Source organism: Sminthopsis crassicaudata, chromosome 3 (genome assembly GCF_048593235.1).
Source record: "Sminthopsis crassicaudata isolate SCR6 chromosome 3, ASM4859323v1, whole genome shotgun sequence".
Classification (NCBI taxonomy): Eukaryota; Metazoa; Chordata; class Mammalia; order Dasyuromorphia; family Dasyuridae; genus Sminthopsis; species Sminthopsis crassicaudata.
The window spans coordinates 622536156-622587879 of NC_133619.1; the positions used below are offsets into that span (position 1 = coordinate 622536156).

Genomic DNA, 51724 nt, shown 5'->3' on the forward strand with positions numbered 1-51724 from the left:
TGAACTGAATTATTAATAAGATTTTCCATTTCTGCAGTCCTTTCTACCAAACCCTCACAACAATCCTGTAGGGCAGGCAACAGAAGCATTATTAACCCTCTTTTCACCTGACTTGTCCAGAGTCACACACGCCAAGGAAGGGTCAAGACCTGTTTTCTCCAGGGCTGGGGTCTCCACATAGATTGTCAGGTGGACATTTGCCATTTGTAATATGCCCTCCTGGCAGTTACTATTACCAGTCTGTCCTAGGCCCAACAGAGTACCTTTGACCACTGACCTTTGCAGTGTCAACTCTACCCGGCTCACCTCCTCTTGAGGCCTTCAAAGGTCTCTGGCCATGATTTCTTGAATCTATAGTTTAATAACCAGTAGCGCACTCAAGGACAGCCACATGTAATCTTAAAAGCCTTTATTATACCTACTCACATAATGCCCTGACTTGATGCCCTGACTTGCTAATTTCTTACCTCTCAAGGCTCCATCAGCTTGGCTCAGCTACCCTAGACTAGGGAGCCAGGTTTAAAAGCTTAAAGGCTCTTAGGGAACATTTAGTTGATTCTCCCTCATCTAAGAAGAGAATTGAAGTAATTTGATCAAGGTCACCACCGTTAGAAAGACCAGCCCTCCCGACTCTAGAACTCAGCATTCTTGCTTCCCCTGCTGCGGGTGGCCTCCAGAATAGCACTACATTACATATGGTTCAACCTGCCCAATCAACACACATTGATTGAGCACCTACTGTGTACCAGGCACTCCCTAACTAGACACTGCAGATATTTATTGATACAGAATAAATAAATACAGAATATTTATACAGAATAAATGAAGAACAAATCAGAGAGAAAGAGAATATTTATACAGAATAAATGAAGAACAAATCAGAGAGAAAGAGAATATTTATACAGAATAAATGAAGAACAAATCAGAGAGAAAGAGAATATTTATACAGAATAAATGAAGAACAAATCAGAGAGAAAGAGAATATTTATACAGAATAAATGAAGAACAAATCAGAGAGAATCAGAATATTTATAGAGAATAAATGAAGAACAAATCAGAGAGAATCAGAATATTTTTACAGAATAAACGAAGAGTAAGTCGGAGAGACTCAGAGGGCTAAATGCGCCAGCAGTTGGCAAGGAAATCCGAGTTTGTGGCCCCCTCCTAGACTGTCAGTGCCCTGGAGGGACCTGGGCTTTCTCTCCTAGGCTGGGCACGAGGCTCGGCTCCCTTTTAAGGCTCCCGGAACGGAATTGGTGAATTTCACCCGGGTCCAGTTCCTCTTCTCAGCTCCCCTCTGGGGACTAGTTTAAAGGGGTGGGGTGGCGAGGAGACTAAAAAATTGGGAGCGCCAAAGAAATTTAAAAATTTTGAATTTTAATTTTAAAGAGACTTAGAGTTAGTCCTCCGGTCCCCTCCCCCACCCTCCGAGGGGCTCCGAGAGGTTGAGTCACTGCCTAAGGTCCCACTGGCAGTTAGCCATCGAGTCACATTTGAACCCAGATCCTCGCCACTGCGCCGGGAGGGAGCAGGGGCCCTAACCTTGAGGCTCTTCTCCTCCTGCCCTTGAGCTTCTGTAAAGCCGTTTGGGCCGCAGCTACCCCTTCCCCTCCCCCCTCTCTCCCTGCCCCCGTCCCTCCCCCCTCGCTCTCCAGCTCCGTCCTCCCCCTTCCCCCACCCCAGAGGTGGCGTTCCCCTTTAAAAGTCCCAGCACATGCTAAGATGCGGCGCTCCTGCAGGCTGGGCTGCGGCACTGGGGAACTCTGCTGAGCTGGGCAGTTCGCGCAGCCCGAGCTGCCCGAGCGTGTCATTGTGTGCGGGCGGCCACTGCACCAGCCGCTCAACTTTGCCGCTCGCCCCCTCCGCCTCCCGAGCGACCCCGGCCCCGGAGGAAGCCCCGCGCGCCCCAAGCTCCGCGCGCCCGCTCGGGTAAGCTGCCGGGTCCCCGACCGCGGCGGGGTGGTGGGCAGCGGCCGGCATGGCCAACCCCCCTCTTCTTCCCCCCCCCCCCCGGCCCGCTCCCTCGGGAGCTCTCACCTGGGGGAGGAGGGAGCGAGGCATCCTGCCGCAGCCGGGCCCGGGCCTCTCTCCGAAACCCCTCCTCCTCCCCTCGCTCCGAACTTCCCTGGGCTAGGCTTCGTTCAGAACCGGGGCGGTGAAGCCGGGCTGGCCGGAGGTGGGCAACTCTCCGGGACGGCGGGTTCAAATCCGAGGCGGGTGAACTCGGGCCACTCGTTAACCTCTCCAGACCTCCTCCTCCCCCCATAAAACCTCGGGGCTGAGGACTTAACCTCTGCGACCCTTTTCTGTTCAGTGCCTTGTGTTCTTACTTTTTCTTTCCTTTGACTGGAGTCGGAGAAAGAAACAAGCATTTATTAAGCACCTATGGTATGCCCGAAACTGTGCTGGGGATAATCCCCCAAACTGGCCTTGGAGTCAATTTTCTTCCTTTCCGGGGCGTCCATTAAACGTGTGCACCGCAGGTCTGGGCTACCCTCCCCCGGTCACTACTACTATTACTAGATGCGAATAATGTTGCACATTAAGGTTTGCGAAGCTCTTTACGGGACCTCATTCTTTAGCCATTTCCCTTCCAGACTGCTGGGAAAATGAATAGGGAAAGAGTAGTTTTTAAAGGGAAAACTTGAGGCTCCTTTTCTCTCCCCCCTTTTCCTAGTGAAAAAAAAAAAAAAAAAAGCGGTGGAGCACTTTTGGAAAACTTAAGGGTTTTTTCTTCTGAGAATCTTGTTTCCCCTCTTGCGGCCGCCGCTGCGCAGACCTCGGGGTGGGATGGGGGCTCGGGGAAGCCGGCGGGCTGCAGCCGCGGAGTCTGGGGCCGCGGCCCGAGGTATCGATCGGCCGCAGTGGGAAGGGGCCGGGGAGCGGCGGGAGCGTGCGGGAGGGAGGTGGGGAGCAGGGCGCGCGGGCTGCCCGGGGAGTCCAGGTGCGAGGAGCGGAGGAGCCGGGCGCCCCGCGGGCCGCCAAACCGCCGGGCCCGAGGGGGGGAAGCTGGAGAGGCTGCAGCGGCTGGGCCCGGGCCAGCGGCCGTGAGTGGGCTCCGCCGGGCCCGGCCAGATCAATGGCTTGTGCCTTGAGCCCGGCTTCTCGGGGCTGGTGGTTTCGTGATGTAATTGCTGCAGTATTCCTCGCGCTCGCCAGCTTCGCTTTTTCCAATCACTCCCGGGTTGCGGGTTGCCTGGCTGCGCCAATGACCCGGGCTGGAGGAATCCCTGCCTCCTTCCACTTTCAGCAGCAGCCCCGGTCCCCTCCCTCCCCCCCCCGCCCCCCCCCCCCCCCGCCCCGCTGCTGCTTTCCTCAGTGGGTTCAAGGAAGCTGCAGCAGCCGCCACTCCTTGCATCTGGGGCCCGGGCAAACCGCGGCCTGAATTTCCCTGGCCTCCAGACAGCAGGCGGGAGCCCCCCCCCCCTCCCCGCCTCAGCACCCGGGCCTGGGAAATGGGAAAGGAAATCTGATTTCGGAGGCCTGCCTGGGCTTGCCTGGGCTTGTCGAGGCCTCTCCCAGGCACTGGGCAGACCTGGGTGGATCTTCAGGGGAGGGAACCAAAAGGCTTTGTTGCCTAGGCCCCGGGGCCCGGGAGTCTGCTGGGCCGGGGGTGGGCGGGGGAGAGAGGAAGCCGGAGGCCACCAGTCAGTTACAAAGTATCCAGTGCGGGGAAACCAGATAGAGACTTATGTGTGTGTCCGTCTTCCTTTGGGTCAACCTGCAGGTTTAATCGGGCTACGAACGGAAGCCCTTTGCAAAGGGACTCAGAATTAGGAGCCTTGCTGGCTGTGTGAGCCTGGATAAGTCACTCACCTTCGTCTGTAGAATGGGAGGAGATCTTTAGCAGTTCCCAGGAGTGGGGGTTTTGTGGGAATGAGGCACATTTCTGAGAGCAGGGAGGGGAAGCCAGCCTTGGATCAGGTGCTGATACAGTAGGAAAAGTGTGGGATTTGGAGTAAGAAATTCAGACTCCAGGTCTAGGGGGCAGCCAGGTGGACAGGACGGGGCCTGCAGACAGGGAAGACCAGAGTTCAAATCCGACCACAGACACCTAGTATTGCTGTGACCCCAGGTAAGTCATTTAACCCCAAATGCCTCCTAGAAACCCCAAGTCCAGACTCTACTCCTGTAACCTTGGCCAAGCGCTCTGGCTCTCTGGGTTTCCTTTTCCTCATCTGTAAAATGAAGGGACTGGATGAGAAGAGAATTCTCCTTTTCCTTCCTGCTCACTTCAAATTCTGCCTCTTACTTCTCTGAGCATCATGGGCAGATTATTTAGCCTCTTGGTAATATGGAGTGATAACTACCTTTTCCTGCAGCAAAGGCCTTTTTGTATATTCATTTATTTGATCCTCAGAAGTCAGGGTATTATTGTTCCCCATTTTACAGATGAGGAACATGAGAGTAACTTTGTGATTATAGGTAAGTCACTTGACCTTCCGTTTCTACTGAAACTACATTTCTAAGATTGCAGGGGGAAAAGCCCTGGCTTGGGGACAGTAGAAGAAGAGTTGGTCGTAGTAGCCCTGCCTGTGTGACCTTGGAGATGAGGTCATTTCATCTCTCTGAGCCTCAGTTTCCCCATCTGTAATATGAGGAGATGGGGTGTATGACCCCGCAGTGCCTTCTCCTTCTAAATCTGTGATCTCAAGTTGTAGATCAACATGGAGGGAGTTTCTTTTCTGGGAGTTCCACACCAATATGATGGTGGACTCTAAATACCTGCTGAGGGTAGTATAGCCTGAGAGCTATATGAATCATTCCTAGCCCGGATGTTCTTTTATCGAACAATCTCTCAGGATATGGGGTCCCTGGGTTTTATTTTTAGTTTTGCCCAGTTTTTTCTTTTTCTAAATTTCATCCTATGGCACAACGTTCTGTCCACTTGGTGTTTTGTGGCAAATAAAAGGAGAGGGGGTTGTAGGGGAACAGTAGGTAGCTGAGAAATGTACCTCCTGCCTTCAGGATGAATACTGAACAGGGAGGTTTGGAAACTCCAGCGTTTTCATCCAGGCCTTGGCAGGAGGATCTGAAGGGAGGGAGGCTGTGACTTTGAGTGGAACTGGGCTGGCCCTGGGTGCCCTGGCAGAGGACACTCTGGACCCTTGCTGGGAAGCCAGGAGGCAATCGATGGGAGAATTGTGCCCTGTCTGATCTTTTTACTAGATTAGAATGGCAGCCACAGTGGGTGACTCTCTGCTGCCGCCCTAAGAAGTGGCCTGCAGTGTGCCAAAGAAGGAATGGGGAAGGAGTAATCTGCTTTTCTCAAATAGAATAGAAAACATATTCTAAAAATTCTTAAAGAAGAAGCAGGGGATTGCTAGATTGTCTAAGGAGGGGAGAAAGGGGATCCTGGTTAGAAATGAAAGAAATGTAAGCTCTCGTGTTTGCTGCACCAAGTAGGATCTGGCCTGTGAGTGGCCGGAGCAAAATAGGGAGAATTCATTTTTAATTGTATTTTTAAAAGAGTGACACTGACATGGCATACAGCATTAATGATAGCCCAATTATCTGTCTTTAAAAAATGTTATTTAAGTTAGAAACTGAACTGTTAAAACAAAAGCAGATATACAAGTATGCAGTATAAGACTAATGGATTTCTTATCGATCAATAAAACATTTATTAGGCACCTATTAGGAGCACTAAACTCAATCAAAACATTAATAAACATTCATTAAGCACCTACTATTTGCCAGGCTTTGAACTGGATCGAAAAAGTCAGTAAACATTTATTAAAACCTGTTAGGCACCAAGCACTAAGCTCAGTCAAAAAAAAAAATTAAAAACATTTATTAAGCACCTGCTGTATGTCAGGCACTGTGCTAAGTGCTAGGGATACAGAGAAAGGACACTGAGTCCTTTCAAAGGGCTTTCTGCCTAAAGGGGCCAGGGACAATATACAAATAAGATATAGACAGGATAATCATTAGAGAGTAGATATTAGAATTAGGAAGACTCAGGGAAGAAATTAGCTGTAAGCATTGGGGAGACAGAGAAAGGTGAAATAAGGTAGGAGCTAAATTGTCTCGTCGTTTCAGCTTTATCACTCATATGCTTTGTGATCCTGAGCAAGCCTTACTTGTCTCTGAGTCCATTTCCAATAAAATCAAGGATCTCTGAACATCTGTCCCTCAGGTCCCGTCCATCTAGTTTTTAAATCTGTGACCCTGATCATGATAGGTCAAAATTAAAGCAGTTTGAAAGACATTTTATAAGCTTCACAACAACTTGAGATGTAGGTGCTATTATTATCCCTACTTTACAGATGAGGAAACTGAGGCAGCTGGTGGTTAAGTGTCTTGCCCAAGGTTCAGTAGTACGGATTTCGAGGTCACATTTGGACTCAGGTCATGCTGATTCCAGGTCATGAGCTCTGTGTCTCAATGACCCAAACTCCACAGGAAGTACAAAATTTGTTCTATGTGTACTAAGTGATGTCACTTGGCATTTCTTGGTATAGGCTTTTCCATATTTCCTTACAAATGTGTGCTCTGTATATTTGTTGTCCTTGTGTGTATGTTTTTGAGGCTTGGGAATATTTGTTTACATTAAAATGTTAGTTGTTTCAGGGTAGAGACTGTGTGCCCTATAATGATCAGAATTTGGAAAATGTGATAACATCTGTGTAGGGTGCTTACGTGGCACAGGGATAGAGTACTGAACCTGGTGTTATCTGCTTGAATTCTAATCCAGCCTCAGACTCTAGCTGTGTGACCCTGGGCAAGTCACTTCACTCTGCCTCAGCTTCTTCATCTGTAAAATGAGCTAAAGGAGGAGATGGCAAACCACTCGGTGCCTCTGCCAAGAAGACCTCAAATGGGGTCATGAAGAATGGGGCATGAACGGAACTGAGTAATAACCACCGAGTATCAGATTTGTGTCTTTTTGTTTGCAGATCATTGGACTATGAGCTCTTTGATTACAGGGACTATGTGGTTTGCTTTTCTTTGTAGCCGGAGATATTTAGCACAGTGCCTGACACACTGTAACCGATGTTTGCTGAGTGTTTCTTTTAGTAACTCCCTCTGCCAGTGAAGAGTCTCTTAGTTACTATTTAGTCCAAGGCTATATGTGATGTATGTAATATTGTATCTATAACATGGTGGATATAGCTGATATCATTATGTATATATATATATATATATATATATATATATATATATATATATATATATATATATATATATATATATATATATATATATATGCACACACATAGTACCATATGCTGTCTTATAATATGCATACAAATGCACATATTATATCATATAGTATGTATGTAGCATTGTGTACTATGGTATGGTGCATTAAGCTTTGCAAATTCCTTTATACATTTTATCTTTGATCAGTTCTTGGAGGTAGGAAGTGTTATCATTTTTATAGTTGAGGAAACTGAGTCTGACTTTTGTTCAAGGTAATGTGGCTAGTAAGTCTTTGAGGCAAAATTTGGAGCTCAGGTCTTCCTGATACTTAGCACAGAGTCTGTCCTGTAGTAGGCCTGTTGAAATGCTTGTTAAATTTCATCAAATCTCTAATTCTAAGACCTGGAGCTCAATTCACTGTATCTAGATCTATGACACTGAGTCACAGCTAGGTGGCGCAATATATGATAGTCAGGAAGACCCTAGACTTTTCTCTGTTTCTTCAGTTCTAAAATTATAGGACTCACTGACCTCAAGGTCCCTTTCAGTTTGGCATCTATGATCTCGAAGAACTAGGCTGCATGTGGCAAATGCAAAGGGGTCATCCCCCCTCACAGAGACGAGCTTTCTGCCACACTTTTTGATCCCCTTCTGTGAGCAGAATATTGTACTTAGGTGCCATACTATATAACAGTGGTCCTCAAACTTTTTAATTAGGGGGCCAGTTCACTGTTCCTCAGACTGTTGGAGGGCTAGACACTCTGTCTCCGTCAATTCAGCCCAGTGCCGGAAGTGTGGGTTGCTAATGCGAGTTTAGGTCAAACATCACTTCCTGTCTGATTTTGCCATAGCCATAGTTTGAGGACCCCTGCTATATAAGAGCCAAGCCAGCATTCTTGCTGGTCCTCCATCCATCTCCCACCTCCTTGTCTTTTCACAGGCTGTTTTCCTTGCTTGGAATACCCTCCCTTCTCATCTCTGCCTCTTAGAACATCTAACTTCCCCCAAAGCTTAGCTCAGATAATACCCTCTCCATGATCTCTGATTCCCCCAACTGTTGTGTCCCTGGAAATCACTTAGTAATTTCAGATGAGATGACATGTACAGATTGTACAAATGTTGGAAGTGTGCTATAAATGTGAGCTATTATTATTATTTTATTTTATTTGAATTTACCCATATGCATGCTGCTTTCCTGATAGAATTCAAGCTATTATAGGAAAGGCAGAGGTTTTCTTTTTTGTCTCTGCATTTTCAAAGTCTGGTACGGTTCTCGACACAATTGGGGTGGGAAGGTAGACTTGTGATTCCATAGGTACGGGAAAACTCCAATGCAGATCATTTCCATTTCTTCCACTAGAGACACTTCTACCTCTGCCGGGGCCATTGAAAGGTCAAGTCTGTAGGCTACTAGAGGAGGCCCAGACATCACACAGATGCACAGGAGTAGCAATAAGAATTGGATCTGGAACTTCACATGCTGAGCTAGGTCTTTTCCCAGTTGAGTCATTTGACCCAGGTCATACAATGTATCAGAACCAGCCCTTGAACTGGGGTCTTTCTAGACACCAAAGTTGGATCTCTATCCCCAGTGACATACTGCCTCCAGCTTGGCACTCAGTGGGGGTTTAATCAAAGCTTGTTAACCGATTGATTCTTGGGCTCAAATAAATACATAAAATACAGCAGGAGCTCTGAGGCATTAGAGAATCAAAGCTAAACTCATTTTTAATAACTGATCTCATTTCTTTGCTGGTTCCTTTCCATCTCGTGGTCCAATCTTCCATCGTCATATGTTTTCTTAAAATACTTTTTTTTTTTGCATATTTTTGTTTTTACTATTAGATGTATTTGGTTTTCTTTAATATTTTCTAATTGCTCCCTAAGGAAGTGGATTATATATGCAAACAATATTTAGCATCAGGGGCCTGGGGTTTTTAATTTAGTGTCTGCCTTTTTCTAATCTCTGTCAACTCTCCAGGCTTTTGTTCTCTCATCTGCCAAATGAAAGGAGGTTGAAAAGCATGTTGGACGTGGAGTTAAAAATTGGGGTTTGCCACTTATTTCTTAGGTGACCTTTGATTCACCTTCTTTAGCCTCAGTTTCCTCATCTGCAAAGATGGCGTAGGACTAGGAACGTCTCCAAGTATCTACCATCCTATGGCTCCTGGTCTGTCATCTGGCTGCTACTTTCTGAGAAAAGCAGAGTGCAAGGACCAAAGCCTTGGGAACATGATACCCACATTTCAGGGGCCAGATGGAGCCCTTGGAAGAAAGAGGAGATTTTTTTTCTTACTTTTAGATCAGAGGGAAGGCCAGAGAGACTATTTTGAGGTAGGGAGGAGGGTAGATAAGGGAGATATCCCAGAATGGACTAAGCCGTCTTGATTTTCTTCTCTGTTGGCTCTTAGCAGATGACTTCACCCCAAATTTGAGGCATACAGGCCCGGGGCCAAGAGAATAATAATAAGGATGCCTGGAATTTCTAACACTGCAGACAGAAGGCCTGATTTAGTCTCATAACATTCCTATGAAGTAAGAGAAAAGAAAGGGGATTCTTCTCTTCACTTTTCATTCAGGGAAAGTAAGGCTCAAGACCAGGCATGTGACATCTCCTTTTAGAAGGTGATTAGGCAAGGCCAGGAATAGACTTTTTGTCTCCTTATCCCGGATCCAGCTAAGGGTCTTTTTGCTTTGTTTCCCTTCAGTGATCAGTGGAATCTGTTATACTTTGTATTTAGGATAGATAAGCCATTACGAGGGTAGGGCACTGGGACTTTGTCCCAGGTTGCCAACAATTAGGAGTGCACTTCTTTCTCAGGAGAAAGCTTCTGCTATATCAGAGTTCACATCCTCCTGGCCCCCTCCTCCCTTGCCCCTCCTCCCTCTTCTTCCAGGGATCCCTCATCATGGTCCGGGTTCCTGTGATTCCCCACAAGCTTATGAACTCCAGGACTCTTTGGAGAATGAGGTGCCTTCCCCTCAACAACTATTTTGCCCCAGGCGAAAGAATTCCTTATTAGAGTTGATCTCAGAACAGATGTCTTAGATGAGCTACTGGTCTTAAAAACGATGTTTTGGTCTACTCTTAAACTTCTCATTTGATCAAACAATACAAGCTAGTAATTGTAGAGTAATATGTAGTAATTTTCATATATTGTCTTGTGTGTGTGTGTGTGTGTGTGTGTGTGTGTGTGTTTACACAGTTTTCCCCCATTAGATGGTAAGTTCATTGAAGGCAGGGACTTTTATTTCTATTTATATCCCCAGCATTTCGCACAGTACCTAATACATATTGGCAACTGGTGACTCAATGGATAGTTAGGAAGATTCCAATCTGGTGGGTAAAATGTCCTAGCTGTGTTGCCTGAGACAAGTCATTTTTACCCTGTTTGCCTCAGTTTCCTCATCTGTAAAATGAACTGGAAAAGGAGATAGCAAACCAATCCAGTATGGCCAAAATGAACAACTGTTATATAGTAAGTGCTTAAGAAATATTGATTGATTAACAACCCTGGAAGGAATGTTATTGCTGCTGAGTCATTTTAGGAATAACTGACTTTTTGTGATCCCATTTGTGGTTTTCTTGGCAAACATACTGAAGTGGTTCGTTATCTCCTTCTCCAGCTCATTTGACAGGTAAGGAAACTGAGGCAAAACAGGCTGAAGTGATTTGCCCAGGATCACACAGCTAGTAAGTGTAATAGGACTTTTTGTTATTTTAGTTGTCATTGTTCATTCTTTGTTCTTGAAGAGGGCCAACAACCCACAAAAATCAGGGTCTTGACTTGAGCATGAATTGGAGTGAGACAGAGTTGTGCAAAGTTGTCAGCCTCATCCTCTCCTTCAGAGAAGTCCAGCAACAAGACAAAAAGGCAGAGTGATTGGGGATGGCCCAGGATGCAGTGTCTTTGGCTTTTTTGGATTAAGATATTTCCCAGATTTCAGTTTTATCTTTGCCCATTCAATGCCCAAGGACCAGTTAAGAATGAGAAAAACGATAACCAGGTTCTATCCACACCCATGTAGATGGAAGCAAGTGGACAAAGTCCAGGATTTCTCAGAGATCTTTTGTTGTTTTTTTAGTAAGGCAATTAGGGTTAAGTGATTTGTCCAGGATCACATAGCTAGTAAGGGTTAAGTGTGGAGATTTGAACTCAAGTCCTCCCAACTCGAGTGCTCTATCCACTGCATCCATCCTTGAGACCTATTTTAAATCCTGCCTCTCAAAGTTCCCAGAATTGTGGTTCCCAGGCAAATTACTTAAGATCCCATAATTCCTTCTCTTGCTTAATTATCTCCCATTTAACCTTGCATTTGCTCTGTGTATATTTCTTTGCATATTGTCTCCCCTGTTAGATTGTAAACTCCTCCTCACTGAGGAAGAGCAGAGGTTGTCTTTTGCTTCTGTTTGTATCTCCAGCCTTGGCAAAATGCCAGACCTAATAGGTGCTTAATGATTATTAATTGAATTCATCTCTTTGAACCTCAGTTTCCTCTTCTGAGAAATGCAAATAATACAGACCCCCGATTGTTTGAGGAATAAATGAAAAATTTACAAATCTTGCCTCCTAGATTATTGTGATTTCAATCCTAGCAAACTGAATAAGTATTTGTTAAACTCCCACCAAGTACCCGGCTGAGGATGGAGAAGCACAATGAAAAAGAGCTTCAGTCCTCAAGGGGTTTACATTCAACCAGGGATGTTTAAGGATGAGAAAGGACAAGTGTCTGTAGAAACATCCTCAGGCTTAGAGAAATCTTAGCCAAAGTCTGCTAAAGAAGTCTCATTTAGAAAAATATAAAAGAAGTCTCATTTTGGAGGCATTTTCTTTGGCAATATGGCTTTTATGGAAGTGTTTTAGGGGCAGCCAGATGGTGCCCCTGATGTCAGGAGGACCTGAGTTCAAATATGGCCTCAGACACTTAGCACTTCCTAGCTATGTGACCTTGGGCAAGTCACTTAATCCCAGTTGCTCTCCCCAGGGGAAAATAAATGTTTTGCATGACTTTACATGTGCTTTCTCAGTAGGGAAGGGAGAGAATCAGGAACTCAAAGTTTTAAAAACAAATGTAAAAATTTGCTTTACAAAATAAAAAATAATTATATGTGTGTGAATTTATATATAAATGTATATACATGTGTATAAATAAATATATATATATATATAAATAAAGAGGCTTCAAAAATAGGAGAATTTGGAAGAATCTGGACTCCCATAGTAGTTTCCACCTTTCTGCCCTGTGTTCTTCACCTCTTCCTGGCACATTTAGCTTTCAGAATGGGGGAAAGGAATAAGCATTTTTTATGTGCCAGGCACTGTGCTAGCTAAGCACTGGTCAGTCACATCTGGAACTATGGGGAAATTGGACATCGTTGTAACAGAAAGAAGCTCTTAAGTCTAAATACCCACTAAGGTGATGATATCAGACAATTAATTCAGTATTCTACCTCAGTAGTGTCTCTCTCTCTCTTTCTCCCCCCCCCTCTCTCTCTCTTTCTCTCTCTCTTTCACACACACACACACACACACACAAATCTCTGCCAAGAAGAGGGAAATGGCTTCCCAGATCTATTGTCTGGGAAACTTATTTGGTTTTCCATTATTTTCCATAACTTTCTTATCCTGATCTTTTTTATTTACTCCATGGAAAGCCTTGTGCCTCTTGTTTTGGGGATTCTGCTGACTTTACTCTGCATCAAATTCAAGTCTCAGGGAGGGGATTCTGGACAGCTATGGCATCCAGCCCTTCCTACCCTGGTACTTGGCTTTCCTGTCGGCTTGGGGATAAGGGAGGCTAAACAAAGGGAATGGGGCTGAAGCCAAGGAAATCCACTGACTCTTGGAGTTTGCAGATATTTCAATTGACATATAATTTCTTCAAGATTGTGGGGCCAGTGGGGTGCCCTGATTCTCTTTCCACCACAAGGACCTCCTCCTCTTCTTTCTTCCTCCTTCATTCCCATCTTCTGGGTCTTTAACTATTAATTTTCCCTGCTAGGTCTCCAGAGAGAACATCGCCTTCCAGCCCCTGGCAAAGGAAAGGAGGATGCCTTCCAGTTGGAGAGGAGAGATGGGAATGGGCCCAAATCTAACGGGCACCAGAGAGAAGAGGCCAGCTGCTGATCCAGAGGGGCTCGACTTTGTGTGGTCATTCAAAGGAAAGACATCTGACTCTGTCTGACCGACTACTCCGCATGGACTCGGTTTCCACCTTCTGCTAATCGCTAGTCTCTTACAGAAGGTGAGTGTATAAGTGACTAAGCCAACAGGATAGAAAATTGGCTGAATTCCCTTATTAACTCAGACCTTCTCTTCTAGCTGGGAAATGAGACTTTCAGGTCTGGTTTTCAAAAGGACTTAAAAAGGACTCAAATTCTTGAGCTTGAAGACTTTGAATTCATTTACAGAGAAGGGCTGGGCTAAAGAGGGTAAGAAATCTATATGCATACACACACACACACACACACACACACACACACACACACACACACACACATATATATTTAGAAAAGAAATTATTCAAGTAACGTTTAAAATGCTTAAGTCTATCATTCATTCAATTAACATCCTGAAATCATAGAATCAGAGCTGCAAAGGACTTTTAAACCACTTAGTTGATTCCCCACTTGTTCCACAGAGCAGAAAAAAAAAGAGAGGTCATGGGATCATAGATCAGTACTTCAGCAGGCCCAGAGAGATCATGGGATCATAGATCAGTACCTCAAAGAGACTTCTGGGACTATCCAGTCCAATAACTTTATAGATAAGGAAACTAGGCCCAGGGAAATCATAGGATCATGAAATTATTGTTTTAGAGCTGGGAGAGACCTTAGATACTAGAAAAGGAAACTGAGACTCAGAGGAGAAGTGGCTATGGGAGAAGGTATCAGAATTAGAATTTTAGTCCAGGGGGCAGCTAGATGACACAGTGGATAGAGCACCAGCCCTGAATTCAGGAGGACCCGAGTTCAAATCTAGTCTCAGACACTTAACACTTCCTAGCTGTGTGACCCTGGGCAAGTCACTTAACCCCAGCCTCAGAAAAAAAAAAAAAAAAAAAAAAAAAAAAGAATTTGAGTCCAGATCCTCTGACTTCTGATCTATCATTGCTCTTTCCATGAAAATATAGTAAAAGATACTACTAACAACAACAACCAGCATTTATAGAGTACTTTCAGGTTTATAAAATGTTTTACAAACATCTTATTTGATCTTTCCAAAGGAATGCATCTACAAAGTAGGTGACTGTTATTAATTCCCATTTTACAGATGAGGAAACTGAGGCAGAGAGGTTAAGTGACTTGCCCAGGTTCACACAGCTAGTAAATTTCTGAGGGAAAATTTGAACTCAGGTCAGAGGGGATATTGGAATTTCAAGCACAAAACCCTATCTACTTTCCCACCTAACTGCTTCTAATAATGTGAGAAAGAGATGAAAAAATGAAACATGATCACAATGGCTGGCATTTCCATAGCATGTGGAGGTTACCAAGTGCTTAATACAGTTTTCTTGTGAGCCTATGAGAGAGGGAGGGAAGTACTCTAGCTCCTGTCATCTCCATTTTAAAGATGGGAAAACAGTCTCATTGGGGTTAAGTATCTTGCCCAGGGTCACACAGAGCCCAAATTTTAGAAGTAGAGAATTTAATGTTTGCTAGGATCATAGTTTTAGACTCAGAAGCCAATTAGTCCTTCCCCGAATTTCATAGATGAGGAAACTGAGGCACAAGATCATGATGGTGGCAGGTGGCAGAAACTTGAACTCAGGTCCTCTCATTCATGATCCGGTGTTCTTTCTTCAGTCATACTACTTCCTGACTCCTTTTAAATATGAGCTTTTAAAGCTCATATGATATGTTCATTAGAAATAAACTGAACTGTTCAACCCTAAGCGCATCTCCTGGGCAATGGTTTACTAGCAAATTATTATTAGATAGCTAGCTGGCTCTATCTGAGTTCTAATCCAACTCCAGTCACCTATTAGCTTCGTCACTCTGGACAAGTCACTTAATCTCTTTCTGCATCAATTTTTAGCCAATACAGACAAAGGCTCTTTCCTCCTGCACTGGGGAATAAGCTGGTGTGGCTTCAGCCAGTTCTAGGTCTTTGCTCTTGAAGGCTTGACTTTGGGTTTAATTGACAATTCAGGCAACAGCTTAATGACTGACTTGGAAAGGCTTTGATGTGGGCCTGTCTGTGGCCTTACACAATTTTATTGGGATTATGAGCGCCATCTTTGGCAGGATTACTAGGAAAAGGAGCATTGATTTTTATTGTCCCTGTTTACCTGAATGGCCAACGTGGTCTTCCACATGATATCCCAGTGTTCTAGCTCTTCCTTTCTCCAATCCATCCCTTCCCCCAAAAGTGCCCAAATAATCTTACTGACACTCAGCTCAGACCATGTTGCCCAACTTGTAACAAATTTGTGTGATCATGTAAGACAACATCCAGACATTGGCCTTCTCCCAACATCCCTGAGAGATGGGGCTGTTGTTATCCCCATTTTCCAGTTAGGGAAACTGAGGCAGACAGAAGTACAGTGATTTTCTCAGAGTCACTCAGTGAGTGTCTGAGATGAGGTTATCCACTGGGTGACCTAGATGAGATTGTTGAGGAAGAGAGAATGGAGAAAAGTGAAAGACCCAAAAGAACAATCGTGGAGTTAATTCTTCCCCTGGCCTCTTCCCCACTAATGAGGAGGAAGAGGAGCCACAAAGATGATAGAGAAGGAACAATTGAAGAAGTGCCCCAGAATCCAGAAAAGTGTATTATTGGAGAAGCTGAGGAAGGAGTTTAGGTAATCAAAAAAAAGGGGGCCTAGAGATTGACCTGGAAAAAGATGGGTTGTGGAGGATATATATGTTTTTTTAAATTTTGGGTTTTTTGTCTATTTTTTAAATTGAAGTTTTTACTTTCCAAACATATACAAGGATAATTTTTTTAACACTGACCCTTGCAAAACCTTGTGTTCTAATTTTTCCTCCTCTTCCCCCATTCCCTCAACTAGATGACAAGTAATCCAATATATGTTAAACTTGGTAAAAATATATATTAAAACCAACATATGCATACATTATCTTGCTGCACAAGAAAAACCAGATCAAAAAGGAAAAAAATGAGAAAGAAAATAAAATACAAACAAACAACAACAAAAATGGTGAAAATGCTATGTTGTGATCCAAATTCAGTTCCCCTAATCCTCTCTCTCGGTGCAGATGGCTCCCTTCATCACAAGACCATTGGAACTGGTCTGAATCATCATCTTGTTGATGAGAGCCACATCCATCAGAATCGATCATCGTATAATTTTGCTATTATCATGTACAATGATCTCCTGGTTTTGCTCATTTCATTAGCATCAGTTCATGTCAGTCTCTCCAGGCATCTCTGAAATTATCCTGCTGATCATTTCTTTTTTCCCCCCTGCTTATCATTTCTTATAGAACAGTAATATTACATGATATTCATATACCATAACTTATTTAGCCATTCCCCAATGGATAGGCATCTCCTATAAGATCTTTTTGGGATATAAGCCTATTAGAAATACTGCTGGGTCAAAGGGAATGGACAGTTTGATAACCCTTTGAGCATAGTTCCAAATTTCTCTTCAGAATGGTTGGATCAGTTTGCAATTCCACCAACAATGCATTAGCGTCCCAGTTTTCCCACATCCCCTCCAACATTCATCATTATCTTTTCTAATCTGAGAGGTGTGTAGTGGTACCTCAGAGTTGTCTTAATTTGCATTTATCTGATCAATAGTGATTTAGAGCACCTTTTCATAGGACTAGAAATGGTTTCCATTTCTTTATCTGAAAATTGTTCATATCCTTTGACCATTTATCAACTGGGGAATGGCTCAAATTTTATAAATTTGAGTCAATTCTCTCTATATTTTAGAAATGAGGCCTTTATCAGAATGCTTGAATGTAAAAATGTTTTCCCAATTTATGGCTTCCCTTCTAATCTTGTCTGCATTAGTTTTGTTTGTATAAAACTTAATATAATCAAAATTATCTATTTCATGTTCAATAATAAGCTCCAGTTTTTTGGTCACAAATTAGGTGTGGAGGATCTTAACAAGCAGGTCTTTGAGAACTTAGTGAATGCAATTTCAACAGAGTGATGAGGGCAAAGACCAGATTGATGGAGCTAAGAAGAGTGTAGATGACTGGAAAGGGAAGGTACCATGGTCTCAGAGTTTGGTAGTGAAAAAAAAAAGAAAAAAGAGTTTAGAAGCAACCAAAAGAGGTTAGTGAGAGGAGGGTGGAGCAATGATTTAAGAGATGGGAAGAACTGGCGTCAGATCTCAGTTCTGACACTTAAAAGTGGTTGATGATCACAGACAAGCGACCTAACTTTTCTCAACCTTAATTTCCTCATCTATGGAATGAGGATAATACTAACTATAAGGCTTACCTCCGGAACTATTGTGATGTTCAAAGACAGCGTTGTATGGAAAACAATTTAAACGTTTTAAAGCATGATATTAGTCAAGTAACAAGCATTTATTAAGTGGCTATTATGTGCCAGGCACAGTGCTGAGGATACAATTAAGGAAATAGTCCCTTCAGGAGTCTGTATTCTAATGAGGATGGTGTGTGGGTGTGTGTGTGTGAGAGAGAGACAGACAGACAGATACAGACACACAGAGAGACAAAGAGGGAAAGAGAGAGAAAGAGGGAGAGACAGATACAGACACACAGAGAGACAAAGAGAAAAACAGAGAGAGAGGGAGAGAAAAGAGAAGGTAAGAGACAGAAACAGAGATTAAGAGAGAGACAAAGTCACCAAGAGAGATTCAGAGACAAAGAGATAAACACATAAATACAGAGCATGGTGGCACAGGGACAAGCAGACGTGCACTTGTGCACATGCAAGGTAATTTGGGAGACAGTCACAGCTGGGGAATCTGAAAGGGTCTCATGGAAGAGATGAGCTTTAATGGAAACTGGGGGTTTTCCAAAAGGTGAGATGGCAGGTGGAGTGTTTGGCAGAACCAGAGAGCCTCAACTGTATAATGAGGCTGGAAGGAAGGCTGGGAAGGCTCTGAAGAATTCAACACCAAATGGGGACATATGTCTTGATGAGAGAAGTAATAGGGAGCCATGGAGCTTAGTGAGCAGAGGATGACATCTGCAAGAATGTCACTTGATAATCATATGGAGGATGGATTGAAGTGTGAAATGTGTCCTGAACAACAGTATAGAATTTAAGAAGAGAAGAGAACGGGGATTTCTATAGTGTCTTTGTTGTGGTATTTCATCTTTTTAGTTATGTCCATCTCTTTGTGACCCCACTTGGAGTTTTCTTGGCAGAGGTGCTGGAATGGTTTGCCATTTGCTTCTCCAGTTCATTTTACAGATGAGGAAACTGAGGCAAACAGGATGAAGTTAACTAATTACGGTCACACAGCTAGGGAGTGTTGAAGGCTATTTTTGAACTCAGAAAGATGTCCTCTGCACTATGGCGCCACCTAGCTGTACTCTATAGTGCCTACTATGTTTCACAGGCTTTACAAATATCTCATTTTAGGGGCAGCTAAGTGGTGCAGTGGCTAGAGCCCCAGCCCTGAATTCAAGGACCCGAGTTCAAATGTCACCTCAGACACTTAACACTTCTTAGCTGTGTGACCCTGGGCAAGTCACTTAACCCCAATTGCCTCAGCAAAAAAAAAAAATTTTATATATATGTATATATATTTAGCCTTCACAATAACCCTGAGAGGAAGATACTGTTATTGCCTTCATTTTACAGTTGAGGAAGCTGAGACAGAGCAGAGGCTAAGCCTAACATCACAACTAGAGAGCTTTGAATTCAGATCTTCCTGCTTCCAGACAGAGTGCTCTATCCACTGAGCCTCCCAACTGGCCTGGAAGCGAATTGGGTTTGGGAGGAAAAATAATGAGCCGTCTTTCAGAAGTGCTGAGTTTGAGACACCTCTGGGACTCCCTGTTAGTTTACATCCAATAAGGTACGTATGTGTTAGTGTTGGATCTCCATTTTCAGGGAAAAGTCATCCGGTGACTCTCAAATGCTTTTCTTGGGTCGTGAGTCCGTGATTTATCCTGGTCCCCTAAGCCTCCGGGCTGGGCCGTCCCTGTTTCCTAAAGCAGGGATGGGCTGCCTTGGCAGATTCGGTGAGAATAGCAGTGTAGCCAGGCCTGGCTGCTTCTACCTCCCGGCTCCCTGGGCGCCTATTTTAGTCTTCACGTGGGTTCTGTTGGGATCCATTGGTGGAGGCGCCAAGGCCTGAAGGCAGTCTGCAATCCTGAACATGGCTGGGCTTTCTCTCTGTCCTCGTGAGCAGGCGGTTAGCAATGGCCACACTGACGGCTTGTACCGGGGCTGGATCGTCCAGTTTGGGGGCTTTCGGGGCTGGGCCTCAAGGCTGATATCCTTGTGCTATTGTCTACTAGGGGACCTCAGCCACAAAGGCAGGGTGACTCAGCCCCTGGAGTGGGTGAGAGTCATGCAGGGCTGTGGATAATGAAGCTGTGGAGCTTCTCTCTGCTTCCTGGCCTGTGCACATTCTCTCTGTCTCTGTCTCTGTCTCTGTCTCTGTCTTCTCTCTCCCTCCTTCCCCTTATCTTCCTCCTCCTTCCTCTCCCTCTCTTGTTCTTCCCTCCTTCTTTTCCACCTTTCTTCTCCCTTCCTCTTTCCCACCCTTCCTCCCTGTTTTCCATCCTCTAGCTCTCCTTCCTTCCTTTCCCTCCCAACCTCCCTCTCTTCTTCTCTTCCTCCTTCCTCTCCCTCCTTCCCTCCCTCTTTCCCTCCCCTTCTTTCTTTTCCTTCTTTCCTTCCCTCCCCTTCCTCTCTCTCTCCCTTTCTTTTCCTGTTTTCTTTTTCCTACTTTCTTCTCCCCTCCATTTTCCTTCCCTCCTTCTCATTCTCTCTCCCTCTTTCCCTCCCATTCTCCCTCTTTCCTACCTTCCCTTTCCCCTTCCTTCCCTCTCCCTGTCCTTGTTAAGTACTTCTAGACCTCTCCCCACTGTATCCAGGGCAGGGTACAGTGCCGTGTCGTGCACAGAGAAAATGCAGTCCCTGAATCTGGCCACGACCCCAGATTTGGCCTGTGGCTCAGAGGCCAAGAATCTCCTTTAACCCTCCCCCAGGGGGATCCAGCCACTGATGGAATAGCTAAGGCATGGGGCTGCCATAACCCCAGGAAGCCACTCCATCTTTGGGCAACACTCATAGTCAGAAAGTCTGAGTCTATCTCAAGCCAAAATTTTGCCTCTTTGCAATTTCTCCCCCGTGCTCCTGCTTCTCTGTTATGGGGCCAAGCAGAACAAAGCTAATCTCTCTTTTGAGTAACAGATGCTCAAATACTTGAGGATGGAGATGATAGTTCCTATTTATGGAACACCTGAAGATTGGTGAAGCATTTTATATGTGTCTCATTTGATCTTCACAACAGCTCTGGAGGAAACTGAGGCAGGCAGGTTAAGTGACTTGTCCAGGGTAACACTAGTTAGAAATGTCCGAGACAGGATGCAAAGCCAGGCCTTCCTGACTCCGGATCCAGCTCTGTAACCACCCCATCATGTCCTCCTTGAAGACCCAGCCTCTCCCTTTCCTTTGTCTGTTTCCAGTCTTGCTTTCCTCACTGTCCTGGGAGCCTAGTCTTTGGAAGGAGGCTCTAAGGAGAGAGGGTATGTGACACATCCATTGTCTGTGGACCCATGCAATCAGTGAGCCAACAAGTGTTCAATTAAGTGCCTACTGTGTGCCAAGTGCTGTGGATACAGAGGCAAAAAATAGTCCCTCCCCTTGAGGATCTTACAGTCTAATGGAGATGATATTCGAAGTGTTGTGTTCCAAAACACAGACAGAGGAAATGGGAGGGAATTAACAGAGTGAAGGCAGTGGCGTTACAGAGACTGGGAAACGCTTCTTCCCGACTGTGGGATTTTAGTTGGGATTTGCAGATGAGGAAGGGGAACATTACAACAAGAAGGTGGTCAGGGAAATATCCAGCGTAGGGAAACAGAAGGGGGGGGTTGTGCAGAGATGCAGGGAGGCCTGGTAGAGGACAGGGTGTGCAGACCCAACTTGTCTTGGATTATTTTTGGTGACTAAGGGCTCTCTTGGGTCATGCACCTGGTGTTGTGGTGAAAAGAACATTGAGATTTAGGAATAGCAATTCCTGCCCTGCTCAGCCACCCTCTCTATCTATAGGATCTTGGGTGAATCCTTCTCGTTTCTTCCTCTCTAAAAGGAAAGCGTTATATCACATGGGTGCTCTGCTTCTGCCCACAATAGAGCCTCAAGGCCCAAACCCAGAATTCAGAGGAAGGGAGGGGGGAAGCTCCGTGATGTCTTGATTGTTCTGAGCACCCCAGTCTCTGCGGAACCCAGGGCCCTGGTAATCTGATCTGCGGCGTCTGCCCGGAGGGGAGCAGAGAGAGAATAGCTCATCTCCCCTGACAGGACAGCTGCTGATTGAGTCTGGCTTGAAATGGGTAGTGCCTGGGGAGACTGGTTGGGTGGTCACTTGCTGGAATGGAGGGGTTTGAAGTGAGAGGGAGAAGAGCTCTCCCAGCAGCTTATGGGAGCTGAGTTAGTAAAACTGAAGGAACAATTGGGTCACATACACATACACAAACTCGCTCTCTCTTTCTCTCTCTCTCTCTCTCTCTCTCTCTCTCTCTCTCTCTCTCTCTCTCACACACACACACACACACACACACACACTCATGCTTAGGTCTCTGTCTCTTTTATCTGACCTTGGAATGTTCATTAAATTGTGTCCTATCTGGTTCCAGATTGTCTCTGCTTTAAAACTCCCTTTTGTCCTGGCCTGCTGGCAACAGTGTCTCCTTGCATAGAAAAGTTCAGCATGTGCTCTCTCTTGGGCTTGGTCTTCTCTGCCTGCCGGCCTCTGCGTCTCTCCTTCATCTGTCTGTCTCCGTTTCTCTATCTCTGACTTGATCTCTCTATATATATGTGTCTGGGTCTCAAAGCTGCTGGATTTCTGTCCCATTCTCTCTGCCTTTCTACCTCTCCTCCCTCTAACTGTTTCTCTCCCTCTGGGTCTTTCCTCTCTGTTTCTGTCTCCATCTCGGTCTCTCTCTTTCCCCATTTCCTCCTCCCCTCCTCTGTCTGCTGGTCTCTCAATTTTTTCATTGGGTTTGTCTCTCACCACTTCTCTGCCCTGTCTGCTGCTATTTCACTCTATTAGTTTCTCTCGTCATCTCTCTCCTCCTCTCTCCCCCTCCCCTTCTCTTTCTGTCTTCTTTTTGTCTGCCTGCCTCTCTCTCTCTCCCCCTTTCTTTCTCTGTCTCTTTCTGTCTATCTCCACCTTTGCATCTCTGTTGTCTGTCTGTCTCTCGCTGTGTGTCCCTGTTCTGTCTCTTTACCCCCCACCCCCATGTTCATGTAGCACAAATCTAGCTTTTCAGGAGAGCAGAAAGTCCGTACCCAGGGGATCTATCTATTTGCGTCTCAGTCGCTGGATCTCTCTGTGTCAGTGCTGGAGCGATCCGGATGTCCATCTGGGGCTCAGCAGCTCCTGCCTGTCCGCCATCTCTCATATCCCTTCTCCCCATAGGAAGTGGTCCCCTCTGGCAGGCCATGAGCCCAATTGTCTGACACTTGGATACCTACCTTGTGTCTGTCAGTGAGAAGTTCTCTCTGAATAAACATCTCCCCACAATTTTTCAAGGAGAGACAGGAGACAGATTTTTCCCCCTTTTTATGCTGAGTTTCTCAGATGGCATCACTTTGATCGTGGAAAGAACCTAGATACAATTCTAAGGTCTGTATTCAAATCCCGGCAGTGCTGTTGGCTATCTAGATGATTCTGGGCAGTCAATCGGCAAGCCCGTGTTCAGCACCCATTATGTGCCACAGCTAGTCTCTGGGGAATCAGGCACACAGAATGAAATCTCTACTCACCTGGAGCATATATTCTAAAGGGGAAGACAAGAAATTTATGGCTGGCTGGCTGGCACAAATATCAAGTGAATAAATAGAAAAAAGACACAGCAGCTTGGGAAGGGTGGCGTGAGCATCAGGCAAGACTTCATGCAGAGGTCACTTCTCCACTTTGAGCCTCAGTTTCCCTCTCTGTTAAATGAATGATCTTTAAGGTCCCTTGCAGTTCAAAATCTGTATGTAATGCTTCAATCCTTTTCCCACTTTGGTTCTGAACTAATTGACCTCTCCCTTGTCCCAAATGTTAAGAGTGGGGATTCTTTTTGGGCATGGTTAACTTGACTAGCAGCTGGGACCTTGCCGATGCTCACCTTCTGGGCTTTTCACGGGATTTATGCCATTGTTCACTCTCTACCTCTGGCTGTTTCCAGTGGTTTGTCATATTAACTAGGGATTTCTTTCTTTCTAAATTTAAAAAATTTATTCCTAACTCTTCTTTTTATATCATCTTCATTCCTGAATATATTCCTCCCCCATTGCCCTGCCCAATGAGCAGAAGTGGGGGGGGGGGGAAGAGGCAGTGTAGCCAAACTAACCAATACCTTGAGTCTGACAGCAAATACAACGTTCCACACCCCTAATCCCCCACCTCTAATACTGGTATGGGAATAGGGTGGTGGTTTTTCTTATTTATGAAGAGAATATTTTAAAGAGAAACTGGAGAAAGAAATAACTAGATTCTTATTTTAGCCTATTTTAGAACTGCTTAAAAGTAGAAAACTTTTTTTTCGTTCTTTAAAAATTAAACACTTTTATTACATCTATATAACTGCTTCCTAAAATGTCAAAGTGTTCCAAGTTGGCAGGCCGTCAGTAACAGAGTTAAAAAGTCTCCGAGCTGCCCTTGGCTCCAAGAGGTCACCCATCTGCTGGGTCGGGGCAGGATTTGTGACCCTAGCCCCCCCACTCTTCTGTCCATTGACCACATTGATGATCATGGATGCCAGCCCTCTGAAAGTGAGCCATTCCCCCCCAAGGTTGAGTCGTTTGGGCCTCTGAATAGAAGGTAGTGTGGAGAAACATTTAGGTCAAGGTAACGCTTGGAAAGTTTCCTTCGGTGACTAATGGGGAGGAGAGTACTCAATGGTTTTCTAATTAAGGGCATTGACTGAAAGAATGGGCTCTTAACTGGAACATTGGGCACACTAAGGTCCCAGTCATGTCCCTCCCTTGCGTATCAGGGGCATCCAGGCAAGGGGTGTCTGTCCCAGGAGCCGAAGCTGAGCTTCTCAGGAGCTGCCGAGGGCAATGGAGCATTCCGAAGCGGTTTGGAGAGGGCTGAGATCTCTGAAAGAAGGGTATGTTGTTGCATTAAGAGCAAACCCTACTCTGGCAACCATAGACAGATATGCCCACTAATGCCCGGTGGGAAGAACTCTGAGATTGAACCTTTCCACCCAAAGTGGGCTCCATTCGGAGCTCTGGCTGAGCAGGCTGTGCCTTTCCTGCTTCCCTTCCCCGTGTGCACAATGAGTTCTGATCTCAGAGGAGGAGATGCTTTGCTGAATGTGCAAAAGCTTAAAGCCGCAGTCTTCTGGGTAGCTCACCGCCATTTATCCTGTGTGTGATTTAATTGTCTCAATTTTGTAGGGTCCGCCAGGAAATTCATTTTTATAAATTTATAATTAATAAGTTTTATTGATTTTTTTTTTAAACATACCCATACTGTTAATGAGATCTCCTCTCTAACAAAGAAAACCAGTTCAATGATATCAATCAACCCAGTGAATATATCTAATAGTGTATGCAGCATTCCTCATCTGTAGGCCCCCACCTTTATATAAAGAAGGAAATTATCCATACATACCCTCAGTGAGTCCTCCTCTCTAACAAAAAAAAAAAAAAAAAAAGTTTAGCAATACCAATCAACCCAGTTAATATATCAAATAGTGTATGCAGCATTCCTCATCTGTAGGCCCCCACTTCTATAGAAAGAAGGAAATTACCTATGCATACCTTCAGTGAATCTCCTCTCTAAGAAGGAAAACCAGTTTAGCAATACCAATCGAGACAGTAAATATATCTAACAGTGTATGCAGCATTAAGTTTTATTCTTCCTCTATTTTGGGGGTTTTCCTCCTGCCTCTGCGATTTAATGCATTCTCAGCTCCTGTTCATATTGACTAAATTGATTCTAAGGATTGAATGTAAGTAACAGTTATTTCTGCTTTCCCTCTCAGATTCATTCATTTTTGTTTTTTTATTTAGGGTTTTTTTTTTTTTTTTTTTTTTTGTTTGTTTGTTTGTTTTGGACTAGATGAATGAGGAGATTCTTTGCCTCATTTCCTATCTAGCCTTAACCACTGAATGGGTGTTGCCTCAGTCAAACTGAGACCTATTGAAGACTTTAGCTTAAAAAAGCAAGGTCTCCCATTTCTTTGGGACCATCTCTAGTTGTCTTGATCTATAATTGGCTACTGGACCCTGATGGCTCTGGGGGGGGAACTGAGGCAGGTGACCTTGCCCAGCCCTCCCTCGTCCAGCTCCAGCTCACTCACATGTCACGGTCCTGTTGGAGAACGAAGGACAAATGACAACAGTGATAAACTCCCTTAGGCTAACACACATACCCTGAAAGTCCACATTTTCTATATCAGCCAACTGAAGGCTGGGAGTTTTAGCTTTTCGGTACCCAACTTGGGATTCTCTCTGCATAAAGCACAGTATTTGGAGCAGAGAGTAACACCCCCAGAGACTGCAGGTCCCTGCAAAGCTGAGGCTGGAGAATGAAAAGGAAAAGGAGAAATCTAAAGACTCTGCCTGCTCAGGCCTAGAATGGCAGGGCAACAGCTGGCTAATGCTGTAAGATTTAGCGCCGGCCGCCCCATCAGCTGTACCAGCCGGCACCCAGGGCCATAATTCAGGCCGAGTCCTCTGCTGAGAACAAACAGTGCCCTGCTTAGTCAGTGATCCTTGATGATGGGAGGTGGAGGAGGTAGGGATATGCCCGAGACAGGGGCAGGGTCCTGCTCGGCGACCCTTCGGTCTGTGGTCTGTAGGTGAGGGGCTGGAAACAGGATACAGGGGAAGCCAGGAGCAGCTAGGCTGGCTGACCTTGTGCTTCCATTGGGCCTCTTCTCTGGCCTGGCTACCTGTGCTGGGCTTTGGCTCTGGGCTGCCTCTTTCCTGGATTCGTCTGTCAGTGACAGCCAGTCTGTCTGCTTCAGGAATGAAGCTCCCTTCCCTAAATAGCCACCCACAGGGAGACACCAGCTGACAGCTCTGGAATTTGACCCTGTTCGCTCTGTGGCTCACTGGTGCTACGGCCTCCTCTCTCTTTAGCCTGGCTCTGAGGCTCCCAGGAGCAGGTCTGGAGGGGCTCACAGGGGGCCTGGAACCCATCAAGCAGATACGATCGAAAAGCGCTTATTTATTCCTGCCTCTCAACCCTGCTGAGTTCTGGAGGTACAAAGACAAGAGCGACGAAGTCTGGACTTCAAGGAGCTTATTCCTCTGGGAGAGACAACATCAAACATACAGAATAGAGCCAAAGGCGACACAGAGCAGTTTAGGGGAGGGCAAAAGTGCACTTGAAAGACTTCTGGTAGGAGGAGGCTCCTCAAAGGGAGTGGGAATTCCAAGAGACAGAGGTGAGGAAGAAGGGTGTTCTGGGTACCAGGGATAACCTAAACAAATTTGCTGATGAGGATCAAAGACAGAGTGGGGAAGGACTTACTTCCCCATTTTACAGATGAAGAAACTGTGGCCTAGAGATATGAAATGCCTTGGAGCATCAGAGAGCTAAAGTTAAGCAAATCCAATGAACACATTTTCTTTCTCTCTCTCTCTTTCCCTCTCTCTCTTTCTCTCTCTCTCTCTCTCCTCTCTCTGTCTGTCTGTCTGTCTCTCTCTCTCCTCTCTCTTTCTCTCTCTCTCTTTCTCTTTCTCTGTCTCTGTCTCTGTCTCTCCTTTCTCTCTCTCCTCTCTCTCTCTCTCTCTCTCTCTCTCTCTCTCTCTCTCTCTCTCTGTCTGACTCTCTCTTTCTCTTTCTCTGCCTCTCTGTCTCTCTTTCCGTCTCTTTCCGTCTCTCTCTCTCTCTCTCTCCTCTCTCTCTCTCTCTGTGTCTGTCTGACTCTCTCTCTCTCTTTCTCTTTCTCTGTCTCTGTGTCTCTCTCTCTCTCCTCTCTCTTTCTCTGTCTCTCTGTCTCTCTCCCTCCCTCTTTCTCTCACACTGTGTTTCTGTCTTTGACTGTATCTCTGTCTTTATGTCTCTGTTTCTTCTTTTTGTCTGTTTCTCTGCCTCTATGTCTCTTCTGATATTGCATAAACCATTCTGTGCATATAGCTCCCCACTTCTCTTCAGAAAAGAGGGATGTGCACTTCTTCATCTACTTCATGGATTCCAGTGAAATTTAATTTTAATATCCAAAGAGATCACAGAATTCTAGATGTAAAGCCGGAAAGGGCTTTAGGTTATGTAATCCGATCCCCTCAGGACAACTGATACCCAGAGAGGGGGAGCTGAGGCAGGATTCAAAGCTGGACATCCTGGCCTCTGCATCCATCTGTATCTGCTTGGGCCTATGGTTCCCATGCTCTTGATCTCTCCCAAATATCACTAAACTCTTGGCTTGCTGGTGGTGGAGTAGGGAGGAAAGTTGTTAGAAAGAAATCGTGGGTTCAAGTCTGACTTTGTCACTTACTGACTGTATGACTTTAGCCAAATCATTTCCTTTTTCTGGGCCTCAGTTTCCCCTTCTGTAAAATTAAGGTGTTGGACTAGCTGATCACCCCAGTCCTTTGCAGCTCTTAACACGATATCCTCCCCCACCCCTGGCTTTTCCTCTCTCCTCCTTTGTCTTCATCAGCTTTCTGTTTTTTTGAAACCAAGTGACTCATAGGAAAGATGTCTCTGCCTCATTGGTCAGGGCCAGCAGGTGTGGGGGCTGCCTGGAGGGTGGGTCCACCTGAACACTGAGCAGGCAGGTGTCTTTTGTTGTCTGGCTCCCGGCTGGGAGGGAGGCCGGCGGGCCAGTGCTGACACTGGACTTGGCGCTTGGCACTTGGCAGCTCCGCCAGTCTCAGAGGCAGGTGAATGAGTCCAACAGGTCAGAGAGGTGGGAGCGGACTGTCTCTGCTCCCGGCTGAGGACCTCAGCTGAAGTGCAGGTAAAAGCCTCTCTCTGTCTCTCTCTTTGGTTACCACTATCTCTGTCTGTCTGTCTGTTCTTTCTGTCTCTGTCTCTTTCTCTTTATGTCTTTGTTTCTTTTGCTGTATCTCTGTCTCTCTTTGGCTGTGTCTCTGTCTGTCTCTCTTTTTCTCTGTTGCTGCATTTCTTTCTTTGACGGTCTATCTCTGTCTCTATGTCTCTGTCTCTTCTTTTTATCTCTCTGTTTCTCTCTCTGTTTTTTGTTTGTCTATTTGTCTCTTTCCCTTGCTATGTCTGTCTCTCTTTCTCTGTCTCTGTTTCTCTTTTAACCTCCCTCTTTCTTTCTCTCTTACCCCCCCTCCTTCCCTCCCTCCCCACTCCTGAGAGAGCCTTTCTTCAAGATTGGGGGGGGGGTGGGGGTGGGAAATAATTTTCTGGAAAGAAAGGAAGAAAAAAAGGAGGTGGGAGAAGGAAGGAAAAAGCAAACTTTGCAGGGAATTTGACTGCTGGGGTGGGAAAAGTATGATGAGAAAGGCGCTTCTGTGCTTTCAAGGCCTTAAGAAGAGTGAAGGTTTAATCCTGGACCTGGTTCCTTAGTGGTGGCCAGTTGGGCCAAATCCTGTCACCAGGAGATCTTTTTTTTAACCCCCTGAAGATAAAAACTCTCAGGAAACTAATTCAAGGGCTGTCTGGCTGGGTCTGGCTGGGTTCTGTTCCCTTTGAAAGAAGAGGCTGTGGGGGTGGAGGAGCAGAAAAGGGAGTGAGGGGAAGAGAAGGGGGTATTGTTTAGCATCTGGGCAGTGGGGGATCTTGAGAGTGTGGTGGCTGCTCTCCTGAGGGAAACGTATTCTGGTAATGCCGGCAGCCTTTCCAGTTTTCTACTTTTCCAGCAAACTGTTCTCGGTGCTTCTCTCTCTGCCCCGCTCCCTGTGGAAGGGCATCTCCTGTGGAATGGGTGAGATTTGGGGGGAACCTGTTCTGCCTTCTTTACCACCCTCACACAGAGTTTGTCTTCTTTCTAGCTCTGTTTTTCTATTTCTGTCTTTATGTATCTCTCCATCAGAATTCTTTGATTTTTCTCTGTCCCCGGATCTCTCTGTCTTTTTTTCCATCCTCCCTGTCTTTCTCTGTTTCTGTCTCTGTCTCTGTCTTTGTATCACTTCTTTCTCTGTTTGCCTGTCTTTCTCTTCTTTCTCTCCCTCCCTTCATCTTTCCTTTATTCCCCTCGTCTTTTTCTCCCCCTGTCTGTCTCTTTCTCCCTTCTGTCTCACTCTCTGTATGTCTGTTTCTCTCTGTCTCTCCTTTCTCCTCTCTGTATGTGTCTCTCTCTGCCTCTGTCTTTGTCTCTGTCTCTCTCTCACACACATACACATACCCACACACAAGGAAAGTCCCATAGATTTCAACAAGATAAGAAAAAACTGTCTGCTCTAGATTTGACGTAACCAGTGGGTCTTGAATATAGAAAAAAGAGTAAAACAGTCATTTGCCTTTGCTCTCTTATCTCCAACATTATTCCCTTACATCTGTCTGTGTTCCTGGAACTTTCACTGTGCCATGACTCAGTAAACTTGAAGACCGCATTTGGGGGGGTTGGTGTAGGGTACTATAATTCCTTGATTTTGCGAGATTTCCTCGGGCCAATCCCAAGAGTATTGTAATCTCTAAATAGCCTAAATTAGGAGGGACAGGAATAAGTGGCTTGGCCAGGATCTGTCAAAAGGTGGGATTTGAACCCTGGGCCTCCCCTGTCTGAGTGAGGCCTGTTCTCTCTCCACTTGGTTGACCTGCCTTTCCATTTAGGAGAACAGAGTACTTGGGGGTTCTAGTATTTCTGCCTTGGAGAAACCCTCAGAAACCTTCTAGTACCATCCACACTTAAGCAGGAGCCCCCTCATCTGCATCCTGAGCAGTTGCCTTTCAGATTTCCAGTGATGGGGAGCCCAGGGCCTCCCACTTCACTCTGGGATACTCATAACTGTTGAAAAGTTTTCTTTTGCATCGAGTCAACATTTTCTCTACATCTTCCACCCTCTGGGATCTGGGAGGACAAACTGCCCTCAGGCAACAGGATGTCCTGGGATTCCAGATTTGGAGGAAACTTCAACCTAGGGGTCCTTGATGATCACAGACTGTGAATTTGTATGGGAAAAATCTTGTCCCATTGATTTCATTGATCTCAAACTGAAAGTTAGCATCTCTTTCAATTAAGAATTAAAAAAGAACCTACACATTACCATGAGAAGGCGTATGTAGCTTATCCGGACTGCCATTGGGGTCTGTGACCCCTCCCCCCCCCAAAAAAAGGTTAAGAACCTTTGGTCTTCTAGTAATAACAGTTCTCACTTACACAGCACTTTAAGGTCTACAAAGTACTTTAGAGATATAATCTCATTAAGTCCTCACAAGGAAGGTATTATTATGATCCCCATTTTACAGATGAGGAAATAGGATAAGTGACTTGTCCACTCCCAGAGCTGCTCCTTGGGACCTGCTGTTTTAGTGCTAAAATGGCGCCCATTCATAAGCTTATTGCAAGTTCTGAGTGTTGGGGATGAGTTCTATATTGTTGACCTGCCTTGTGATTTTACTGACATAGGGAAATTCCCAGTGAGGAAGCTGCCCCTACCAATGCAAGTCAGCATCTACTTTGTCATTCATGGTGCACTAAATTAAATGACTTGTTCAGGGTCATACAGTCAGCAAACAGAGATCTTCCTTCCTCTGAGGCCGGCCGTGAATAGCTAGCCATCGATGTATTTTTTTATGATCAGCATAATTACTTGAAAGTTATTTCTCTTTACAGTGAGCTCCCATCTCTAGTGCACAGATGACTTAGATAATTGGATTTTTTAAGCTCCTTGAAACTTGATTAACCGGATGAATCAGGGAGTTGGTTAAGCTAGGTTTCTCTGAGAAGTTGGACAGGAAGAGTTTCAGAATAAACAGCCTTTTGCCTTTGATTTACCTTTCTCAAGGCAGGGAGAGATTGTTTAGTCACTTTTCAATCACGTCAGACTCTTTGTGGTCCCATTTTGGGGTTTTCTTGATAAAAATCCTGGAGTGGTTAGCCATTTCCTTCTCTAGCTCAATTTACAGATGAGGAAACTGAGGCAAACAGAGTGAAGTGACTTGTCCAGGTCACACAGGAAGAGGCTAGGGCCAGATTTGAACTTAGGAAGTTGTGATTTCCTGGCTCCACGCTTGGCACTATCCCCAGGGAGAGAGGTATTTGGGTCAAAAGGATCCTCTAGCCGGGACCCCAGGTCAGTGTGCCATCTACACTCATCCTGCAAGGAATCAGGATCCTCTAGCCGGGACCCCAGGTCAGTGTGCCATCTACACTCATCCTGCAAGGAATCTGGAACAGGAGAATGTAAGCTCTAAGAAGAGAAAGACTGGCTTTAGTTTTTGTATTTGCATCCCCAGCAGCTGGCATGTTGTTTTGGAGTAGACTATGATTGTTTCTCCCTTCTGCCTTTTTTTTTTTACTTTTAAAAAATTAATGTATATTGAGATTTTTCATTTTTATATCAACTACATTTCCCATTTCTATTTTCCCTTCTCCTCCTAGGGAGCCATTCCTTATAATGAATAATTTAAAGAAAAAAGACAATTTCACAAAACTTACCAACATATCACACAATTTTGACGTTACAGACGGCTTCCCTCTCAGAGTAGCCCCACCTCTGCGTAGAATCAGAACAAAGTGTCGTCTCCTATACCCGTTTTGGGCCTAAGCCTTTCAATTTGTGTGTTTTCCTGCATATAGGGTGAAAATGTCCTGTAGCAGCTGCTGGTGGTTCCTGCTTTACAACAGAGAGTCTTGGAATCCACAGAGTTGGTTGCCTGGAATGCTAAAAGTTTAGCTGACTCGACCAGGATCACACATCCCGTTCAAGAGGTAACATTTGAATTCAGCTCTTCCCAACTTGAAGCTAGCTCTCTAGCAACTGGCATGCTGCCTCATGCCACGGACCTGATAGATGCTTGATAAATGGATTTTTTGCATTGATTTAGACACTGAAGAGTAATTAGTGGTTGGCTGAACTTTTTACCCATGAACTAGTAGATTAGAAGCTGCTTGTGGAACTTGACCCAGAACACATAGTCACTTGATAAATGCATTGATTAATTACATAATTGATAATGCAATTAATTAAATTGAACTGAATCGATAGGCCCTAATCCATTAGGGATTTTGGGATGAGGGCAAGGCTGTGGAAATATCCTGGAGCTTTGGGCCTCTTCTGTTGCAGTCAGCAGGAAGGTGTAGCTGAGGAACGAGCAAGTAGGTAGGACTGCTTCTCCCTGGCCATCCCAGTCTCCTCCCACTTGGGCTGGTTCAGATTGTGACCTTTCTTTGAGGACTCTGCCTCTATCCTTCCTCTGTGCTAACATCTGGGGGTGGAAAGAATCCAAAGGGCCCTTGTTTGGAAAAACCTGTCTGCTGGAGATCGAGATAAGCTACTAAAGGGAGTAAACAGCACCCTTTGCTTTACCAGCTCAACACCCCCTGTGAGAACTGAAAGGGTACGGGAAATTCTGAGGTCAAAGGGATTCTCCTGCCAGGAACTCCAGGCCTATGGGCCATTAGTCCTCTCCCTGTTAGGGGAGGTGTAGATCAAGATTAGCTGCTGAAGTGTTTTAGCCTAGAGCAGGTTCCTGAGTACTTTGCAAAAAACATACTATTAGTAACATTCATAAAAGCTCTGAGCCTCCACATATTCTTCCTATCAGACCAGATCAAGAGCTTCCCAGACAGGCAAATCCTGTATAGTCAAGTACTATTGGCTCTCCCCATTTTCCAGACTTTCTGAAGCAAAAACACTGGGAATACCACTAAAATGCTTCTTTATCTAGAGAAAAAAAACATCATTAAAAAAATATTGAATGCAAACCACAATAAAATAAATGTGAGAGCAAATAAGTACTTAATAATGTTCTCTACACAAGATTAAATCACAGGACTATAGTTTTTTTTTTTAAACTTATTACTATAAGTTTTATTGATCACTTTAGTTTTTATATCAATTATTTCTATTTATATACTTTTTATTTCTACCCCCAACTTGTAGAGTATAAGTGGTATAATCAATAGAGCTCCGAGCCTGGAAATCAGAAGTCATGACTTCACAGCTGGCCTTGTGTGTGTGTGTGTGTATGGGTGATTGGAGAAATTACTTAGTTTTCTTCCTGCCTTAGTTTTCTCAACTGTAAAATGGATTGGTTTCGAGGATCAAACGAGATAATATTTGTAAAGCACTTAGCACATAGTATTTGGCTAAAAAGTCCTTCCTTCCCTTTCCAGGAATTAAATTTTATTTTATAATAACAAAGAAAACTCCAACAGTTAAGTAAAAATAACAGAGACAGAATATGTCTGTGATGATGTAGTGTTTGGAAGCCAAGAGGAAAGAAACATGCTTTTTTATCTATTCTCAGGGACCATTATTTCACAGGACCATGTATTAAATTTTGATGGTCCCTTAGATATCATCTAGTCCAATTCTCCTATTAGAGATGTGGAAACTGATGTCCAGATCCCCCAGATTATGTTAAGTAGCAGTCAAATGCAGGTCCAGTTACAAATACTAATTTCTTACTACTTTTTATGTAATGGTTTTAAAAAAAATACTGAATTATAATCAGCAAAAACAGTCAAATTGAAATATTAAAAAACTCAAACTAGACTCGAGTTCCCAACTATTTCTGGTTTGTTGACAAGATTGCCTGTCATTCCGGGCACGCCACTGCTAACTGTTCTCCAAAACGCAGGTTCTCAGCCCCTCCAAAGGAAAATCTCTTTTCTTCCTCTCTGGCATAATCCGCCACTGCTGAGCCTTTAAACGAAACAGTAATTCCTCTTCAGATCTCAAGTGGTTCTTTTCATCATTGTAGCCCTTACCACCTTGCCTGCATCCAGACCTGTTCACTGGATGAAATGGATGCAGGCTCAAAGAAAAAAAGTAAGCTATTCACTCTTTCAAATGTCATTTTGAAACTTAAAAGGAACACTGTCAACTGGGGTTAAAGGCATCAGATGTTTCCTTTCAGAGAGATGAGATTGAGTGTGTGAAAGACAGAAACACTCATTCCCCATGTTCCCTAGGCTCTGCCCCCACCCCCCCACCCCAGCATTAGTGTAAAGAACAGTTCATTGTGGCACCAAAATGCTCAGAGAGAACTGTTAAAACTTCCTAAGAGAGCGAGACCAGCTAGATGTTTGGAGACTTTTAAAATGAAAATTGAAATTTGAAATTTCCTTCAGGAAAATGGCTTTTTAAAAAATGAAATGAGCAACAAAGCTGACTTCTCTAAGTGCATGGGATTTCTGCAATATGATGGGACTCTTAAGCTGCTTGGGGCAAATAGGAAGCACAGTGGATAGAGCACCAACCAGAAGTCAGGAGGATCTGAGTTCAAATCCACCCTCAGACACTTAACACTTTTTAGCTGTGTGACCTTGGGCAAATCATTTAATCCAGTTTGCCTCAGTTTCCTCATCTATTAAAAAATGGAGAAGGAAATGGAAAACCACTCTAGCATTTTTTGCCGTCTAGGGGAAGGAGTGGGAGAAAGGAGGAGGAATTGGAACACAAGGTTTACCAAGGGTTAATGTCTAATTATCCATGCATTATTATAAAAAGATTTAATAATAAAAAAAGAAAACCCTAAGTGGGATGAAGACAACCAAATAACAATGGAGAGTAGGAGAGGCAGCATGGAACCTCAGGGCCAGGAAGGATCTGCCTTGGGGATGGACATACTAACCCAATGGCCCTTTGCAAGTCATTTCACTTAACCTCTTGTTTTTTTTCAGAAAATTCCTAAGGCTGTAAGTTGCAGAGAAGGCACCAACTGGTAGAAAAAGAGCCTCGCCAAGAACACAGGCCCAGTTCCTCTCCCTTTATGCCAGGCACTGTACCAGAGATATAAAAATAAAAAACTAGTTTCTTAAGATCATATATATTGAGCTGAGGGAGTTCTTGTCCATCCAGTCCATTTTATAGATGAGAAAACCAAGGCATAAAAATTCATCCAAGATTAAAACTCGGGTTATGTGGCTCTAAGTTCCGCCTTCTCCGCTGCATACCACACGGCCACCCTGGGTTTCCTGTCTCTTAGTCATCATTAAATCATAAATCATGAAATCTCTTCAATGGAAGGGACTGCAGTGGCTTCTAGTCCAACCCATCCCTGAGAAAGAATCCTGAGGGTTATAGAACCTGACCAGTGGTTAGTCAGCCTCTGCCCAAAGCCTGCAAATGAGGGCAAACCTCAAAAGACTCCGAAAGTAACCTATTCCACTCTGCATTCCTGTAATCGTTCAGCAGGTTTTTCCTGCTAGGAAGACTAAATGTTCCTCCCTGTAACTTCCACCACCTGGTTCTATCCTTTAAGGCCAAGCAGAATGGAGCGGGGCTCTTATTTCTTTATTTTTTTTGGTTAAAAATCCCCTCAGATCCTTGAAGGTGGAGATGCTCCAAAACCAAAGTGACCCCAACCAAACCTCATTGTTATCCTGTGTGGTTTTATATCAAGCACACCGGATGGATTTGCCTTTTTTCCCCACATAAGATTGCACTTTCTGCTATCTAATTTATCAACATTTGGAGATCACATTCCCTTTATTGTTGGAACTATTGACTGTTTCCTACACCATGTCCCTAGGACTGTGCTGAATGCTTTGTGGAACACAAAAGCAGGAGATTCTAGGCTCCTTGAGGATGGGGACTGGTTCATACTTGGTTTTAGCAGCTAGCATTTATACTGTGCTTCTATTTTGAAGTTCACAACAATCTTGGGAAGTAGGTACTATTATTCTTTTAGAGAAAGGGATATTTAGACTAATAAGTTAAATGACTTGCCCAGAATCACATAGCTAATAAGTGTTTGAGGCAGAATTTGAACTCAGATCTTCCTGACTCTATGAGTAGCTATATGAGTGGTGGTCAGTAGTGCCATGATGCATAGACTGTGGGGCTTGGAATCTTCTTGAATTCAAATACAGTCTCAGATACTTCCTAGCTGTGTGATCCTGGGCAAGTCTTTTCACCCTATTATCTCAGTTTCCTCATCTGTAAAATGAACTAGAGAGGGAAATGGTGAACCCTTCCAGTATCTTTGAAAAGAAAACCCCAATTGGGGCAACAGAGTGACTGAAATGACCGAACAACAAATATGAATGGAGTGAAGGGTGTGTGTGTGTGTGTGTGTGTGTGTGAGAGAGAGAGAGAGAGAGAGAGACAGAGACAGAGACACAGAGAGAGAGAGAGAATGAGATCTGGCAACAGATGGCATGTGCAAAGTGAGGAGTCAAAGATGATACTAAGGTTGGAGGACAGATGGTGATGCCTTGGACAGGAGAGATTCCCTTGTACATTTTAGTGTCGCCAAATAAATAGGGAATGTTCCTGTTTCTCCTAGCAATTCTCTTTTCCACCGACTCTTCAAGGTAAAGTTCATCTTTATCTTCAATCTGTACTGGTGAAAAAGTGGTTTAGGATTTTCTTCCTGGGTCTGCAGCTCCATGGTGTAGAGTGTGGACCATCTGACCTTTGAAGGCCTTTACTGATTAACTCCCCCAAGATCTTTGGGATAGAAGTGTCTGTCACTTAACCCTTGGACAGTAATATCTTGAATGCTGCATTTTAAAGACTTCCTTTCCCCCTTTATCCCTAATCTGCATACATAATTCATGAGAAAAGAGGCCTGGTGGTTAGGGGAGAGAGGTAGTCTTAGATTAGGCTCCCTTGAGTCCAAGATCTGCATCTTGAACACTGTGGCCTGTCAAGGGCTTCAAATATCTCTAAGGCTACTTTTTACAGATAAGTTGCAAATTCGGATTTGGAATTTTCATACTGGGAGTTCCCCACACTGGTGAAATTATAGGTCTGGACAGCTCCCCCAAATTAATTCATATTAATGTCATGATTTCATTTGGCTTAGCTCTTCATTTCCCGTAAGTCACTGTAATGACTAGTTTTCCTTCCACTCAAGTGCATTTGTCTTCATTATTTCTTTGTTGATTTTTCAATCTCATTTACGTTACAAAATTGACTTGAGGGTGTGTTTGGCGCTGGCTGGTCAAGACAAGATGCCTGTCCAGGCTCTGGTAAGTACTAGGGATGGAAAGAAAAGCCCCCATCCTCACAGAGCTCCCATTGGAATGGGAAAGAAAACATTAAAAGAACCAAAAGAAAACATGAAAAAACCATAGTGCTGGTTAGACAGGAAGAAAGACTATTCTACAGAGTTGTTGGGAGTCAGCAGCCACCTGGGAGGAGGCTTCCTCGGGCCAGTGGGCAGCCTGGACATCAGGACCTCTGGGCCAAATATTTGACAGTGGTGAGAGGTGCCCCTGTCCCAACCCCCACCAAGAATGGCTAGTGTGTAGTAGGATTTTGGAGATTGTGATGTCATCACTGTCTCCCAGCTGTCATCTTGGGACCTGACCCTCAGAGAGCGGACTTCTGAAAGGCCCTGGGGCCAAAGAACCAGATTTTGGGAAATTTTGTGGTGTAGTAAGAGTGAAAAGAGTTCTGCTTTGAAATCAGAACCTGGGTTCAAATCCTAGCTCCATTGTGGTCATTTAACTCATTTAACACATCTGGGCAGCCATTTCCTGATCAGTATAGAGATTCATACTCTCCAAGTATGAATCTGAATGAGTTCTCTACTCAATCAAATGCACTGATTTCCTGTTGCTTCTAGAATAAAATGTAAATTTGTCTGACTAGCTCTTCAAGCCCACCCTATCTTTCCATCCTCATTGGACATTACACCCCCTCCCAGTTTCTGTGATGTAGCCACACTGATCTTCTCTCTGTTCTTCACACCCATCTCCCATGCTGGGAATGAACTTCCTCCTCCCCTCTTCCTTTACAGTAGACTTATCTTCTGCTTGAAGTCTCATGGATATTTACTTTGTACTAAGGCACAAGTTTCACAATAATGGCAAAAAGCCACTATCACGTTGCTGGAACAACATCTAAACTTTATAGGGACTAAGTTTTTAGCCCTTGCCAGCACTGATAGCAGCACCCATCTCTTATCTCTTTAGGGTTTTTCTCGGATGCTCTTCTGATAATCATCTTGTGAGGTGAGTAGTGCAGATAATCCCTTTTTACAGATGAGGAAATTGAGCTTCAGAGAGGCTAAGGGACCTGTCCAAGTTCACTCAGCTGAGTAAAAATGATGGAGCCGAGATTTTAACTTGTGTATTTCTGACTCTGAGACCATCAACATCCTCCCAAATTTTTATGACTGGTACTTTGTGGGAAGTGGTCATATTTACTGTTTAGTCCTGTTTTCTACTTATTGCTGAATTAATTTCAAAATGTGGAGGTCCAGATGGAAATATTTGGGGTATAGAGTCAGATTTAGAGTGGGACGAGACTTTAGAGGGGCCTAATCCAGTCCTGCCATTTGATAAATGAGGACGGTGAGACCCATAGAAAGGGAGTTAGAGTTGCATAGCTAGTGAGGGAGCTGGGTGCCAAAACCATGGTCTACCAATCCATTGTTCTTTCACCGTACACAGAAGCTCTAACTAGTAACTGCTATTTCTGGCAACCTTATAGGGAAGGATGCAGCTAATTTAGATTGAATTTTTCTCTCCTCTTTTCACTCTCCCCCACCCCTAACCACCACTCTTTTCCTATTACTTTTCTCTTTTCTCTTCTTGATCTGGACTGATCTTCTCCTTTTATCCTTCTTTGGATGCCAGGAGATTTCTTCTTTCCCTGAATCTTCCTCCCATTCCCTCATCTCAGGGCTTGCCCAGAGGCAGAGCCAATGGAAGTCTAGCACATATTTGCCACCAAACTCTGAGGTCCTTGACCCTGGGAATGGAATGTGTGGGTCCTCACACCTGCAAGGTAACATTCTTTGTGACCGGTGGTGGCGGCTCCAGGGAGATAAGGCATGTGAAGAGCTCTGTAGAACTTAAAAGTTATGTAAAGGTTAGTATTAATGCCTATATCAGCATTGTGATTGTTACTGACACATAAGATGTGAGGGTTCTGATCTCCCCCTATAGATGAGCAGAAGAGCCTGAATTGGAAATATATTCATCTATTTTTCCTAATATGTTTTTATTTATTTTACTGAATATTTCTTGATAAATTAAAAAAATCAACATTCTTTTTTTTAAATTTTGAGTTCTAAACTCATTCCTTGAGAAGACAAGAAATATGATAGCAATTATACACACGAAAGTCATGAGAAACATTTACCTCTTAGCCATTTTGCAAAAAAAGACACACAAAAAATCCCAAGAAAAATAAAATGAAAAGAGTATGCTTCAATTTGCACTCAGAACTCATCAGATCTCACTCTCGATGAGTGAGTTTTTCATCTTGAGTCCTTTGGAATAGTTTGGATCGTTGTCTTGATCAGAAATAGCTAAGTCAGGGGCAGCTAAGTAGTACAGTGGAGAGAACCCCAGCCCTGAAGTCAGGAGGACCTGAGTTCAAATGTGGCCTCAGACACTTAATACTTCCTAGCTGTGTGACTTTGGGCAAGTCACTTAACCCCAATTATCTTAGGGGGGGGAAAAAAAGAATAGCTAAGCCATTCACAGTGTCTCAAGCTTATAATGTTGCTATTATTATATATATATGATGATCTGGTTCTGCTCATTTCACTCTACATCAGTTCATGTAAATCTTTCTAGCAAATTAAGTTCGTTACTTTAGTCAAGTTTAACAAAATTCCCTACTTTAGTCAAATTCCCTATTTTAGTAAAATTTAGTAAAGTTTGCCATTTTAGTCAAGTTCCCTGCTTTACTCAAGTTTAGCCCAATTCCCTATTTTAGTCAAGTTTACCAAAGTTCCCTTCTTCAATCAAGTTTAGTTAAGTTCTCTATTTTAGTCCCAGGCACAGCTTCTCTATTGAGGGGGCAGAGACGAGATGAGAGGGGGAAAGGATACTGTGGAATTTTTGTAGATAGGCCAGAATTCCTTCATCTTCCCCAACGATAATAGGAGAAGGGCCAGAGGACTTCTAGACTGTTGGTAAACATTAACACAGGAAAAAGCTTTATGTCCCTTAAAATATTATGTAAATGCCAAATTAAGTTTATTATGTAAATGTCAAGTGTTATTATCAGGGGCAGCTAGGGGGCGCAGTGGATAGAGCGCCAGCCCTGAATTCAGGAGGACCGGAGTTCAAATCTGGTCTCAGACACTTAACACTTCCTAGCTGTGTGACCCTGGGCAAGTCACTTAACCCCAGCCTCAAAAGAAAAAAACAAAACAAAAAGATTGGAATTTTTAAAATATATATACAGCAAGGAGACTGATGTCATTGGTTTGGAGAATAACCAAGGAAGAAGGAGGGGGAAAAGACTGGAGAGATAAATAGGGACCAGTTTGGGAAGGAATCTAAAGCCTGGAATATAGCGTGCCAGGGGGGTAAAAAAGGCAAAAATGGAAACCCCTGCCCTCAGAGAGCTCACATTCTACTCAGAATGCTGCTCTCTTTAGTCATCTCTCTCACTCGCATGTCTTCTGAATCTGTTTGTTGACTCACTCTGCTTTCTCCCCTGTGTATTTTGGACTCTCCCCCAACATCTCCCGTCTCCACCTGCCCTTCTCATCATTCCTCTTCAGCCCCTACACTCTCCCTTGCTTTTCTCCTCGGTTTAGATCCTCAGAGCACAAGGAGGCGGTGTGGGGAGGCTGGCCGGCCAGCTGTGAGTGTTTCTTTGGCAGTGTCTTAGCTGGTTGTTGTGAGTAATAGATGAGGAAGCAATCAGCAAGTATACTGCCCTAGAAGTGCTACACGTTGTTAGGCCTGTGAGGATGGACGAGGCCAGCCTGGGACCCCATCGTCGGAGACCTGGCCCCCCAGCCTGAGCTCAACAAGGAACCATCCAAATCCCTTAGGTAAGTGCTTCCTGGTGAGGGTGAGGAAGGCGGTGGATGTGGGCGCTCTCCGGAGAGGTCTCATTCGGCCAGAAGACCGTGAAAGAATGCTGGACTTGAAGATGCAGAGGATACGGGTTCGAATCCTCTCTTGGAGACTTACCAGTTGTATGACTTGTTTGAATAAGTTGTTTCTGTCCCAGATTTCTGTTTTCTGTCCTGTAAAATGAGCAGGGACCAAATGGTATCAATGTTCCTACTAGTTCTGAATCCTGCAGTGCTGAAAGTTACAGTGAAGAAATAAAAGAGACAAGGAAGGAAGGAAGGAAGAAAGAAAGGAAAGAGGAAGGAAGGAAGGAGAAAGGGAAAGAAAAGAAGAAAAAAGGGAGGAGGAAAGAAAGTAGAAAAGAGAGGAAATGAGGGAGAGAGGGAGGGAAAGAAGGAGGAAAGGAACCATTAAGTTCTTATTATGTGAAAATCACCATGTTATGCACAGGGCACACAAATAGTACCAGCTCAGTGAGATTTTAATGCAGTTTGCTTATATGTATGGGACAGTGCAAACAATGCTGGCTCTGCAGTGAAAAGGCCTGGGTTCAGACCCTGCCTCTGATCCTGAATTTTCCTTTGTGTACCTCAGTTTCTTCATCTGTAAAACAAGGGAGCTGGACTGGATGCCTTCTGGGGTCTCTTTTAGCTCTAAAGCTCAATGAGTCAAGCAATTAACAGACATATATTAAATGTCTACTGTATACCCAGCACCATGCTAATAAGGGTTGCCAAAGGGCTAATGAAAGTGAAACAGTCCCTTAAGGAGCTTACATTAGACCAAGGAAAATATGTACATAGACACGTGTAAAATAAATACTGGGTAATTTTGATCATATAATAGCTGTTGTTGCAGTGACTGTAGTGAAGGTACATATAAGCATGTGTTTGGAGTGGACATAATCTGGAGCACACACACACACACACACACACACACACACACACACACACAGAGTTTTATTTCCCACAGGACACATTCCAATCGAGGAGAGTAAGGCAGGAAAATAGTAATTCCTACGTGGGTGTTGGGAGAAGCATCATAAGGTTTTTTTCTCATTAACTCCAAGCCAGGCCCCGGGCCTGTGACTGGAGAGAAGCAAGCGTTATTCTCTGCCCCAGTGACCCTCCGTGGGATAGGCCCTCTCAGGCCTGCCCCAGCAGGGTCAAGCCCTCGCCGTCCTGGGACTCCGGCCTTTGCGTCCTTCCCTGTTTGTTGGGGTCAGTTGAGTTCCAAGGCCTGCTGAGATGTTATGACAACAAGGATGGAGCCTGAGTGCCCAGAGCCGGTGTATGGGGGCGTTTGGGGAGCTGCTTCAGAGTCGGGGGTCACAAGCTATCACGGAGATGGGAGGTCGCTCTGGTGGGGACGCAGCCCCTACAGCCAGTCCCCCGTGGAGGTTGCCATCCCATCCTTCTTCTCCTGCCTCCTGCTCCTTTTGTATCGCACCCCATGGGAATCCTTGCAAAAGCTGAGCACCCGTGCTGTGTGTGTCATGAACTCTTGAAGCCAAAACCCCTCTGAGGGTCCCTGAGGAGGCATGGCTGGGATGCTGGTTCCGGATCTCTTTCAGCTCCAAGTCCCTGGCAGAACCCGCTCCCAGACCACACCCATCCGGCCTGTGATCTGGACTCGGGGCTCTTTGCCACTGGTTCCTGTTCAAGCTTTTTGTATTCTTCCTCCATCCCATCACAGCCAGGTCTTGGGATGATGACGAGGAAAATAACACACATTTCTATAATGAGACCATTCAGTCCAAACCGCTTATTTTCTGGAAGAGGAGATTGAGACTCAAAGATAAACAATGACTGACCCAAAATCATGCAGCAGTCAGGATTCAAACTGAGGATCCTAGATCTAGAGGGGAAAGCAGTCTCAGCAACTTCTCCTTTCAATGCCTTCAATTTTTAAATGAAGCCCTGAGAGTCACAGCATCACAGAGCTGGGACAGATCTCACCTCCCTCATTTTTCACTATGAGCAGAGTCTGAGAAGCAGGATTTGAATCCAGATCTCTGATTCTGAGGCTGCAGCTTTTTCTACTCTCCCCCAGTCCCTTTCTCCATCCAGAATCTCTGGTGCAGATGCTGAGTCCCCATCCTCTGGGCCAATACTGGAGAAACCTTCCTGGGCTCTCTCACCTAAAGACATCAGACACTTGATTCTCTTCCTAGTTGAATGAAATTCAAGGCCATTGACTTAGAAAAGACTTCAAGAAGTCTCCTAGTCCACTTCTTTCCTTTTTTACAGAAAAAGAAAGAGCTGACATGACTTATTCAGAGTTACATGAATCAGAAGTGTTAAATTCAGAATTTGAACTCAAGCCTTCTTTCCAGGAGACTACCGCCCCCTCCAGACCCCAAAGAGCGGCATAGCCCTCCAAGTGAATCAGTTACTTCCTCTGTAACACCAGAGTGTGAAGAGGACGGAGCGGGGGTGTGGATACCATGTTTAGCCAAGTCAAGGCTCTTCCGGAGCTGTTCTGTTTACCCCGAGAGCCTGGAGCTCCGGGCGACGCGTAGATGGAATTCCCCTCTGCAAAGCACATGCCTTTCCTCACAGGCAGCGAGCCCCCCGGGCCCCCGTGTCCTGGAGCCTGCAGTCGGCTGGAGGTGGGTGTGGGCTGTCACGGACTGGATGGAATGCCCAGAATGTGGGCTGCTGGGACAGGCTCCACTCCAGCCCCCGATGCCGCCGCCACCGCAGCATCTCGGGATCGCTGCGGATGAAGCTCTCTGCATTTTTCCCAGTTTTAAATAGGGCTAAAGAATGTCAGTCCCCACCACACAGCCTGCCTTCTGCCCGTCTGCCACCGCCACATGCAAGGGGCCACAAGCTTTCTATAGAAACAGGCCTGGCTGATTGGAATTCAGGTCAAAAGGTTTGCAAATAACCTATTTCTACTCCCCCCATCTCAGTCTCTTTTCATGTGTTTTTTTTCTCTCTCTATCTGAGAAGACTGTTGCTTTCCCAGCTTGGTAACCAGAATGCCAACATAAAAAAACTCCAAAAAGAGCCTGGAGGGGTTCTGGGTAAGAGGGAAACCAAGCCAAGAGACTTCCTTTGCTTTGACTCAGGTCTTTGAAAAAATGTTGCTTACTTAGTCTGAAGAGACTTGGACTCACCGGTGGGAATCCCAGAGAATTTGGGTTGTGTGTCCTGGAGGTTATACGGCGGCGTGGCCGGACTGCTTTGGAAGAGGAATGAGTGTCGGCTGGGATGAAGAAGGCTCGCTCCTGCTTTCTGTGTGACTTGGAGCAAGTCACTAAAACTGTACTTTGTCAAATGAGTGAGATTTGTAATGATGATTTGGGAATAGTTTGGTACATGAGGTGATTTAGGCCCAATGGTCTTGTGATGAAAAGAGCCTTCTACACCCAGACAGAGAACCATGGGAACTGAGTGTGGATCACAACATAGCATTCTCTCTCTTTTTGCTGTTGTTCACTTACATTTTGTTTTCTTACTCGTTTACTTTCTTTTTTTGATCTGATTTTTCTTGTGCAGCAAAAGAATTGTATAAATAGGTTTACACATTGGATTTACCATATATTGGATTGCTTGCCATCTAGGGGAGAGGGTGGGAAGGAGGGGAAAATCTGAAACACAAGGCTATGAAAGGGTCAATGTCAAACTATCTGTGCTATGTTTTGAAAATAAAAAGCTTTTTAAAAAAGAAAGTAAATAAGCAAGTTTTATTTTTAACAATGATACAGATTGCTTTTGCATACATATTTGTTACTACTATTATGTCTGACTATTTTTGTTATTAAATTTAGAAAAAAAAGAATAAAAGAAAAGGAAAGGCTGCTACTATTTTATAAAAAGATGAAAAAAAGGAATAGTTTGGTAATAATGAATAATTTTGTAATGAATGCCTCTTCTAGCTCCAGGAGTTATTAGTATTACTTAACTTTAAAATATTTTAATTTAAAAATAATTTGTATTGGATGCATTTTATTTTTACATCTGTCATTTCTGGATATAGCCCAGTTTTCCCTACCAAAACTGATGACTCCCTTAGAATAAAGAAAAAGTTAAAAACAAAAACAACCAGTGAGGTGATTCTGTTTGATAAGGTATACAGCATTCTGCCCTGGTAGTTCCCCACCTTTTTGTCATCAGGAGGCAGGTATTCTGCGAATCCATTATACTGTGCTTTTGCCCAGAGCTGGAAAGAATAGGATATACCTAGGTGAGTGCCTTAAAGACAAAATTTTCAAACTAATATAGTTGGAAGGGGCAAAGGAGAGACCTCTGGACTGGGACAGAAACCCTGGAGTGATGAGTTTCTGCCTTTAACCCATGACTCCATAGTCACGAAGGCCGCCAGGAGGGCGTCAAGCTAGGGGAAGAGTAGCTTCCTATTTTAATAGTTATGTTGCTGCCATAAGATTTACAAAGCTCTCTAAGCACATTATCTTGTTTGCTTCTCACAACCACACTATGAGGTAGGTATTATCATTATTATTATTATTACAATCCCCATTTTATAGATATATAAACAGGTGGTACATTGGATGGAATGCTAAGCCTGGAATTAGGAACACCTAAATTCAAATCCAGTCTCAGATAATTAGTAGCTTGGTGATCTTTGTCAAGTCACTTAATCTCTGTTTGCCTCAGCTTGCTTATCTGTAAAATGGAGATCATAATTGCACCCTCTCTTGGGTTACTGTGAGCACCAAATGACATAGTAATCATAAAGCACTTAGCATAGTATTTAGCATATAGTAGGTGTTATATAAATGCTAACTATTCTTATTTTTATGTGTTTTTATTTTTACTATAGCTTTTTATTTACAAAATCTATGTATGGGTAATTTTTCAGCACTGACCTTTGCAAAACCTTCTGTTCCAACTTTTCCCCTCCTTCCCTTTCTTTCCTCCCCCAGATGGCAGGTAGTCCTATACATGTTAAATATATGTTAAAGTATATGTTAAATGTAATATACATATTTATATGGGTATCTTGTACATATTCTTATTATTTTAATAATACTTTATTTTTTCAAATACATGCAAAGATAGCTTTCAACATTGACCTTTGTAAAACCTTGTATTCCAAATTTCTCTCCCTCTCTCCTCCCCTTCCCCTTCTCCAAGACAGTAAGCAATCTGATACAAGTTAAACATGTGCAATTTTTCTAAATGTATTTCTATATCATCAAGAAAAATGAGATCAAAACAAAAAACAAAATAAAAAAGCAAACCAAAAGTATATTTTATATACTATTATTTGTTTTATATTTTTATATGTAGTTGGATCTCCTTCACCACTCCATAAGAACGCAAGCTCCATCTAGGCGCAGGGATTGTCTCATTCTCCATACTTGTATCCCCAGTGCCCAGGACTGTGCCTGGTACCTGATAAGCAAATAGCAAACGCTTGTTGAGTGCCTGTAAAATGGATTGTACTCCATCCTACTTACCTCACACAGTCTGTGTGAAGAGAGCCCTGTCTAGACTTGAGCCCTGCAGAAATGCAAGTTGATATTATCAGATGGTGTCCAGTAACTAGCAGGAAACAAGTCCTGGATTGTCCTTTTTCTTGACCCATCTCTCCCAAATACAGATGAGGATCATGGTGGATCCACATTAGCGGGACAGAAGGCAAGAATTATTCTCATCTCTTTAAAGCTTTAGAGCCACATAATCTCTCAGTTTCCCAAGATAATCCTGCAAAGGAAAAGTTACAGAAGAATTGCTACTGGTCTGTTTTGTGAAAGGAGTTTCTACACTGGGGGTTCCCAACTCATGCAATCATGGTATATACCAGGGGTTCTCAAACTATGGCCCACCAGGTTATGGCAAATGGGCTGAGAGCCGGAGACAGAGTGTGAGCTTTTGTTTTCACTATAGTCCGGCCCTGCAACAGTCTGAGGGACAGTGAACTGACCCCCTATTTAAAAAGTTTGAGGACCACTGCTATATACTTTCCTGAGGGGCAGCTGGGTGTTATAGTAGATAGAACACCATCCCTAGAGTCAGGAAAATTCATCTTCATGAGTTTAAAAATGGCTTCAGACACTTTTTAGCTGTGTGACTCTGGCCAAGTTACTTAACTTTGATTGCCTCAGTTTCCTTATTTGTCAGATGAAGTAGAGAAGGAAATGGCAAGCCACTCCAGTATTTTTGCCAAGAAAACCCCAAATGGGGTCACAAAGAGTTGATATCAAATGAAAAATAACTGAACTTGACCCCTCCCAACACAGTTCCCAGTTAATTAGTGCTTTTAAAAATTGAATTCAATGAAGCACAAAGAATAAGCCAGAGATAAGAGTCTATTTCATACTATATAGGGTCCAATCCTATAGAAATAATTATAGAAATAAGTGACTGCCACCATGTGGTGGTCTTGAGATATCTCTTAACAAATCCAGAATACATATGTTTAGCATCTAATTAGATGGATTTCATCATCTCTGTACTCTGGCGAGATACCAGTTCCTTGCATTTCCTCAAACCCAGCACTCCATCTCTCATGTTCGTGGCTATAACTGATCACCAAGTAGATAATAATAATAATCATAATGGCCAGAATTTAAGTAGGGCCTACAATGAGCCAGGCACTGTGTTAAGTGCTTTACAATTATCTCATTGATCTTCACGACAACCATGCAAGGTAAGTGTTCTCATTTTTCATGTGAGGAAACTGAGGCAAACAGGTTATGTGACTTGCTCAGGGTCACACTTCTAGGAAGCATCTGAGGCTGGATTTAAAATCAGGTCTTACTGATTTCAGGCCCAGCACTCTAGTGTGCTACCTCTAAGAGACCCTACTATCCCTGAAAGTTCAGCTCCAGCCTTATCTTTTACATCAAGCCTCTCCTTATTCCACCTCCCATCAAAAACTATAACTTGTCTTTATTTTGCCTATATTTATTATACATTTCATAGGTATATATTGTCTCCCCTGCAAGAACGTAAGCTTTCTGAGGGTAGAGAACATTTAATTTTTGCCCTTGATTCCTAGACCTAGCACAGTGCCTGTTCCACATCTAGACAGCGCCTACTATGTGTCGGGTGTTTTGTCGATCACTTAACAAGTAGAAGCCCATTCGATCCTCACAATAATCCTGTGAAATAGAAAATATTAGATTCATTTTAGTGTTGAGGTAACAGGCTGTCTGTCACAGGTCACATAGCTGGGGGGGGGGGTTGGTCAGATCTTTTTGACATTACTGTTGTTACCTAACTGCTTAATAAATGCTTTTTTGATTAATTGACTTCCAGTGTTGTACTTTGTCAGTATTTTTGCTTGATTCCCTTCATATTTGTATTTCCCTATGATCTTTAGTTTTCACTGGTGGAGTTTAAAAAGTCAAAGACTTGCTTTCAAATCCTGGTTCTGCTCAGATCCCCTGTGATCTTGGGCAATCTATCAATTAGTATAAGCATCTAATATCCACCAACCATTTTGCCAGGTGCTCCAGGTACAAATATAATGAATTCTTTCAATTATTTTCAGTAGCTTGTGCCTCAGTTTCTTTACCTGTAATAAGTGAGGGACTGGGCTCTGAGGTCCCTTTCAGGGCCTATATGAAGAGCTGGGGATTCATAGACAACAGTAAACAGCCTCTTCCCTCAAGGAGCTGACATTCTCTGAAAGACTCCTGAGTGTACTCTGCATTGTGGATATTCACCCACAGGATATTTTTATTAATTAAATTATCATTCTAAGCATCTCTGCCTCTAGGGAGAGAAATCATCCCCTCCAAAAAAGGCAGAGTTCCCTCTGTGCCTTATTCTCCCAAACAATCTACAATATAATAAATCAGTTAAGGAATTTAGGTAAAAGTGCAGTCAGCAGTTTTTATTCCTCTCTGAAGTAGTCACTTAAAATATCAGTCATTCTGGAGAGGGCAAGTAGGTCACATTGTAGATAGAGTACCAGATCAGGAGTTAGGAAGACCTGAATTCAAATTTGGTCTTGATACTTCCTAGCTGTGTGACTCTGGGCCAGTTGCTCACTCGGTTTGCCTCAGTTTCCCCACCTGCAAAATGAGCTGGAGAAGAAAATGGCAAACCACTCCAGTGTCTGCCAAGAAAACCCCAAATAAGGTCACAAAAAGTAGTAGAATGACTGAACATCATCCTGGAGAATCATTTTCCTAAACCATTCAGTCTAATCTAGGGAAGAACCAGGCAATGGCTCTAATTAGCTGACATTGTCCCTCTAAGTTTGATCAGCACTCTAATTCAATTTCCCAGACCGTAGAGTTGTTTGTACATAGTTTCCTGCAGTTTTCCTGCAGCTCCCCATATAGGACCTAAAAGGGGCCTCAGAGTCCAATCCCTCTTACAGGTAAAGAAACTGAGGCACAAACTATTGAAAATAATTGAAAGAAAGAGGGACAGAGGATTTGGTTGGTATAAAGCATTTCCTTCCTCTAAGGATGAATAAGAACTAATAAGGTTTTCCTAATTTTGATGTCTGGGAATGACTTGAGACTGGAGAATATCTTATTTCTTAAATTTTTTAAAAGAGAAAGGAGGACCTTAGTATGCTCCCTCAAGTGTGTCAGGTAGCACCCATCAAGCAGGTGAGAATACCAGCTATCATCCTCTCCTGAGGTTCCCCCGAGATTTTGGCTCATGCAAAATCTAGGCCTCCACATCTGCAGTTTTCCTCTGATTTCTGCTTATGCGAAGAGGAATTTTGCGCTGATATTATCCTCTGCTAGAACTGGGCTGGATTCTCCTGCTGGTTTGGGTGGCACTGTTCCCCCACCCCAGATATTTCCATATCAGGTTTTCAGAAAGCTCTTCTCAAGCCTTTCCAGTCTAACCAGGTTGCAAATTGCCTGTGAAAGTATACAAACAGAGCTTCCTTCACTCTTTGGGCAAAGTAGTTCCCATGTATCCCTTGGAGGGATATGGAATGCCCAGGAGGAAAAAATAATTTGAGGAATGGTCCCTCAAAAATGGCCACCAGGCACAGAGATGAAGGTCTGCTGTCTAGGGAACAGGTAATTTATTTGTTTTCTATCTTCAAGGGCCATCAACCCAAAGGATATGGGCTTGATGGTTGCCCTTCATTCTCACAGAGGACCAAAATAACATCACTATGTTAGAGTCATGTTAGTGTGTCCGACTGTGGCTGATCAGACCAATATGATATCATTATGTTAGAACCAAATTAGTGTGTCTGAGTGTGGCTGATCAGACCCACAGGAGCTCAGAATGTTCTGCCACAAGTCAGACACAAACAGTCCCTATGAACATTTGGGGGCTTCTCTAACTTTGCCCATCTCATATTTTTCCGGAGCTACTTCAATTCATAGAACACAACAGAAAGGAGGTCCTGTGCCAGTATCTCCCATATCATACAATCCAGTTCTTAAGAGAGACCTTTAGAGTAACCTTGTGTCACTTTTTTTGAACATCTTGTGAGATACGCGCTTAAAGAGGGGTGCCATGAAATTGAATCGAGATGATGGATGCAAAACTTGACAAAATATAAAATAGTACATAATGTCTGTTGTGGTTAGTCTACAAGTATCATGCCATATTGGTGCTAACTTTATTCCCTGAGCTTTCTATTATAGAAAATCTGTTAAACTCCAACAATGTTTATAGAACAAAAAGGAGGCTGATAAATGTTTAACAAGAAGGGGGAGATGGAACATAATACAAATATTATTATTAATTGATTTCTTATTAGCTAATTATTACTCGGGTTTTTTTTACTTGTTAATTTATTGACTCATAGTTAAATCCAGACAATCAAGCAAATGATAAATCAAGCCCTGCTTTCTAGCAAATGTGGTTCCTGAGGTACTTAAAAATTCTTAGCTTGCTGAAGGAGGGATCCAACCCTTGCCTTTTATGTTAGCTACTAGTTCCAGTCCTCAAGGAGTTTACATTATACTGGAGAGGGAGGTGCAGATGTAAAGGGGCTATAACTTGTACACAGATGAAGTATTTGGATTTTGGACCAGGTGCGATTTCATTGATAGAAGAAACTCTACTTTTTCTACCGATGCTAAGATCAGGAGGTATTCTCCTTGGTATAGTCTTTGAAAAGAGTAAATTTTTTATCACCCACATTTTCTTTCTCCCAGGGAGCTATCCTTTATAACAAAAACAAAAAACAAAAAAAGAGGGGGAAGGAGTGATTGATCAGTGCTCAACAAAACTAAACCAATATATCAACCAAGTCTTGACAGTATGCTGAGTGTTCCATGCCAATGCCTCCAAGGCTTTTCAATAGGAATGGATCTTCTCATTGTGATAAGAGCATTTCTAGCTCAACTTTATTATCATCATTTACTTAAGATGAATAGATAATATAACTAGCTATAGTCAAGCTGAGAGATTAACTGTAGTCCCAGTGTTAACTGGTTAGTTCTTTGTAAATTTACAACTTGAGACATCAGCTATAGATCCGGTGCTACAGCTGGCTAGTTTCTTAGTTTCCTTTTATAGAAATCTTTCTCTTTTGATATCTGTTCACTGGTCTATAAATCATTATTCCTTGGCTACTCTTTGAACTCACATTGTACCCCTCCTATATATGTAACCAAAATGTATATGATGCAGCTTAAAACTGCTGTTCGGGGTTCATTGCTTTGTGTACATAGTAATGCTTATCAAACTCTGAACATAATAAATACGT

At 43.8% G+C, this 51724-nt stretch overlaps 1 long non-coding RNA gene across 2 annotated transcripts; it reads left to right on the plus strand.

Moving 5' to 3' along the window:
* Window positions 1-1757: 1757 nt before the first annotated feature.
* LOC141564185 (uncharacterized) lies at window positions 1758-40823 on the plus strand. Of its 2 annotated transcripts, XR_012488585.1 has the most exons (4): window positions 1758-1929; window positions 13150-13392; window positions 31958-32089; window positions 35009-40823. It is a non-coding gene; the product is annotated as an uncharacterized LOC141564185 (long non-coding RNA). The 2 variants fall into 2 exon arrangements; XR_012488584.1 differs by lacking the exons at window positions 1758-1929; window positions 13150-13392; window positions 35009-40823 and adding an exon at window positions 28060-28204 and having other exon boundaries at window positions 31958-33529.
* Window positions 40824-51724: the final 10901 nt, after the last annotated feature.